Source organism: Dromiciops gliroides, chromosome 2 (assembly GCF_019393635.1).
Source record: "Dromiciops gliroides isolate mDroGli1 chromosome 2, mDroGli1.pri, whole genome shotgun sequence".
NCBI lineage: Eukaryota > Metazoa > Chordata > Mammalia > Microbiotheria > Microbiotheriidae > Dromiciops > Dromiciops gliroides.
Window position 1 is genome coordinate 176,615,256 of NC_057862.1, and position 71,050 is coordinate 176,686,305.

Consider the following 71,050-nt stretch of genomic DNA (forward strand, 5'->3'; position numbering starts at 1 on the left):
TGGATTAGATTAGGACCTGAGGGTACCAAAGCAACTTCTGTCCTCTCAGCTCTCCAGCTACAGTCCATTTCTATAAGTCTGGCAAGCTCTGAATGAAACCTATATTTCTATTCTTACAGCAGCCTGTCCCCCCACCCCAACCCCCAAGTCAGGTCTTGAGTTGCTTAGTTATAATAATGAATTCAGTGACCATTTCTTTTCTTTCTTTCTTTCTTTCTTTCTTTCTTTCTTTCTTTCTTTCTTTCTTTCTTTCTTTCTTTCTTTCTTTCTTTCTTTCTTTCTTTCTTTCTTTCTTTCTTTCTTTCTTTCTTTCTTTCTTTCTTTCTTTCTAGTGAGGCAATTGGGGTTAAGTCACACAGCTAGTAAGTGTGTTAAGTGTCTGAGGCTGGATTTGAACTTAGGTACTCCTGACTCCAGGGCTTGTGCTCTATCCACTGCGCCACCTAGCTGCCCCGACCATTTCTTAAATTCTACTAGGAGCAAGGCACCTTAGAATTTTGGAGGGGGATCAGGGAAGGATGCTGTCTTAAACCCCTTGGGGTCCTCTTAGGTACTCCTCCACTCCCTTCCATCTCCTAACCAAGACCACTAGATTCTCCCAAGGTTACTGTGTTCCAGAGGGGGCCTAGAGGGAAGCTCTGCAGACAGGAGTTGGAGTTGAGAGAAAGGCAGAAAGTTATAATTCTGGGCAAAGATCCCATAAAGGCACATGGCTTTTGTTCTTTGGTCAATGGTCTTCATGGCAATAAGGGATTGACCTTTTTAGGCTGGGCACAGCAGAACATGCTGGCAGATTCCAGAGGTAGGTGTTAGAGCGGGAAAGAAGGGAGGAGAGAGAATCAGATATGTGACAAGGCAATGGAAAATAATGGAGAAGCAAGAGTTGGAGAAAATATGGAGTCTTGATTGATGGAGAGGAAAGGAAAATGTGAGAACATCGAGGAGATGTGGCATAGAGGAAACTGGTGAATATGTTCCAGGGAGGAATTTGGTGAGAGTTTTAGGACAGGGTGAACTAGATGGGCACAGACAAAGAGAAGAAATTATGACAAAAGGTGAGAACTTTGAACTACATAATGGGGAGGAACAGGAAATATCAGGTTATCAAAATCAAAACCAAAAACCAGGTGATAATTCAACATAACAGCAAGAAACAAGATTCTGTGAGTAAACAGTCAAGTGAGTCAAATAACAGCCCTTTTAAAATCCAATGGAGAGAAAATGAGGAACAAAGTAAAATAAAATAGTAGGGATAGAGAGGAAGAGAGTTTCAAGAGGATGGAAAGGACAGGATAATTTTATTTTTAGAATAAAAATCCCTATTCTCATTACTTGGATCCAAATAAGTTTCCATAAAAACCCTCCATGAGGGGCAGCTAGGTGGCACAGTGGATAGAGTACCGGCCCTGGAGTCAGGAGAACCTGAGTTCAAATCTGGCCTCAGACACTTAACACTTACTAGCTGTGTGACCCTGGGCAAGTCATTTAACCCCAATTGCCTCACACACACCAAAAAAAAAAAAGAAGTAATGAGAGGGGCAGCTAGATGGCACAGTGGATAGAGCCGAAGTCCTGGAGTCAGGAGTACCTGAGTTCAAATCCAGCCTCAGAAGCGTAACACTTACTAGCTGCATGACCCTGGGCAAATCACTTAACCCCAATTGCCTCACTAAAAAAAAAGAAGGAGAAGAAGAAGTAATGAGAAGGGTTAAGACCATGTGATGTGGATGCTGTGGAGGTCTAGGCCATCGCTGCTGAAGCCAGAGAGACCCCGGCTAGCCTGGTCCCCGGCCAGGCCATGCTGTCCCTCCTGCTGAAGGAGCACCAAGTGAAGCAGAACGAGGGCAAGGAGCTATAGTGCAAGGAGGTGAGAAGCCATTGCTGCTGTGACCTGCCTGACTGAAGCCTTGGTGGACCACCTCAATGTTGGTGTGGCCCAGGCCTATGTCAATCAGAGGAAGCTGGACCATGAGGTGAAGACCCTACAGGTCTAGGCGGCACAGTTTGCCAAGCAGACAGGCCAAGGGATTGGCATGGTGGAGAACTTCAACCAGGCACTTCAGGAAATCGGAGATGTGAAGAATTGGGCTCGCAGCATTGAACTGGACATGAGGACACTTGCCACAGCTCTGGAATATGTCTACAAGGGGCAGCCCTACCTTCCCCCTTTCTCCTTCGAGTCTGCTCCGTTGGCGGCATGGTCTCTGAGCTCTCTGGCACTTCTTCTGTCCCTACTTATTCTCAGCTCCCCAGGGGGAGGGAAGATCAGCAAGATCCTCAATAAAGCATGAGTGTCTGGCCAAAAAGAAAGAAAGAAAGAAAGAAGTAATGAGAAGAATGAATACTTTGAGAGGAGGGCTTTGTCTAATGAGGGGCTGGGAACATGACTGATCACTCATTCTTGTTTGTTTTTGGGGGGTGGAGCAATGAGGGTTAAGTGACTTGCCCAGGGTCACACAGCTAGTAAGTGTCAAGTGTCTGAGGCTGGATTTGAACTCAGGTCCTCCTGAATCCAGGGCCAGTGCTTTATCCATGGTGCCACCTAGCTGACTCCTGATCACTCATTCTTGATCAAAGAGACTTATCGATACTCATATCACCTGTCTTGGGAAATATAAACAAAAGAGGTAATTAATTTTTGCCCAAATATGTCTGAGTAAAACACAATGGGACTGAATTAATCAATTCACCTAAATGAAAAAATTTTTTTTCTTTTGATCAGGTCTGAGTTTTCCAGTTAGTCCTCAATCCTAATTCAATAATTAGCTATTACTATAGGAGAAAAAAAATAATTTCTTTCACTTGCCCATCTATTCTTCCTATCATACAATTCCTTTATAACCTCCTTGACTCCTTTTTCTTCTCTTAAGTTCCTCATTGGTTCCCTGTTGCAGTCTGCTCATATCTACCATGTACCTTTCCATTGTCTTATGTGTAATTTTTTTTTCTGTGTAATTTTTTTAATTTTATGGAGACTGTTTTATTCTATGCAGCTATAAAGATGTGCCTTTGCTTTCGTGGAAAGGTTATTAGGAACCTTCAATTTTCCAAAGGCAATCCAGCTTACTCCTCTTCTTCTATTCAACTACACTTTTTCTAATTTGTTGTCCATCTGTATTGTCTGTCCCAGATAGAAAGACTGATTAAAAAAAAAAGTTTTATAGTTTGTCCATCCAAATGCATGTTGTAATTTGGACAATAGACATTCTTCATTCACTTCGTCTTTCCTGTGTAGATAGATCAAACTCTTGAGTGACTACTGATCTCTTCAGGGCTCTGCAATGTTCTAGGGCCTGATGCAATCATCATAATATTATCCATAAGTGAATATCTGGAAGATCTTAGCATCTGCAGGGAATCCTTCTTCAACCTTTACTCTGCTCTGGATCTCTTCCATCACAGTAACCAACAACTTCAGTGAGCATATATCCTCTTGTTTTATGCCTTACTTGACATTTATGATCAGAGGGTTGTTGAACAGAGTTATTTCTGTTAGTATATTTTTCAAGGGATTTTGAATGATTTTAGCATATGGTTGGGAGACACCTTGTTGGGAAAAAAAGCCCATAAGTTAGTATTTTACTCTGCATCAAATGATTTTTCATAATCAACAAATACAAAACATGATGGCAATGTTGTATCCTGTACATCTTTCAGTAAACTGTGAAATAGTAAAGATGTGGTCCATCGTTTAATATTGTTTGTGAGAGCTTGCTTGTTCCCTGCTAATAACCACATTAAGGCTGCCCATGATTTGGGTATGGATTATTCTCATAAAATATTTTTTATAAATCAGTGAGCATGACTATAGGTTGGTAGTTATTGATGTTTTCTTGGTTGACTTTCTTTGGTATTAGTAGAGTCTGAGATATTCCCACTTTTAGTATCTTCTTTAGATACCTTGTATATTAATCCCTCTACACAATAGTGGCATCTCCAGAACAGATATCCTTAGTAAACATTTAGCCCATTCTGGCTACCTTTGTTCTTTTTAGCTATTTTAAAAAAAATCTTCGCTATAAGCACATCTGGGATTATGATGTTAGGATCCAACTATCTTCTCCTTGATGAAGAAAACAATTTGTTGTGATAATTTTTTCACATCTTTGCCATTAAATTTTTTTTTTTTTGGTCCTCCTGTTTCAGTCCTTAAATGCCCTTGAGATGGCTTTGCTTAGCTGGATGCCTCACCAAGCCTTTTTAAAATTGATTTTACCCTCTCCTGCTTCTCTCTGTTGTATGCAATAATACTGCTCATGATCACCCAATATCTTTTTTTGTAAAATATTTTGCAAATGGGTTTATATGCTAATTCTGTGTTGTCATCAATTCAGAGATCCATCTCTTTTCCTTGACAACTAAGTTAGTTTGTTGACGAAGGTGCTTGCTGGGTTCTTTTGTGGCAAATTAATTTATATTGTTATGGTAATTAATTTATATTGGATAGACTTGTTTATAACATTATTATAATCAGTGTCACTGTCATTTCTATTGTCTGCCATTTTTGGTTACTTGTTTAAATAGTTCAAGACTGAATTATTTCAGTAGTATACCATATCTTTTTTCTCATCATTTTTTCTTCTTGCCTTTTTTAAAAAAACGAATTCTGATCTTAACTTTGACAAGTTGATGCTTTATCTTGAACATAGCTGATTCAGGGATAACTGACATTTTGATATCATGTCTTTTCTTGCCTGTTAAAATCTACTTCATTTTTTGTTTTGCTTTATGTCTTTGTATGTATATAGGGATGAGATAGTAGGGAGGTGTGGATCTGTGATTTCATCTGTGTGGGAATTAGTGTGGAATATCTTTCCATTGACATAGATCTGTAATTTCTCTGTTACTGGGTAAACTGATAGGTAACTGATAGTCTTAGAGCAGTAATACTTAAAGGGTGTGTCTTCATTAGGTTCCCCCACCCTAAGAGTTCCAAATTTCTCAGACTGGGTTATATCTTGCTGCCAAACAGTTTTCCCAGGAGCATCACGATAGCAACTCTTATCTTCTGAATAGCAAAGCTACCTCCTGGGAAGGTAACTTAGTGGATGATACAGGGGAAGGAGAAGGCATAGGAATCCCAAGGTCCAGGTAAGGCGTCTGGAGATCCAGCTACTAGGGAACCCTATTTTTTTTTTTTTGTCTGGTGAAACCTCTGGATCCTTTGTCACGGTAATGTTTATTGCCTATTTCCATAATTGAAATGAATACTAAATTTCAGTTAGAAGTTAGTAAAAATAAGTAGGTAATTTTTTTTTCACACTCTGAAATCTATCTATGGACCTCAAGTTAAGAACCCCTTCTTGAACATAAACATAGATTGTGTTTTCCACTCAAGCAGGTACAACAATATCCTGGTCTTAGAAAATCAAGAGAGGGGGCAGCTAGGAGGTACAGTGGATAAAGTACTGGCCCTGGATTCAGGAGTACCTGAGTTCAAATTTGACCTCAGACACTTGACACCTACTGGCTGTGTGACCCTGGGCAAGTCACTTAACCCCCATTGCCCCACAAAAAAAAAAAAAAGAAAAAGAAAATCAAGAGGTATAGATATATAGGTGTATACACACACACACACACACACAAACAAACAAACAATATTTTAATATAAATTAAATAATAAGAATGATATAATATGAATTAATATTTTTATAATATAAATATGGCTTCATGAGTAAGGCCTCCAAATGAAATTCTGAAAAGCACACACATCTTTCTTTTCCAAGATCCAGGATATTGTTGTGCCTAGATTGTGGATACTGTTTTGGTACATGGGTAGATTTCAGGGTGTGAACTTGGATGGAAAACAATATTTACATACTTCTTTTCTTTCTTTTTTTTTGTTTTTTAGTAAGGCAATTGGGGTTAAGTGACTTGCCCAGGGTCACACAGCTAGTAAGTGTTAAGTGTCTGAGGCCGGATTTGAACTCAGGTACTCCTGACTCCAGGGCCAGTGCTCTATCCACTGCGTCACCTAGCTGCCCCTACATACTTATTTCCAGTAAACAGAGGTTTCACCAGACCAAAAAGAAAGGTTAAGAACCTTTGTGCTAGAGAGAGACAGAAGCAACCTTATCCTTACTCTATCCTTAATCCCCTCACACCCCTTTTCCTCTATGCTTATGCCAGGTTCCAAGCCCTGGACCAAAAGTCATCATGTACAACTCTCTATCATAAGCCGGGCATTTGAGTATCCTTGGAAACCAAGGTAATTCTAGGGTAGCCCTTGTCATCCAGGAACATTTAGTTTAATCCTGGACAGATCAGGGTGAAGGGAGCTGAGGCAATGATGCTCAAACATGGCCCTGAGTTTGGCTTTATTCAGCATGGAACAGCTACAGTCTGGAATGCCATCCCAAGGAGATACAATTTTTTTTTTTTAGTGAGGCAATTGGGGTTAAGTGACTTGCCCAGGGTCACACAGCTAGTAAGTGTTAAGTGTCTGAGGCTGGATTTGAACTCAGGTACTCCTGACTCCAGGGCCGGTGCTCTATCCACTTCTCCACCTAGCTGCCCCTAGGAGATACAATTTTTAAAACCAGGCTTCTCCCTCTTGATTTGGATGCAGTCGAATTTCTAGTCTCTTCCTTTCTCCTGTCACCTTCCCTGCAGCCTAAAAGCCCAAATGCCTCCTAGCTTCAAAAAAGCCAAATTCTCCCCTACCTCTCATTATCCCCCTAAGCTATCATCTTTTATCTCTCCTTGTCTTTTCGGTTGAACTCCTATAAAGAAAAAGCTATTTATACTCAGTGTCAAGGGTCATTCCTTACCCATTCCCCCTAGAGACCATGCTTAGAGCTGTTCTTCCCCTAGTTGGGGTGGACCATGTGGGTACTTTGAGAACTTCCTGGCTCCCTGGTGGTCCAGCAGTGAAAAGACATTGTATTTTACTGTGACACGGTTAAACAACAACAACAACAACAACAACAACAACAAAACACCTTGAGAGATCCCTTGGTCTTTTCCCTGTTTTCTTCCCTTAAAAGAATAGAAAACTTTCAGCTGGACCTCTTTAGCTGTGGCTCTTCCATGTGGTAAGTGGTACACTCTGTCTTTAGATTTCAATGAAGGGAGTGGAGAATGAATGGTATTTGTTTCTCCACCTGCTATCACTCCTCATATAGGACTCAACTAGACAAGTTTTGGTCTAGGTCCCAGGCTCTTCCATTTTGTATTTTTTTTTTTCTTGAGGAGGCGATTGAATATGTTTCTTAAGGTGGATGTGTCCACACTTGGAGGCAAGTTTTACTTGGGTGAGTTCAAAAAGTCTGAAGGTCACGGGTGTAATGAGAGGAATCTGAGGTCTTGGTAGGTGCAAAAGTAATAGTTGACTTTGGAATTGAGTTCAGAGGAGATTTGGGTTTGGAGTGGAGTAATGGAGCAGAGCTGAGGTGAAATGTAAAATGCCTAATTAGCAGTGCCAGTCAGTCAGTCAGTCAACTTTTATTAGGTGCCTGCAATTTGCTAGGCAAGCACTGGGGATACAAAGAAAGGAAAAAGACAGTCCCTGTCCTTGAGGAGCTCAGACAATGCCACAAACTGCTTCATGTATCACTCTCCCAGCAGATTATAACAATAGTTAGAAGTTACTGAATTCTGTTACTGTGTACGAACATTCCTTTTGTGTATGTATAGAACTAATTACCTGTCTCATACCAAATTCATATTGTACAATGAGGACTTTTTTTAAACTGACCCTTTTTAAGGAAACTCTAGACTTGTAAGTTATAACTTAAGCCTTAAGCAATTTTTCCCTGGGAGGCCTCCATGGGAGATTTAATGAGCCAGTGAATGTGAGAACAGGGAGCCTAGCTCCACTCTAGAGGTCAGGCTTCCTGGAACTGAATCTGTTTCATACTGCCTGGGTACATAAGGAGTGGCATGGAACCCCAGCCCCTAAGGGCCTAGCAGCAATTTCTCAAGGTTAGGATTTCATTCCTTCCAAGTCCTTTTCTTTCACTCACCAAACCCTTGCAATCTGGCTGTCTAGTTTATCACTCAACTGAAACTGCTTTCTCCAGAGGCATCAATGATCACTTGAATCCAACAACCTTTTCTAAATTCTCACTCCCCTTGAACTCTCTGTGGTGAAGTTTTTGACACTGTTGATCACCTCCTTCTCTTGGATACTCTTTCCTCCCTCGATTTTCAGGATGTTGATCTATCCTTTATGTCTGGATGTTTCTTCCCAGTCTCCTTTACTAGGTTATCATCCATTTACTAGCTCCTGTGTATGGGCATACAGATAGCCCAGGGGTCTATCCTGGGCTTAATTCTCTTCTTTCTACACTTTCTCTTATGGTAATCTCACAGCTCCCAACTATCATCTCTTTTCATCTGTATTTTTTTTTTTTGGTGGGGCAATGAGGGTTAAGTGACTTGCCCAGGGTCACACAGCTAGTAAGTGTCAAGTGGCTGAGGCTGGATTTGAACTCAGGTCCTCCTGAATCCAGGGCCGGTGCTTTATCTACTGAGCCACCTAGCTGCCCCAACTATCATCTCTTTTCAAGATGACTCCCAGATCCATACATTCAGCCTTAGTCTCTTTTCTGAGCTCCAACTGTATATTGGACATTTCTAACTGGAATGTCCTATAGGTATCTCAAATTAAATATGTTCTATCTCTTCCCCAACTCCTGACTCCATTCTTCCTTCTTCCTAATTTTTATATTTTCTTGTTGGGGAAGTGAGATGGTGTCATAGATAAAACACTGGCTCTGGAATCAGGAGGACTTGAGTTCAGATGTCACCTTAGACACTTACTAGCTATGTGACCCCGGGCAAATCACTTAACCCCAATTGCTTTAAACATCCAGGGCCACCTCCAGTCGTCCTGATGTATATCTTGTTGCTGGACCCAGATGACTCTGGAGGAGAGACTGAGGTTGGTGACCTTGTATTGTCCTCCCTCACTTAAAAATCCAGTTCACGGGGCAGCTAGGTGGCGCAGTGGATAGAACACCGACCGACCCTGGATTCAGGAGGACCTGAGTTCAAATCCAGCCTCAGACACTTAACACTTACTAGCTGTTTGACCTTGGGCAAGTCACTTAACCCCAATTGCCCAGCAAAAAAAAAAATCAGTTCAGTACAAGTCATGACATCACCCTGATGTCATGGTCCTCTTCTGAAGGAAGGATGAACATCAACAAGAATACTGTTGTTAACACTACTTTCTGCTAAAAGCTTTTCCCTGATCCTTCCATTGCTAGTCTTCCCTCAGAGATTATTTTTGACCTACTCTGTATGTATCTTGTATATGCAATTGTTGGTATGTTGTCTCCCTCATCAGAAGGTAAGCTCCTTAAGGGCAGAGAATGTGCTTTTGCCTGTCTTTGTCTCCCCCAGTGCTTAGCTACTCTGCTTGTACCGTAAAGTACCTAATAAATGCTTATTGACTGACTGACCATTCTTCCAGGCATCCAAGTTTGAGGCTTCGGGAAACATCCTTAACTTTTACCTCTCCTTTACCACTTATATCCAATTGGTTGCCAAATATTGTCTCTTTGCCTGTATCCCCTTCTCTCCACTAACAGAACTATCACCCTTGTTCAGGACTTCATCACTTTTTGCCTGGACTATTGCAATAGCTTCAACATTAGACTTTCTGCCTTCAGCCTTCCACAGCTGTCAAATGGATATTTGGACCTAAATCATAGCTCTGACCATGACATGTCATTCAGCTGCACATAAGGCTTTCAAATGCCTCCAGAATAAAATCCCACCTCTTTGATTTGGAATACAAAGCCCTTTATAATCTGACATCTGCTTATTTTTACAGGCTTATTTTTAAATTAAAAAAATATTGGTGTATTTTGTTTTTATATCACTTATATTTCCTAATTTTCCCCTACTTCTGACTTACAGAACCATTATTTTTAACAAAGAATAAATGAGAAAAAACCCATTCAACAAAACTAACCAATACTTCTAGCAAATCTGATATTATAAAGAAGCAGTGGGGCAGCTAGGTGGTGCAGTGGATAGAGCACCGGCCCTGGAGTCAGGAGTACCTGAGTTCAAATCTGGCCTCAGACACTTAACACTTACTGGCTGTGTGACCCTGGGCAAGTCACTTAACCCTCATTGCCCTGCAAAAAACAAAAAAACAACAAAAAAGATCATATTATTTAAAAAAAATGGGGCAGCTAGGTGGCAAAGTGGGTAAAGTACTGGCCCTGGATTCAGGAGACCTGAGTTCAAATCCAACCTCAGACACTTAACACTTATTAGCTGTGTGACCCTGGCCAAGTCACTTAACCCCAATTGCCTCACCAAAAAAAAAAAAAGAAAAAAAAAGAATGTAAATAAAGAAGCAGCTAGGTGGTGCAGGAGTTAGAATGCTGGGTCTGGACTCAGGAAGACCTGAGTTTGAATTTGGCCTCTCTTACTTGCTACCTGTGTGACTCTGGATAAATCACTTAACTTCTGTCTCAGTTTCCTCAATTGTAAAACAGAGAAAATAATAGCACTTACCTTCCAGGGTTGTTGTAAGGATCAAATGACACTTGTAAAAATGCTTAGTACAGTGCTTTAATAAATGCTAGTTCACTACATGTAACCCATAGCAACCCACTTCTACAAAGAATTCTCACATCTCTCCTTTGGGTTCAGTCTTGGTCCTTCACAGAATTCAGTTTTGATTGTTTGATTGTTTTTCTTTCCATCTACATTGTTGTAGTCACTGTATATTGTTTTCCTGGTTCTGCTTGTTTCTCTTTGTATCCATTCATATTAGTCTTCTTAGGCTATTGTTTACTTATCATTTACATTTTTATAGGGCAACAGTGTTTCATGATGTTCATGTGCCCCTTTCTAGGCTCGTGCACATTACTGTTTTTTTCATGTTCTACATTCCAGTCTAGCTGGCTTATTTATTGTTATCTATATTTGATAATTCATCTCCTGTATTCCTTTCTCCAGGCTGTCCTTCAAGCCTTCAATAATCAATAATCTCTAGATCCTTTAAAAAAAAAATTTTTTTTTTTTTGGTGAGGCAATTGGGGTTAAGTGACTTGCCCAAGGTCACACAGCTAGTAAGTGTCAAGTGTCTGAGGTCAGATTTGAACTCAGGTCCTCCTGACTCCAGGGCCGGTGCTTTATCTACTGAGCCACCTAGCTGCTCCTAATCTCTAGATTCTTGAAAGACTGAACTCAAGTGCTCTGGTAAGAGATTTTTCCCCCCCTGATTTTTCCATTTGGAAGTGATCTTCCCTGAGATAACTTTTAAAAAACCTATTTTATTTTTATTTACTTGTTTTCCTGTTGTTTTTCCCCCAAAAGAGGGAAGTTAGAGGCAGCTAGGTGGCCCTGTGGATGGAGCTTTAGGGCTGGAGTCAGGAAGATCTGAGTTCAAATTTGACCTCAGATACTTACTAGCTGCGTGACCCTGGGCAAGTCACTTAATGCCTATTTGCCTTAGTTTCTTCATGGGTAAAGTGAGGATAATAATAGCACCTATCTCCCAGGGTTATTGTCAGGATCAAATGAAGTAATATTTATAAAATAGTTGGCACAGTGCCTGTTACATATGAAGCACTTAATAAATGCTTCCTTGTTGGGTGATTTGAACCTTATTTAGTGAAGTTCATGTGAGTGGGAAGATCATAGGTCTTCAGGGGACCACGATGGCTTCTACTTTAGGAGACTGGCTTAGAGTTTTGTGTACTTGACTGATCTTCTTCCAAATGGGTTTCCTTGATCTGGGGTGTTCTATACTGGGATTGTTTTATCAGCTAGTAGAGAGGCTAGCCCCATGGTATTATACAACTTTCTAGGATTGATCCTCTAGGTGCCTTGATACTTTAGCTTAGTGTTTTAGCCATTTAATTATAATCTCCTCTGAACAATGAAGATTTAAGAGAGGATGGGCTATTCAATGGTTAGAGAATGGATAAGGGGTGGAATAAATGGTGAGCAAGATGCTAGAAGGGCAGGCCAAACTCTCTGAAACCTTTGGTGTTTATTAGCTGCACAAGAGCAAGGAAATTGAATGGATCAGATATGAAGGGGGGGGGGCTAGGGCTTAGTTATTTGTGGTCTCCCAGTGGGGAGATTGGTGGAAAGAGTCCTGTGATTTCTTCATTGTAGGGAGATTCCAGAATGATAACTCCTTCCACCAAATTAGATTGGCAACTCATCCGTAATTTTCCATCTTAGAGAGTTACCTGGGTATCGAGAGGTTAAGTTGCTCATGGTCACACACAATTGGTATGTGTCAGTTGAAAGACTTGAACCCAAATTTTTCTGACTGTGAAGCCAAGCTTTCTATCCAGCACATCAGACTTCCTTTCATGGATAAGTTCTGGGCAATAGATGGTGCCATTGTTGATACCTCGTGAGATACCCTGAGTCTGACTGGGCCGTCCCAGCTTCAGCCCATCCCCTGGCCCCTCCTCCCTCTGGTCAGTCAGTCACACATGTGTTTTCCTGTTTTTCCTTTCGGTCCCCCACCACCCCCGGCTTCTCAGCTTCTTCTCAGAAGTTGGTGACTGCTGCAGCATTAGCCTTCTCTCTAACCTCCCTTTCCTAGCAAATGCACCCCTCCCCACACCTGAAGTTGCTGGTGGCCCCTTCTTCCTCTGCACCTGCCCAAGTATCACAGGACAGGTAAGAGGTGAGAGAGAAAGGAAAGTGGGAGAGAGCGAAAATACAGTAGAAAGGAAGGGTGAGACTTAAAAATAAGGGAGGACAACTCTACCCTCAGCAACCCTGCAGAGCCCCCTTCTCTGGGACATTAACCCCATATTAATGGGAACCCTGGGCCACAGGAGCAAAGCATGTTTTATATTTCATTTTAAAAATAGATTGTCTTTGTCAGCTACAGTAAGTCTAGAAAACAAAGTAACTGTGGTGGGGGTGGAGCAGGGTTGCATGCTTAGGGGTTATGGGGGCTTTAGCCTGATGAGAAAGTGCATGTTTGCTATTTGCTTTCTGTTGTTATGGGAGGCAGTGCAGACCAGTTAGTGCCAGGAAACAGGGAGGCAGGGCACCAGGGTTCTCTCAGGGAGGAAGTGTGTCCTAACATTTACTCTGTGGGTTGGGGATCTAGGACTCAGGGGTGTTTGTCCTGGTTTCCCAGAGGAAGTGTGCTGCAGGGGTTAACCCTTGTGAATTGGGCATTTGCTGCCAGCTCTGTCATTCATTGTATTTTATGAGTCAGTCGGTTTTCATTACCCAAACTTCATGGGGTCTCATTCCAATATGGAATTTCCCTCACTCCCTGTCCAAAAAAAGAAGTGAGTGGTGTTTGTTTATTTCATTGCCCAGAGCCCCCAGAATGGCTTCATTTCAGAGGCAGTTGGGGCGGAGTGTATATGATCTCTTTGGGGCCCCACAGGGAGAAGAGTTATTCTGGTAAACCTCAGGTAGGCTAGGACAAAACCATCTGGGTAGGCTGGGATTTTGTTTGCCTCCATCCAGGCTACTTCAGGTGTCGAAAGCTGAGGAGACAGCTTGAGAGACAGCCACAGTTGGTCATAGCAACGAAGTGATCTAGGGGAGAATGAATGCTATATGTTGGGTGTACACTGATGTTATGTCATGTGAATGGGGGCTGAAGATAGAGGGGGTATTTTTTCTTTAGCTGACTGACAGTGCTCCCTGGCTGCCTTGGTTTGTCCAATTTAGCACTCGAGCAAGTAGATTCAGTCTTTCTTTGCCACTTCTCCACGTGTCCGCTAGGGGATGTTGTGTGCTTTAATGGGGATACCAAGTAAGGAATTATTCTGCCAAGAGGCCCTAGGAAGAAAGAGCTTATTGCTTTTATCAAACTATCTGCATTTGCCTTCCTAAATTTTCTAACATTTCCTTATCCTTTATGTAGGTCCACTCTATTATTTGAGCTAGGGCACACCTTTGCAGAGGGTAAGGGGGAGGATTAGAAAGGATGGGAAATGAACATACCTCCTTGAAGACCACTGTTCTCCATGGCACGATAAAGGGAAGAAGTCTCTTATTTAGTTTTGGATTACCAGGATCTGCTTTTGAATCCTACTTCTGCTACTTACTACTTTGTATGACTTTGGACAAGTTATTTATTCCACCTTTCATGACCTCAGTTTTCTCATCAGTGAAATGGGGGGGGGGGTTGAAAAAAGATTATATCTAAGATCTCTTCCTTCTAGACTTAAGTTTTATGTTCCTGTGAACTCCCAGAAAGTCTTCCTGAGAACTTTGAAAAATTGTGGGTGAAAAGGTATCTAATGAAGATTTTCATCACTCTGATTTCCAAGTCTGTTTGCAATGAATGAGAATTAGTGCGACAAGGGGTATAGAAATGAGATTGAATAATAGCTAAACATTAATATAGCTATTGATATATATATATATATATATATATATATATATATGTAAATAAAGCTATGTGCCAGGCACTTAAAAATTATCTCATTTGTCCCTCACAACAACCCTGCAAGATAGGTGCTAGTATTATCCCCATTTTACTGAAGGGGAAACTGAAGCAAACAGGGTAAGTGACTTATTTAAGGTCACACAGCTAGCAAAGGGTTGAGGCTGGATTTGAACTCAGTTTTTCTTGACTCAAGCCCAGTACTCCATCCCCTGAGCCACTTAGGGTGGGGTGAAGTTCTCTATGTTAACAAAAGAGATGTGGCAGCTGGAGTAGATTTTAAGACTGGGTATAAATGTGACATAAACTTCTGCTATTTTGGCTAAGTCCTCATGTGATCTCATTTTCTTGGGGCGGGGCAGGGCAATGAGGGTTAAGTGGCTTGCCCAGGGTCACACAGCTAGTAAAGTGTCAAGTGTCTGAGGCCAGATTTTAACTCAGGTTCTCCTGAATCCAGGGCCCGTGCTTTATCCACTGTGCTACCTAGCTGTCCCCGACCTCTTATTTTTTAATCAAATGAGATAATATTAGTAATCAGCATTTATAAAGTACCTTAAAGTTTGCAAAACACTTTTCAAATGTTATCTCATTTGTCCTCACAATAATCTTGGGAGGTAAGTGCTATTATTATCCTCATATGATAGATGGAGGCAGACAGAAGTTAAATAATTTGCCCAGCCAAGGTCACACAAACTAGTAAGTGTCCTGAGGCTGGATTTAAATTCAGATTTTCTTGACTCCACATATAGAGCTCTATCCAACTAGCTTATGATCGCTATGTAATAACTGTAAGATAACGATGTAGAGTGCTTTGTGAACTTTAAAGGTGCTATTTAAGTGTAATTGTTTTATTATCCCTGTTATTTTTTAGAAGTTTCTTTGACTCTACAGGAAAGCATCAATAGGGTAAGAGGCATAGATTTTAGAGTTAGAAGGGATCTTGCAAATCATCTACTCCAATGCCCTCATTTAACAGAAGAGGGAACTGAGGTCCAGAGAGTTGAAGTGACTTGCCCAAAGTTATCTAGGTAGGAGAGATTATAAGTGGGGTTTAAATTCATGTTCTCTTAGTTCACACAGGGTACAAGTTCCAAGTGTTTCAGCAGTGTCCTTGTTTACCTTAAATGTCTTGGTGTGCTTTCTTTAGATGGAGATTAAAGAATAGTTCAGGGTGAAAGGGCATGTGTTGGGGTGGGGCGGGATGGGGTTGGGGGCCATATTTTGAACTTGTTAGTAATGACTCAGCTTTGGAGTAATGGTCTAAACCAGAGGCAGCTTCAGTCAAGAGAGGAAGTCAACAGTTTTCCAACATGCTCTGCTGGGGGTATTGCAGGGGGGAAGCAAGCCACTCCACTGAGCAATGTCATGGAGATCCAGTGACATCGCTGACACTTCCTTGAATATTTCTAGGTTGAAAATCTCAAAAAGAACTTATGTCACTGCATAGATTTTTCTACTTTAAACAAAATTATTGAGAGGCAAGAGAAGAGTCAGGGGTTGGAGAAGGTGTGCAGATCAGATATAGACTGGAACTTATTCTTTATTTGCTGCCCTATTTTCTTGAACCCTACCTGACTTACTGCAACTGGGCCAGGGGATCTCATGTTTTAGAGGGCAGGAGGAAATAGAGCCTTTTTGCCTGTCCCTCCCCTTCAGCCTCCTGTCTCTCAGACTAAGCTGACAAAGGGATTCCTGAGAGGTCTTATCTAAGAAAGTGCTGATTGAAGAGCTCCTAGGCCACCTCTTTTGCAGATGTGAAGGGCCTGTGAACCTTGGACCTAGACTCTTGCTTAATACCAACTTCCCCCTTCTCCCCCCCCAACACACTTCTTCCCTCTTTCTCTTTCCCTCCCTCCCCCTTCCTCCTTATGTGTTTACTGGGGTTGATCTTTTCTCTTTTTCACAGGCTGAAAATTCCGAGAAGAGATCAACTCTAGCTGGATCTTCAGCACTAAGGCTCATAGGGGTTACTACATCCAGGATAAAAGTGTAAGTCTTACTTTCTAGCCTTTCCCCCCTCCTCATCCCCCACTCATATTTCCTATCCTATTTTCTGGTCTTCAGTCTTTAGCCCCCTTTCCTCCCAATGCTCCTTTGCCCCAGTGATTTCTCCACCTGTCTTCTCCTCAGCTGTCTCCTGCCTTGGGTATTCCCAGCTATGTGTTCCTCCCTCCAGCTGTCTCTCTTGCCCTTTTGTATGTTACTGCCTTCTTATTTCCCCCTTCCCCATTAGATTCAAATGAGTCCCTTTCTGTTAATTGGGCCTGATGGAATTGCAGTGTGGTTTAGTGCAGGACTTCTTAAACTTTTTTCACTTGTGACTCTTTTATACCCAAGAAATTTTTATGTGACCTTGAGTATATTGGTATATAAAATAGGTATACACGGGGTCACGGCTTAAGAAGCCAGGGTTTAGTGGAAAGAACTTTGATTTTGGATTCAGAGGACATCTCTCTGCTACTGATTACCTGTGTTACCTTGGGGCAAATCACTTAACCTCTTTAGGCCCTTACTTTCTTAACATGAGTCCTATTGTTTGAAAAGCTGTGTCCCCTAGGGTTTCCTAGGTATTTTTAAAGTGATGGGCTCCCTTGATAGTGACATCAATCAAACAATCGATCAATCAGTAAACATTTATTTATTTTTATTTATTTAGCATTTTCTTTTTCCCTAATTACATGTAAAAACAATTTTTAACATCCATTTGTAAAACTTTGTGTTCCAAATTCTCTCCCTTCCTCCCTCCTCACCCCCCCCACCCCATTTGAGAAGGCAAACAATTTAAGAAGTCATACATGTGTAAGTCATGTAAAACATTTCCATATTGGTTATGTTGTGAAACAAAACAGACAAAAAAACCCTCAAGAAAAATAAAGTTAAAGAAATATGCTTCGGGGCAGCTAGATGGCGCAGTGGATAGAGCACCGGCCCTGGAGTCAGGAGTACCTGAGTTCAAATCCGGCCTCAGACACTTAATACTTACTAGCTGTGTGACCCTGGGCAAGTCACTTAACCCCAATTGCCTCACTAAAAAAAAAAAAAAGAAAAAAAAAGAAATATGCTTCAACCTGTTATTCAGTTGTTTCTCTGGGGATGGAGAGCATTTTTCATCATAAGTCCTTCACAGTTCTCTTGGATCATTGTATTGCTGAGAATAGCAAAGTCATTCATAGTTGATCATCCTACAATATTGCTGTTCCTTTGTACACAGTACATTTCACTTTGTATCAGCTCATATAAGTCTTCACAGGTTTTTCTGAAAGCATCTTACCAATCATCAGTAAACATGTATTAAGTGTCTACTGTGTGCCAAGCACTGAGCTAAGTGCTGGACAGTAATATATGGGCAGGGAATTAAGGCATGATTCTTGGACCTCTGTTGATGGCAATAGCCATTATCTCTCTCTGGTGATGACTTAGCTGGTTGGGGGAGATTCCATTTAATTATGAATTCTTTTTTTGCAAGGGTTACTCCTTGATCCTAGAATGGATTATAGGATTATGATTAGAACTTCCAATTTTATCAGGAGTACCATGAAACCTTCTGTACCACTCAGGTTTAGATCACCAAGGCTAGGGGTTCTTTTTCCATATGGAGACAGAAGGGGCTGTGCATTAGGTTGGTGCTTAATACTGTGTAACAGTCCTTTCAAATGCCTTGGCAGGGCTGTTACACTTGTATCCCAGAAATGGGTGAAGGAAGGACTTGGCTGTTAGGACTCTGAGTATTATCATTGTTCTTCTGTTTACTCAGTCTTCCCCACATGAAATGTGTGTGTGGGGGGTCTCCAAGCATTCTTCCTCTCTGTTAAATAATTTCTATGGCCTATTCTACAGGAAATTGTGTGCCACAGTGTAAACAACAACATTGGATTTGGATCCAGAGGACTTGGGTACAAGTCTGGCTCTTGCTCTTTATTACCTGTGTCATTTGGGCAAATAGCTTAACCTCCCTTGGGTCTTAACTTTCATGATGACCTGTGAGGTCCCATCTAGCTTGAAAGCTATGATCTTCTGATCTCAATGGTGGAGGAAGTTGCTTTTCCCAGGAGGTGGTATTTTTTTTTTCTTCTGTGGAATGTAAGCTCTTTGAGGGCATGGACTTTCTCCCATTTGTATCTTCAGCACTTGGGCACATAGTAAGAGCTTAATAAATGCTTGTTAATTGATTGATTGGTTCTACTCTCAAAGATTCAGTCAAGCCAAGGTAGAGTCCATGTGGTGAACTGACAGGGGGTTGATCGGAGTGTCATGGGGGGAAATTGAGTACGGGGTTGGGGTTCTTGGGAATTCCTCTTTAAAGAATTACACCCTCTTGCACACAAAAGCAGTTACAATAAGATGGTAGTTTATTTAGGGGCAAGGGAAGGGAGGGGAAGGGAAATCATGAAAGAAATCCTTGGACTTCTCATGGGGAGGGAGGTATGGCACAAAGCATGTGGCTTTGAGATACCAATCTCCTCGAGCAGGAGACTGGCAGGTACTTTTATAGAGGACTGATGGAGGGTGTGTGTGTGACCATTTGACTGTGGAAAGTTCCTTTAGTGAGGGAGGACCATCCCCCACTGGTGGTGACTGGAGGAATTGGGTGAGGGGTGGCTATGGATCTCTCAAACCATCTCTCTCTTCAGGACACAAAGGCAGCAGCCGCACCCAAATTTATTTTCCCTGGGGTAAGGGAGACCAGAATGAAGGGTGGAGATTCTGAAGCTAGCTCAGTCCCATCTGGTTCGGCTTATCTCTCTAGGCGAATCTGTCCTCTGGTTTAGTTTCTCAAGGAGAAGATTCTTTGATGTGCCCCAGAGAACTTCTAGGGTAGTCTGGGCCCCATGACAGGAGATAAGAGGGAAATTTGGGGGGGGTGGGAAAGAGGAGTGATGGCGATAATTCTGGCTTTTGTAAGGCATCAGTCATATGGCCAATTCCTTTAGGATCGTTTTCTTTCTTCCTTAGAGGGCAATGCCAAGGAGCTGGTGAAGACTTAATTTTTTTCCAAGAATGGTTGACAGTACCAAGTATGAAGTGGCTGCCCAGCATGATGAAGATGCGTCCTCCTTGGCCAAGGAGTCCAATTCAAAGCCCGAACAGATAAAGTTGAAGAAGGAGATCTCCTTGATCAATGGGGTGTGCCTGATTGTGGGGAACATGATTGGCTCTGGTATCTTTGTTTCACCTAAAGGTGTACTCATGTACAGTGCTTCCTTTGGTCTCTCTCTTGTTATCTGGGCTATTGGGGGTGTCTTCTCTGTCTTTGGAGCTCTTTGCTATGCTGAGCTGGGGACCACCATCAAGAAGTCTGGGGCCAGCTATGCCTATATCCTTGAGGCCTTTGGGAGCTTCTTGGCCTTCATCCGACTCTGGACTTCCCTCCTTATCATTGAGCCCACCAGCCAGGCCATCATTGCCATCACCTTTGCCAACTACATGGTACAACCGATCTTCCCCAGCTGTTTTGCTCCATATGTTGCTGGACGCCTGATTGCAGCTGCCTGTATCTGTGAGTGCTGTTGGGGAAGGGAAATTTGGGATGGAAAGGAAGGGCTTGTAGCAGAGCTGAGATGTGGGACTGAGAGAAAAGAGAAATGGTGAGGGAGCAAGAAGTGAGATAGGAACAGAGTTATCTTTCTTTCTTTTTTTTTTTTTTGGGGCAATGGGGGTTAAGTGACTAGCCCAGGGTCACACAGCCAGTAAGTGTCAAGTGTCTGAGGCCGGATTTGAACTCAGGAACTCCTGAATCCAGGGCTGGTGCTTTATCCACTGCGCCACTTAGCTGCCCCTAGAGTTATCTTTCTTACTGTTCATCTTCCCTCTTCCCTTCAAGCAATATGGTGGAGGGGATAGAGTGTTGGACTTGGAGTCAGAAAGAAGGAGTTCAAATCCTGCGGTTGGCTCTTTTTTTTTTTTTTTAAGCGAATCAATTGGGGTTAAGTGACTTGCCCAGGGTCACACAGCTAGTAAGTGTTAAGTGTCTGAGGCCGGACCGGTGCTCTATCCACTGCGCAATCTAGCTGCCCCCTGCAGTTGGCTCTTAATTAGCTATCAGTTAACTTTTCTGAATACCAGGTGGCTCTCTAACTTACATACTAACCCCAGATAAACCTATATCTTTATTTCAATATAACTGGTTTTATTTTGAAATCCTATGTATCTAATTTTTTTTTTTTTTTTTTTTTTTAGTGAGGCAATTGGGGTTAAGTGACTTGCCTAGGGTCACACAGCTAGTAAGTGTTAAGTGTCTGAGGCCGGATTTGAACTCAGGTACTCCTGACTCCAGGGCCGGTGCTCTATCCACTGTGCCATCTAGCTGCCCCTGCCATCTAGCTGCCCCTATGTATCTTATTTTAATGAATTTAAAAACAATTCTGAGAAAGGGTTCATATGTTCACTAGACTATTCAAGGGATCAATGACATACAAAAAAAAAAGATTAAGATTCCATATAATAGATGGCTTGTGATCTGCTGTCAGTCTTAGATTCTTGGAATTTATGTATCTCTTCCAAGTGGTACCATTACTATAACATCGACATTGCTCTGGGTGAGGAGCAGGGAGGAAATTCCAGTAATCTTTCATTTCCTGATTCCCTATGCCCCTGAGAAATGCCATCCCAGTCTTGGACATACAAAATGCAGGGATACCAGGGACATTTCTCCCTGACTCCTTGATGCTAGGAAGTGAAGAAATGGGGCCTTTTTTGTACAGCTGCCATGTCTGACCTCAGAGGCAGGCAGGAATGCAAGGTTCTGCAGGACCACTATTGTTCCTATCAGATCAGTCTCATTTCTGTCCCTTTATCTGCTTCTCTTTTCACTTTCCTGTCCTAGCTTTTCCATACTTCTAAGTTCTCTCTGTTTTTGCTTCTGCCCAAAGTTTTGAGTTTTTTTGTGTTTAGGTCTTATTATGCTATGGATGTACCTATCTCCATGTGTCTTTTGTCTCTGCTTCTGACTTCTGTATGTGGGTACCACAGTCAGGGGGAAGTTGAAGGACTGTGCCTTGTATTCTTAGGAATTTCTAGTGTAAAGGTCTTAGATGGAATCTGTGGTTTCCTTTGTTTCTTTCTGGGGAGATTGTGGCTGGCTGGTTTATAGTAAGGAAGGTTCATTTGAGTATTTATTGGAATCCAGCAGAGAAGGTCATAGTTTGAAAGTTGGGAGGGAGTTTAAAGGCCATTGAATTCAATGCCTTCAATTGCAGATGAAGAATCTGAAAGGCCGAGATGTAAATGAGTTGCCTGCTGAAGGTCACATAGGTAGTAAGGGACCATGCCTGGTTTCAAACCCAGGTCCTCTGACTCTCCCTCGAATTTATGTACTTAACAAAGCTTCATTTCTTTGACATTGTCATGTCAAATGAACCATCTCACCTAAATTTATTTCCCATATGACAGGAAATTGCCCTTTAAAGCTCCCAAACTTCTTATTTTACTTTAATTTGAATATTTCTAAAATGTCTTAGAGCCTTTTACTTTCTTAAACAGACTATACTGATCATGATGTCATTTTTTTGATGATTCAGACTGTGATTGCACAAAATAGCTCCTGACTTCTTGCTTCTTGACTACTTATATGACCTTTTTAAGAGTTTTTTCTGCCTGCTTCTTCTGCTTTCAGCTATGAATTTTTCTTGCATTCAGCATGCCTAGCTCTTGTGTCAAGCAACTACCTAGTAGAAATAAAGCTCAGTGGAACAGGAGGAGGGAACAGAGGGCCATAAAGAAAGGCAGGTTCTTGGGGGACAATTCTCCTGCTGGGAAAGGATGGAGTTTGAAGTAGGAAAGAATCCTCTTTCCTCAAAAGTATTGCTTTGTTCCTTCTAGTCTTGAGAAGTACATGAATTGACTCTTTTAAAGTGGTCTCTGCCAGGTTCTCAGAACTAGCCTTGGACATAATATGAGTAACAACTGTCACTTACAGATCACATTACGATTTGTAAAGAACTTTTCCAGTCTGATCTCACTTGATTCTTAGAACCCTAGGAGGCGAGCCCTATAGTTATCATTATGTTCATTGTACAGATAGAGAAACTGAGGCCAAGAGAGGTTGCAACTTGTCTGTGGTCCTGCAGTTAGTAAACCTGCAACTAAAGCTGGATATAAATCCAGGTTACCCTGACTCCAAGCCCAGCACCTTAGCCTCTGTAAAGAAAATGCCAAGCTCAAACAGAAACAGATCCTTGCTGGTCAGCCTCATATTGACTTAGGAAACCATAAATTAATATTCTCAAACCACAAATTAACATTATCTATGTTTTATTGTATTTTTATTTATTTTGTTAAACATTTCCCATTTATATTACATCGACTTGGGAGTGGACAGTTTGATGCCTCACTCTAGAATTAGGCTGAGAATTCCACAGGGGAGATCAGAGTCATTATATCATTGCCACAATCTATCCAAAGACCCAGCATGGAGCCGGGGACTGTAATGCATGAGCAGTAATCACCATCATTGGCATGCTATAACCATTATGAAATACGGTCAACTTCTATGTCCTCCTCTTCTGGGGGGATTCAAAGCATCCCCTGTATTTGTATACAGGGCCTGAATCAAGGAAGGAAGTAGCATAATTATTCCTAATTTACGGAGGAAGAAACTGATGCCCTGAGGAAAGGGAGGTTTCACGCTACAATGGAAAAACTGCTAAATCTGTAGTCAGAGGACCTGTTTTCAAATCCTACCTCTTACCTTTACTACCTGGATGACATTGGGCAAGTCACTTAATTTCATTGGATCTCAGTTTCCTTGGCTGTAAAATGAAGAGGCTGGATTAAATAACTATGAAAGTTCCTTCTGACTCTAAGTTAGTGGGGTTATGGTCTTAAATTTAGGTAGTCTGTCACAGAGGTCAAGTAGAACCCAGGTGGCTGCATATCTAATTCCTTTGTCCTTTCCTCAGCCTTCATTGTTTTGGGTCTGTCTTTGGGGGTAAATCAGGCAACCCTGGACCCTGCTATATCTTGCTCACAAGGCTTAGTTTAAATATGTCAATCTCTTTTCCCAGATTTTGCCCCAACTCCTTGAGAGTGCCTTTTCAGCTTCAAGTGCCCTGTTTTCCTACCTTTTGTTCAGTTCCCATTATATACAGGGCACTTTACCATGGGGAGCTACACAAGAATTTTTGCATCCTGCTGTGAAGAAATATCTCAGATTGGTGAACCAGTGTTCCCATGGAAGTGCTGCCCCCTTTGCTTGGGACATCAATTTCCTCATATGGTCACAGCACCTATCTGGGAGACTTACACACTCTTAGTGCTCAGTCACTATTAGGGTCACAGGACCATAGTTCTAGAGCTATCAGGGATCTTTGAGGTCATCTAGTCTTGTCCTTATTTTATAGATGAAGAAGCGGGCTCAGAGAGGTTGAGAGACTTGCCCAAGCTCACAATGGTAGTAATCATTAGAGGTATAGGGTATGAATTTAGGTCTTTTGACTCCAGATTCAGTCAATGTCCTTTCTACTAGACTATTTTAAAGTGGGAAACCTGGCTCCTTGGGAGCAATGCAGCTCTATTCAGCTTAGTAAGAGGATTGAACAGGACTGTCAGAGGACCTGAAAGACTATGCCTTGGACTTTCTGATCTCTGTGCTCTAGGGGAACCTGGGCATGTGATGTCATCCAGTTTTACCTTGTACCAGAACTGCTGACCCCATGTACACAAGACTCATGAGGCAGAACAGCTGCCTCATGGGGCCCCCAGCTGGCCTCTGCCCTTTGAACTGGCCTCCACCGAGAAGTCAGTTACCTTTTCTAGGAGTATTCTCATAAGAATTTTCTCATGTGTTGGAAAACTGAGTAACCAGAGGTATGAGGAAGGGGTGGTCCCCATGGGCTTAGATAAGATCCTAAATGAAACATCCTCTAGCCGGGGATCTACTTTGAACCTAAAGAGTCTTTTAGGGATCACCATTTGCTTGGACACTTGGGCATTTCTCTCTCACACACACACATACCCCCTGAAAATGGGTAATGGCTTCTAGGTTGTGCTAGGAAATCCTCTGATGTCAGCTAGTGCTGACATTAGAATTAGAAACAGAGAATACCAGCTTCCAGAGGGATTTTTGGATGAAGGCATCCAGGGATGTTGAGTGGAGGAGGTCAGGGAGGGGTTAGAAGTACAAAGTTTCAGGCACATCAGATCATAGATTTAGAGCTGGAAGAGACTTAGAAGTCATCTAGTCTGGGCAGCTAGGTGGCGCAGTGGATAAAGCACTGGCCCTGGATTCAGGAGTACCTGAGTTCAAATCCGGCCTCAGACCCTTGACACATACTAGCTGTGTGACCCTGGGCAAGTCACTTAACCCCCATTGTCCCGCAAAAAAAAAAAAAAAAGTCATCTAGTCTGACTAACTCCATTTTTACAGATGAGTAACCTGAGGCCCAGAAGGTCACATCAGGTCATACAAGAGGCAGGATCAGGGCTTTCCTCCTTGTACCAATGTTCCTTGAGACCCATCTTAGATTCTCTTTTCTTTTCCTTCTTTTCTCTGCCCTTAGAGTAGTTGAAAGAAGGGGTCTAAGAGATTAGAGGGGCAGCCAGGTGGTTAGAGCACAGCTCTGGAGTCAGGAGGACTTGAATTCAAATCTGGCCTTAGATATTTCGCTGGGCAAGTCACTTAACCCCTATTGCCTCCCTTCCCCCCAAAAAAGAGAGATTTAGGAAGTCTTAGGAAATAAGTGGGCAGTAAAGAAGATTGAACTGGAACACAGCAAGTAAGGCAACAGAAAAGATGGTGCTGAGGTTAAAAGTACTTAGAGCTATAGGACAAACTGATTACACAGATCCAGTTCACCCAGTTGTTTTTCTGGATTGGTATACTAGGGATTGAAGTACCCAGGGAGGAAGGAACAGAAGGCGTGGTCACATGGTCATTAAATGATTGGCAGGCAAATTGTATTCTGGCCAATAAATTAGGACTAGTTATTTTTGAGTCAATAGTTTGGGTGACATGGCTGCATTTTCTACAAAGGGAACTTTGGGTTTGAAGAATGGGGGAAAATAGGACCTTCCCATGGAGGTGATTGAAAGGTATTTTGGAAATCTGTCTCCCTTCAGGATAAAGCAGCCTTTGCCCGAGTTGACATTTGGGAGTTTTCTAGAGTACTCTAGAAGCCATTGTACCCTCTTCACTGTCCTCTCTCTGTGTGTGAAATGCCTACATATTTATGACCCAGTACTTAATAGAAGAGCTGGCTCTTGCCCCATGGCTCTTACTTTTGATTCAAAGTGAAACTGAGCCAGGGGATAGTTTCTTTAGGTTCCTTTTTTTTTTTTTTTTTTTTGGTGAGGCAATGGGGGTTAAGTGACTTGCCCAGGGTCATACAGCTAGTAAGTGTTAAGTGTCTGAGGCTGGATTTGAACTCAGGTCCTCCTGAATCCAGGGCTGGTGCTCTATCCACTGCGCCACCTAGATGTCCCTTAGGTTCATTTTTAGTCCAGTGATTCTACTAACTCCTCTGCATGTAACAATTCTCTATTCACACATCCCCAAGAAACCCAGGTGTTGTGGGATGGTTTTGTGGCAGATCTTGTTGAATGAATGGCAGGTTAATGTCTTGCTTTAGGGCAGTTCACTTTGGGGCTCTTGCTTGGGGCATAGAGCTAAAGCACAGGAAGTCCAAGAGCTCTAGTTTGGTTAAGTGGTCCTAGAAGTTGCAGTCCAGAACTTTCCAGGGTGAATTCTGGAGCTTATTCCTACTCCAGAGAAAGTCTGAGGCAGGCAGAGCCTGCTGATCCATTCTGAAGTCTGAGCATGTGTTGGTGATAGAAATGACTTGGCTTTTTTGGACTAAGAAAGGCCCCAGACAGTACTGGACCTCTAGGGTATTCTCTAGACCAGAGTGGACTCCCTAGACACACTCTAGTCTGGACCTGCACCTCCAGGTTTGAGGAAGACTTGAACTGCCAAACAGGAGTGAGACTGTGGGGTCAAGTTTGCTCTGGAATTAGTCCAATGTGTGTCTTTTTATTCTACTACAAGTGCTTCCTTCCTCTGGCTCTGCCTTCAAAGCATGACTTCCACTTTAAGAGAGCAATGATCTTGGCCATAGCTGTATCCACCCTGGGGAGGGGTAGTAAAAAGATCAAGTCAGCATTCTCCTGCCACCATACCCACTTCCTGCTCCCATGTCCATGAGGGCAAAGAGGAAGCTGAGCTTTGGAAAGGGGGAAAGCCAGTTATGCCACTCCTACAATGTGTCCTCTCTCTTTCCCACTTCATTTTATAGGGTTCCTTTCTCATTTTAAAAGAGTCTAACATGTTGAACAAAGAGATCAAATTTGACACCTTATGTCAAAGTAACATGACAATAAATAAACTTTATTTAGTGAGATGGTAGCAGAGGAATTTGGGTCACAGAGCTGACATACCATCTCCTCTGAGTTCTCACAAAGCATATCAATTGTCTGAGGCTCATGAGGGGCCACACCTGCAAAATTAAGAGTTCTGAGACCAGAGGAATAGGGCTCAGTCTACTGATGGAGCCAGACAATGGAATGGAGAGTAGGGGATTGTGGAGACTGAATTGTGTAAATTTACCTTCATTTCTCATTACCATTTGCCATAGTAAAATGCAGAGGATTGTTTATAGAGCTTTTAGTTGCAGGGATGGATCATAAATTTAGAGCTAGAAAGGACTTTAGAAGTCATGAGTCCAGGGCAGCTAGGTGGTACAATGGATAAGGCACCAGTCCTGGATTCAGGAGGACCTGAGTTCAAATCTGGCCTCAGACACTTGACACTTACTAGCTGTGTGACTCTGGGCAAGTCACTTAACCCTCACTGCCCTGCCAAAAAAAAAAAAATCATGAGTCCAACCCACTTTATCTTATAAAGGAGGAAACTGAGGCCCAGAGAGGTTAAGGGACTTGTCATTGGAATAAGTCTGACGCAGGATTCAAACTTAGTTCTTCCTGATTCCAAATCCGGCATTCCATCCACTATACCATATTTAAGGTAGTCCAACCTCCTTTTTTATGGATGAGGAAATAGATCCGGGGAGGCTGTGACTTGCTTTTTTTTTTTTTTTTTAGTGAGGCATTTGAGGTTAAGTGACTTGCCCAAGGTCACACAGCTAGTAAGTGTTTGTGTCTGAGGTCGGATTTGTCAGGTCCTCCTGACTCCAGGGCCGGTGCTCTATCCACTATGCCACCTAGCCTTCTCAAGGTTGTGACTTGCCTCAGGTCCCATGTATAGTTAAGTATCAAAGGTAGGATTGAAATCAAACCCTTGCTTCCAAAATTAGTGCTTCTTTATTTGTACTGTAGGTAGAATGGGCCAGTCACTTGAATCCATTCCAATTAGGATCCATTCCCCAGGGTAGCCCAGGGTCTTTTGTATAGAGCTGGGTGACAATAATCTATACATTAGTTGACAAGGACAGAAAAATCATGGAGCTCTTAGGATGTTGGCACATTGCAGTATCTCCTGAAGGGTCCCAGGGGAGAGAGGGAGAGGCAAAAGTAGGCAGAGGAGGCGGCATGAACTGGTGATGATTGGGAGGATAGGGGAAATGATGAAACAGGAAAGGTGGGACTGAGAATCTTCTGGGAATCTGAATGAGAATGACTGAGATCTGTAAATTGGGAGGTGGAGGGAGCTCCAAATTCAGATCAGTGAGCTGAAGGGTAAGATGGGGGAACCCTATCATTTATTGGGGAACCGACCTGATTGTGCATGCCTTAATGACTAACTTGGCGTTGGTGAGGCCTAGTGTTCTAATTGCATTTTGGCCCAGCCTTCTGATAAGATTTGATAGTTTATTGTAGAGTTTTTTCTTTCTAGATGGGACAGTAATGAGCCTTGAGATAATTGGGCAAAGATCTAGAACAGTAAAAGTCAGGGGAAGCTTTTGGCAGGGTGGGAGAACAAAGGACTGTTCCTTTGTAGAGCTAAATTCCCCTTTCAGATATGGGGAGAAAGAATCACTGCTAGATGGTGCAATGGATCCAGCTTTGGGGTTTGAGTCAGGAAGACCCAAGTTCAAATCCTTTCTTAGACATTTGCTAGCTGTGTGACCCTGGGTAAGTCATCTAACCCCGTGCCTCAGTTCCCTCATCTGTAAAATGGGGTGGAAAAGGAATATGGCAAACCACTCCAGTATCTTTGCCAAGATAATCTTGAAAAGTCATACTCAGCTGAACAACAGTTGTTTTTTTGGTCATAGTGGCATAGAGCTCTGAACTCCACAGAAAAAGGGAGATGGGAAGATGGGTGCATAATCACCAGATGATAGATTTATTAGCGTTGGAAGTGAGCCTAGAGGCCATCTAATCCATTCCTCATTTGCTATATTGAAAAAACTAAAGCCTTGAGCTGAGCAAGGGACAAGTCTTCGAATCTTCAGCTCACCTGGTGCCCTGAGGCTGGCAAGTCTAGCCTTGTGACTCAGTTTTATCACTTGTGTGACAGAGATGGGACTTTGTTTTTTCCCTTGGAGCCCACAAGGGAAGGGAGCCCATGAGAAGGTAATAAGATGCCTCAAGTTTATCCTCAGAGGTGATTTCCTATGTTAGAGAAGGGAAGAATGAGAAAGAGAACTCAAGGAAAGGGAGGGCTGGGGCTGGGACAGATTCTTTTTTTTTTTTTAATTAATAAAGTATTTTATTTTTTTCCGTTACATGTAAAGATAGTTCTCAACCTTTGTTTATACAAGCTTTACATAATAACATTAATCCTATTTCTGCATTAGTCATGTTATAAGAGAAAAAAATCAGAGCAATGATGGAAAACCTCAAAATAGAAAAAAAACAACAGCATCAAAAACAAAAGAAATAGTATGGTTCATTTAGCATCTATACTCCGCAATTCTTTTTTTTTTTTTCCTGGATTTGGAGATCCTCTTCCATCACGAGTTCCCTGGAACTCTTCTGTGCCATTGCATTGGTGAGAAGAATATAGTCCATCACAGTAGATCAACACTCAATGTTGATGTTACCGTGTACAATGTTCTTCTAGTTCTGCTCATCTCACTCATCATCAGCCCACGCAAGACCCTCCAGCTTTCTCTGAACTCCTCCTGCTCATCGTTTCTTATAGCACAATAGTATTCCATTGTATTCATATACCACAACTTGTGGGACAGATTCTAAGAAACATTTAGCTGGCCTTCAAATCTGCTCTTTCCACCTTTCTTTCCTTCCACATCCTGTATCACTGGAGCCAATTTGCCTGTTGACAATGTGTGGGCTTCTCCCTTTCCTTGACTCTCTTTCATCTGAGGGGTGACCCAGGAGATTTAACAAAGTTACAGGAAATAGTGAGGAAGGCAGCATGGCAAAGTGGAAAGTACCCGGGGAGGGAGTTGGGAGACCTCGGCTGGAGGGTGGACTCTGCCAGGGACTACCAAGGAAATCACAACTTCTCTGAGCTTTCTCATCTGTAAAAATGAGGCATTGGACTAGAGGGCTTCTGTAGTCCTTACCAGATTTCCTCATGCTAAGATTCTACAGTTACATTTAGGGAATTGCCTGAGGAATATTTGTAGTTGTTCCCACTGAGATGATTGTTAGAGCAGAGATAAAGCCCCCTACCTATTCTCAGCAGCCCTCTCAGCTCCAAGTGTCTCTTTCTACAGAAAAATAAGCAATGGGGCTGGCAGGCATGGGAAGTCTGGCTTAGATTCTAATCCTCAGTCACACGTCTTGACCTGTCGGCTCAGACAGTGGATAAGTCCCAAGAAGACTATTCTCAGGGAAAGGATCAAGGTTAAAATAACTCAGCAGTAACATTATAGTCAGAACAGGGACCTCAGAAATGTTGCTTCAGGAGGGGAAAAGCAGCAAAACCTTTTTTTTTCCCTATTGGATCTGTTGGCTATGCATTTCACCACAATCTCTTTCCACCATCTTTTGCCCTCTCCTGTGAATGTGTGTTTAGGCATACAGATAATTATAGTTAGCATTTATATAGCACTTTGGGGCCTTCAAATTGCTTGACAAATATTTCATTTGATCTTCATAACAACTCTGGCAGGGGAGTACTATTGTTATTTCAATTTTATAGATGAGGAAAGTGAGGTAAGTATAGACTTGCTCAGGGTCACAGTTAATAAAAATGTCTAAGGCTGGATTTGAACTCAGGACTGCCTGACTCCAGGTTTAACACTGCACTAGCTAGCTGCCCCCACTAATGAGGTATAGTCGTTCTTTCATGTATCTGATGAGATATCAGAATGTATCTTATTTTTGTTTGTCCCAATTTAGATGGTAAGTTACTTGAAGGCAAGAACATAGGTCCTTACTGGGTAATTCCATGGTCTCTAGATGAGGGTTCTGCACATAAGCTCAGATATTTTTGGTAGTGATAGTGATCAAGACCTTGTGGCACCCAGGTCAGAGATGAAATCCTAAAGTTGCTCTTGGCCCTATGGGTATCTCCACCCAAAGGGAACTGCTTGGAAATTAATGTCTCCACTCCTTTCCTCCCCTGATATGGTCATTAACCAGGATTTTTTTCCCCCTTTCCAGGTCTCTTAACCTTCATTAACTGTGCTTATGTCAAGTGGGGAACAATGGTACAGGACATTTTCACCTATGCGAAAGTACTGGCCCTGATTGCAGTCATCATTGCTGGCATTGTCAAAATAGGCCAGGGTAAGAAGCAAGGCTGGTTTTGGCAAAGGGGTGGCTGTGGAATGTGCTTTGGATCCACATACTTTTCAGGGGCCCTAAGTACCTTGCTACACGCTAGGCAAAGGTAGAAATGTTCTTACCTGAATCTCCTCCCTGCCCTTTTTTAGGTGGTGTAGGTGTGTTCGGGTGTGACCATTTAGAAGCAAGATCCTTCACCTAGATATGTTTAACTCCTTCTCTTTCTTATCTAAGATCTTATCTTCATCTTCAGGCTCCTCCAGAAAAGGGACCACAAATGAGGCAAATTAAAGCACAACTCTGGCACCCTAGGGCATATCTCAGCCTTTCTGTTGTGTTGTGGCTTCAGCATCCCCATTAATCCCTTATACCAGACATGTTAAATGTGCGGCCCAGGGCTGCATGTAGACCACAATCCTCCTGAGTGTCCTCTGAACCAGATTAAAATGAATTTGGGGGGCAGCTAGATGGCGCAGTGGATAGAGCACCGGCCCTGGAGTCAGGATTACCTGAGTTCAAATCCGGCCTCAGACACTTAACACTTACTAGCTGTGTGACCCTGGGCAAGTCACTTAACCCCAATTGCCTCACTAAAAAAAAAAAAGAATTTGGGTGATATTTAACAAAATAAAAAGACAACAAAGCACAGGTACCATTAATACATGGTTTCCTAAGTCAATATGTGGCACATGGGGATCCTTATGTAGTTTTGTGGCCCCTGTTTCTAGCTGAGTTTGACACTGCTGCATTAGACTAATCTCACCCTGAGCCTTCCAATCCTTCCTTTTCTTCTGACCCAGCAGCATGTTGTGGTGAAAAGAGCATTAGATTTGGAGTGAGAAATCCTGGTTTTGAATCTCAGCCTGCTGATCACTAGATGCGTGGTTTTGGACAAGTCATTCACAACTCTGGGCCTTAGGTTCCTCATCTGAAAAATGAGGAGGTTGGCCTACCTCCCTTTCATCTAAATCTGGGATTTTAGGAGATTGTCAATTGTCCCCTTCCTGACCTTTAGCTTGGTCATTGTCTTTCATAAGTTTCTGAAGATCTTAGGAAGTCATGTTCACCTACATTGTCTTGATTCTTTCTCCTCCTGTTCTGAATCACCTTGAGGTTGTTGGACTGTCTTAATAATTCCTACCCTACAAAATTTTCTGGATTCTAGGACATACAACTAACCTTGAGAATTCATTTGAGGGGTCTTCATATTCGATGGGAAATATTGCCTTGGCACTGTATTCTGCTCTTTTCTCTTACTCTGGCTGGGACACTCTCAACTATGTCACAGAGGAGATCAAGAATCCTGAAAGGTAGGTGCTCCACCACAGACTTCAGATTTACATTTTTCTATGCATTTGCCTTTATAGATCTTTTCATCTACTTTAAAGAGATTTATAGTATATATAAACTCTAATAGACTTTACATGTATATTCCTCCTACAGGCTCCACCATCTTTTTCTTATTTTCCAAATTTATACCCACATTGAATTAATCCATTTGTTTGAAAACCTTGGATATTATAAAAATTAAATTTTATTTTAAAAATGAGTAAACATTAATAATTCTCTTGCCTCCTTACCAAGTCTCACTGGGGAATAAAAACAAAATTACAGAAAACTCTTGTAACAGATATACACAGTCAAGTAAAACAAATTCCCATATTGGTCATGTTCAGAAATGTGTGTCTTGGGGGCGGCTAGGTGGAGCAGTGGATAAAGCACCGGCCCTGGATTCAGGAGTACCTGAGTTCAAATCTGGCCTCAGACACTTGACACTTACCAGCTCTGTGACTCTGGGCAAGTCACTTAACCCCCACTGCCCCGCAAAAAAAAGAAATGTGTGTCTTATTCTGCATATTTAGTCTATCCGTCCTCTATCAGGAGATGCATAACATTCTTTATTACTGATCCTCTGAAATTACAGCTAATCATTGCATTGATCAGAATTCCTAAGTCTTTCAAAATGCTTTTTACAATATTGTTATTGCATAAATTGTTCTCTTGATTCTGCTTCCTTCACTGCAGTGGTTCTCATCAGGTTTCTCTGAAACTGCCCTTTTTATAATTTCTTTTCCTTTTTTTTTTTTTTTTTTTTTTGTGGAGCAATGAGGGTTAAGTGACTTGCCCAGGGTCACACAGCTAGTAAGTGTCAAGTGTCTGAGGCCGGATTTGAACTCAGGTCCTCCTGAATCCAGGGCAGGTGCTTTATCTACTGCGCCACCTAGCTGCTGCTATATACATTATTTTCACCCCCTAGGACAACTGATGAAGTATATTTTATATCATCCCCATTTTATAACACTGATTTATTATTCCTGTTTTCTTTTTATTTATCTATCTATCCATTCATTCATTCATTTATTTAGAATTTCCCCCAAGTTACATGTAAAAAACCCCAATTTTTTCATATTGATTTTTAAAACTTTGTGTTCCAAATTTTCTTCCTCCCTCCCTCCTCACCCCTCCCTAAGAAATCAAGCAATTCAATATAAATTATACATGTACAGTCATGCAAAACATCTCCACAAGGAGCAGTTAGGTGGCACAGTGGATAAAGCCCTGGAGTCAGGAGTACCTGAGTTCAAATCCAGCCTCAGACACTTGACACTTACTAGCTGTGTGACCCTGGGCAAGTCACTTAATTCCAATTGCCTCACCAAAAAACCCCCAAAAAAACAAAACATCTGGATATTCGGTTGTGAACGAAAACAGACAAAATAACTTTAGAAAGAGGAACTAAAAAAAAAAATATACTTCAATCTGTATTCATATACCATCAGTTGTTTCTGGTTTTTTTTTGAACCACTACAGTAAGTCCTTAGCTTGTCATTTCTCTGGGTAGGCACCTAGGCAAATAGCAGTCTTCGTTTCTAATGGTGATTACTATTCCCCAAGGAATAGTCAGTATAATCCTGGGTTAAAGTTTCATTGTAGTGAACTGAGCATCCTTTCATCATTTTTTTTTTTTTTTTTTTTTTGCGGGGCAGTGGGGGTTAAGTGACTTGCCCACGGTCACACAGCTAGTAAGTGTCAAGTGTCTGAGGCCGGATTTGAACTCAGGAACTCCTGAATCCAGGGCCGGTGCTTTATCCACTGCGCCACCTAGCCGCCCCCCCCTTTCATCATTTCTTATGGCACAATAGTATTCCATTACATTCATATACAGTGATTTGTTCATACATTTCCCAAATGATGGGCAGCCCCTTAGTTTCTGGTTCTTTGCTACCACAAAAAAGGATGCAGAGGAAGGTTAAAAAAAAAAATGTCCCAGCTCTTAAGGAGCTCACAGTCTAACGGAGGAAACAATATGTAGACAGCTATATACAGACAAAATTTATATAGGATAAACTGGAAACAATCTCAGAGGGAAGGCTCTAGAAATAAGGAAGGATAGGAAAAGCTTCTTGCAGAAGATGGGACTTGAAGAAAGCTGGGGAATTCAGGACATGGAGTTGAGGATGAAGAGAGTATCAAGTATGGGAGTCTGCTGGTGAAAATGCAGTTATGAGGGGCAGCTAGGTGGCGCAGTGGATAAAGCACCAGCCCTGGATTCAAGAGGGACTTGAGTTCAAGTTTGGCCTCAGATACTTGACACTTACTAGCTGTGTGACCCTGGGCAAGTCACTTAACCTTCATTGCCCTGCCCAAAAACAAAAACAAAAATGAAAACGCAGTTGTGAGATAAAATGTTGTGTGTGTGAGGAATGGCAAGCAGGCCATTATCATTGGGTCATTGAGTATGTGGAGGGGAGTAAGATGTAAGAAAACTGGAAAGGTAAAAAGGAGGGGGCCAAGTTATGAAGGGCTTTAAAAGTAAGGGTATTTGATCCTGGAGGTAATAGGCAGCTAGTTTACTGAATGAGATGTGTGTGTGGGAAAGGGTAACATGATCAGATCTGAGGTTTAGGAAGATCAATTTGACAGCTGAATGGAGGATAGATTGGAATGGGGAAGGGACTTGAGTCAGGGAAACCAACCAGTAGGCTATTGCAATAGTCCTGGTATAAGGTGATGAGGGCCTCCAGGGGGGTGACAGTGTCAGAGAACAGGGCATATGTGAAAGATGTTATGAAGATAGGTGACTAGGAGGATGGTGGTACTCTTGGCAGTAACAGGAAAGTTAGATGCTGCTTTACATATTTTTGTACCCATAAAACCTCTTCTTTCTTTGATCTCTTTGGGAAATATGTTGAATAGCAGTAGGATTGAAAACCTCCCAATCTGCCCCAAGTCTGAACATTCAACATTTCAGTCAATGCAGTGTGAATTAGTGGCCAATCTGAAACAGAAGCTGGAGGTGCAGAGGACAGACACATTTTTATACATTTTGGAGTTGTGAATAACATGGTTCTCATGCAAAATAATATGCAAATTAGACCATATTATTTTTGAGAAACCACCAAGGTGGCCTTTTAATGAATAATAAGGGCCTAATTAGGGAGCAGTTAGGAGAAACAAGCTGGATTCAGGCTGGAATGATGTTTCCACCTGCTGGACAGAACTGGAATGACTAAGAATTGCCATTGAGCATTTGAAGAGTGTCCTCAATAGCATTGTTGGTCTGGAAGAGACCTTGAAAGAACATTTAGTCAATCCCCTGGATGCTAGTTAGGGTAGTATATAAACTGGTTAGGATGGATGGCTCTCTCTCCTATTCTTAACAGTTCTCCATAGGACATTTTAGAGCCCTTCTGTATTATCTGTACTAAAGCTTCATAATCCAGTTTGTTAGGAAATATCTTGTTTTTGTGCCTTGGGGAAGGCATTATTATTAGCAGATTGGACGTGTTAGGTTCTGGGTAAATGGCTTCTACCTTCTGCACTGTTATCTTGTAGTCTGGCCCTTTATTTATTATTTTTTTTGCAGGGCAATGAGGGTTAAGTGACTTGCCCAAGGTCACATAGCTAGTAAGTGTCAAGTGTCTGAGGTCGGATTTGAACTGAGGTCCTCCTGAATCCAGGGCTGGTGCTTTATTCACTGCTGCACCTAGCTGCCTCAAGCCCTTTCTCTATTAACCACATTTTCCTTTCCTATGAGCAATTCTTCCTTCTCATTTATGTATGGCTGAGGGTTTTTCTTTATTATTTTTTAGTAATAGCTCTGCCTCCTTAATTTTTTTATTTTCAGTTCCAAATTCTCTCCCTCCTTCCACTCATTAAGAAGGCAAGAAATTCAATACCCATTATACATATTAAGTCATGCAAAACATATTTCCACTTTAGTCATGTTGCAAAAAACAAAAAGTGAGGGAAAAAATGTTTCAATCAGTACTCCAGAGCCCATCAATTCTCTATCTGTAGTGGAGGTTTAATGGCCTTTCCCAAATGCTCTTTAGTCATGAATAGATTTATAATTATTAGAATTGAATTAGGGCCTCTGGACTTGAGCCAATGTAATCATGACGACATATTTATAAAGGGCTTTATGGTTGCAAAGTGCTACACATTAAAGGTAGATAGAGGTACAGCAAGCCATCCTACTGTTCTTGGAAGACTGTAGTGGTAAGGGGAGGAGTCTGAGTATATTAGGAGATTAACTATCTATAGGGGAATCGAGCTAACTTGTATCCTTTGTTCTTTGACTGTAGGAACTTGCCCCTCTCCATTGGCATTTCCATGCCCATTGTCACCATTATCTACATTCTGACCAATGTGGCCTATTACACTGTGTTGAACATGAAGGACATCATGGACAGTGATGCTGTTGCTGTGGTAAAGGGTTGTGGCTATTAAGAGGGCGAGGAGTTTGTTTTGCCTAGGGTAGATAGGCCCCTGTCCTTTTTATTTAAATTTTTTTTTTGGTGAGGCAATTGGGGTTAAGTGACTTGCCCAGGGTCACACAGCTAGTGTCAAGTGTCTGAGGTTGGATTTGAACTCAAGTCCTCCTGAATCCAGGGCCCATGCTTTATCTACTTCGCCACCTAGCTGCCCCAGCCCCTGTCCTTTTAAGCCTTGATGGAGGACCTCAGAGGTGCAGTTGGAGAGTGGGTTACATCAGATTTAGGGAGAAAGCATGAGGTTCCTGGGATTCTTTTTTTTTTTATCATAAAAGTATTATGTTATTTTCCAGTTACATGTAAAGGTAGTTTTCAACATTTGTTTTCATAAGATTTTTAGTTCCAAATTTTTCTCCCTCCCTTCCTTCCCACCTCCCTCCCTAAGACGGAAAGCAATCTGATAGAGGTTAAATATGTACAATCACATTAAACATTTCTGCATTAGTCATATTGTGAAAGAAGAATCAGAACACAAGGGGAAAACCTCAAAAAAGAAAAAAAAAACAGCAAAAAAGGAGAAAAAGTATGGTTCAGTCTGCATTCAGAATCCAGTTCTTTTGTCTGGATTTGGAGAACATTTTCTATCATGAGTTCTTTGGAATTGTCTTGGATCATTGCACTGCTGAGAAGAGCCAAGTGATCATCACACAGTGTTGCTGTTACTGTGTACAATGTTCCCCTGGTTCTACTCATTTCACTTGGTATCAGTCCACTTAAGTCTTTCCAGCTGTTTCTGAAATTTGCCTGCTCATCATTTCTTACAGCATTTCTTTCATTCATATACCACAACTTGTTCAGCCATTCCCCAATTGATGGGCATTCCCCCTATTTCCAATTCTTTGCCATCACAAAGAGAATAAATATTTTTGTACATGTGGGTCCTTTTCCCTTTTTTATGATCTCTTTGGGATACCGACCTAGTAGTGGGATTACTAGGACAAAGGGTATGCACAGTCCCATAGCCCTTTGGGCATAGTTCCAAATTGCTCTCCGGAATGATTGGATCAGTTCACAACTCCACCAGCAATGCATTAGTATTCCAATTTTTCCACAGCTTCTCCAACATTATTTTCCTTTTTTGTCATCTTAGCCAAATGGATAGGTGCAAGGTGGTACCTCAGAGTTGTTTTAATTTGTATTTTTCTAATCAATAGTGATTTAGAGCATTTTTTCATATGGCAATGGATTTGATTTTGTCATCTGAAAACTGCCTGTTCATATCCTTTGACTATTTCTCATTTGGGGAATGACTTGCATTCTTATAAATTTGATTTAGTTCCCTATACAATTTAGAAATGAGGCCTTTATCAGAAACACTGGCGGTAAAAATTGTTTCCCAGCTTTCTGCTTTCCTTCTAATTTTGGCTGCATTGTTTGTACAAACCCTTTTTAATTGAATATAATCAAAACCATCCATTTTGCATTTAATAATATTCTCTATCTCTTGGTCATCAATTGTTCTCCTCTCCATAGATCTGAGATAAACTATTCCTTCTCCTAATTTCCCTATGATATCACCCTTTATGTCTAAATCATGTACCCATTTTGACCTTATTTTGGTATACGGTGTATAGTACCTTGATTTTTACATAATATTCTTTTCCCCCACTACCTTTTTTCCCTACTTCTTACCCCATGTAGACATTTGCCGACAGAATTTTTGGAATGTTCAACTGGATAATTCCCCTGGCTGTTGCCTTATCCTGTTTTGGGGGTCTCAATGCTTCCATTGTGGCTGCTTCCAGGTGAGACTTGAAGAAGACCGCAAGGGATAGATGGACGGGAGGACCTATGGGGCCCAGCCTGCTCTAGTACTTAGCTTTTGTAACTGCCATTCTGATCCCACCATTCAGCTTCCAGCTCATCTCTCCTTATACATTGATGGCAATCCATAGGTTTTGATTTTTATCCCACCTCAATCCACTTCCTTTCTCCTACCTGAAACAGGCTCTTTTTTGTGGGCTCACGAGAAGGCCACCTCCCTGACGCTATCTGTATGATTCATGTTGAAAGATATACTCCGGTGCCAGCCCTGCTCTTCAATGTAAGTGTTGCCCTAAATGATGGGTTGATTGTTAATGGAGAGAGTATTAATAGCACTGTCCTGTTGGAGACTGGGTGTCTAGTTCTTGGTAACTCCTGAGTTTGTTTCTCTGTAGGGAGCCATGGCGCTTATCTACTTGTGTGTGGAGGACATCTTCCAGCTCATCAACTACTACAGCTTTAGCTACTGGTTCTTTGTGGGTCTCTCCATTGTGGGGCAGCTCTACTTACGCTGGAAGGAACCCGATCGAAACCGGCCCCTCAAGGTGATTCTTTAACCTTGTTTCTATGAAATGTTCAATAACGTCTAAGAAGAGAAATTTAAGGCAGTGGGACAGATTTTCCAGCATTGTTCAGAGGCAGGTAGGAATCTAGATGTGAGAAACCCCACAGGAGGGAAACTAGGGGGTTCATACAAGGAGAGTAACAATAATCATAATAAAGGAAGCGCTGATGACCTAAGTGACAGACATCAGTCATCTTCCTCAGAACACTAGGCTGTGATGAGAACCTTAAGCTATTGAATCTCATGTTATGTTCAACTTTCCATTTGCAGCTCAGTGTGATCTTCCCCATTATCTTCTGCCTTTGTACCATCTTCCTGGTGGCTGTCCCTCTTTACAGCGATACCATCAATTCCCTTATCGGCATTGGCATTGCCCTCTCAGGCCTACCCTTTTACTTCTTCTTCGTCAGAGTGCCAGAACACAAAAGGCCATACTGCCTCCGAAGAACTGTGGGTGAGTCCTGGGGGACCACTGACCCTGATTTTGAAGTTTGTGTCTTTTTGTTCTATACGATGATCTCACTCGCTTCTAATTCTCTGGCCTTCAGGGAAGTTACTGACTGGCCTTCTTGTGTGTGGATTCATTCCTCCTCTCCTAACCACCCCTTATAATCCCTCCTTTTTTGTGACCCATTCTCTCTCTTCTTTCTAGCTTTGGCCACAAGATATCTCCAGGTCCTGTGCATGTCGGTTGCTGCAGAGATGGATTTGGAAGATGGGGAAGAGATGCCCAAGCAACAGGACCCCAAGTCCAACTAATCAATTACTTGACTTCTCTTATGAGACTCTGAAGGCAGGGAATTTCCTTTTCTTACTGGCCAGGGCCAAAGAGATAGGATCCTCCTTCCATGAAGACAACCTACCAAGTCCAGATCTGGCTTTGGGACAGCTTTAGAACCTTTTGAACTTATTCTTTAAGAGAATGGAGAATAATTTATTGTTTTTATTACTTCTTGTACCAAGTTTTTCAATGGAAGTTTGGGGGTGGGAACAAACATGCCTTGGGCTTAGTTTCCCTATTAGCAGGTCCTAAGGAGGAGGAGCAGGTGCCCAGAACTTTCACTCACTGAATTCTGTACCACCTACTCATCCCTCTTTCCCACTGGGAACCCCACTAGGGTTAGCAATGCTCCCGGCTTTCTGTCTGCATCAGGGAGGAACCCATCAAAGGGGCAGAAGGCACTTGTAGGACCATCTTGGATAACAATAAAAGGGATGACAACGGCCTCGTTATTTGCATTGTAAGATTTCCTCTTGGGACTGCCCTCGCTCTGATTTTCACAGACATGGTATAGATGGGGAAAAAATCTTGATGTTCTAGAAGTGTTTCCCTGGTACTTCTTTCCTTTCAAGCTTGAGCCCATGTGTTTTGTATAGTCAGATGAAATTATTATTTCAAATGGGATTTAAAGAGTTAAATTATTGAATGGTAAAATGTTGATTAAAACGCTGATTTCTACCTCCACGGAAGACAAACATACCAAGGATATCAGGTAGTGGGGCCTACAACTAAATTGGCAAATACCACCCCCTCTTTTTCCTGGTCTTTAAAAATTACTCTCATTAATAAGTATTTATTTAGACCCATCATCCAAAAATAGTGCATGGGGTCTTCTTAGAGCCATGCATTGTGTATGCTGTAGGTAGAGATAAGGAAAAGGTATTGGGAAGGCTGCTGGACTTTGAGACAGAAGACCCTGGTCTTATCCCAACTCTCACACTTATAAGCTGTAAGATCATGAGCCCATTTCCTCATCTGTAATAGGTACAAAATTTGAGTGAATTTTCCCTTAGCATTGGGGTGAAAGTGTAGCTACACACAGACATGAGTTACTGATTTAATTAGAGACTGACTTTCTCAACCAACTCAAGCACAGACTTCTTCAAGTATTTAGCTGGAAAGACATGAATCTATATATGAATGCAGATGAAATAAATAGAAATAGGGTTGGGAAGGGTTTTTTTTTTAAATCTTTAAATCTATATGATAACAAAGGCCGGATTTGGCCCAGTTTTGCTGCCTTGATGGCCTAGGCTCTGTCAAATACTACCCTTTACCTGTTCACTACTGAGGAGGAATCAGGAAATAGTATATGAATATAGAAGTTTATTACCTTCCCAGAGAAGAGAAAATGGCTCAGATGCTTGCTATGCATAGACCACTGAAAGCCTTCCCATACCCATTGTGTGTGTTGGTCTATCAAGAGTCTGTGGCACTGAACAGTTGTGAGAATGAATGTCATCACATTCTCACTACTTCTAGGATGAAGGTAGAGAATCACTGTCCAGATCCTGCTCTCGGGAACCCTGAGGCTCTTGGTAATCAAAGTTCTCTGGTATCTGATGGTAAACACACTGGTCACCCAAGAGTATCCCTCCAGTGCTTCTGTGACTTTGGTTCGCTGCTGGTAGTGGTGGCGGTAGAAGGTTGTTTTCCTTCAGGCTGTAGCAGGGGGTTGTGGGCAAAAGTCTGTCTTAAGGGGCCTAGGGAAGAACAGAGAAAATAGATAAGCAGGGAGAGAGAAAAGAGAAGCAGAAGCCAAGATATAATCTAGAATCCCTGCAAATCAAGAAAAACGATTCACCTCGAGCTGCCAGCTGCAGGTGATCCCGCATGCGACGCTCCCGCTCCTTTAGCTGGTGAGCTGTCTGGGCATTTTTCCAGCCTGTGGTGGAAGCAATAAGCTAAGAGTCAGCATTTAGTTCTCTCCTCTAATCACTTCCCTCCAGCAATACCCTTTCCCTAGAATGCAAGCCTTACCTGTTTTGAGGCTCTTAATGAGGCCCTCCTGCAAAGGCAACTGACTTGGCTCATGCATGATTCGTTTTGGAATACGCAACCAAACACGTACAGCTGGGATCTGAAGGAAGCCCACTTGGGCCAGTGAGAAGAGGTTGGAAGAGAACCAGTATGTGAACACTGCCTGGAAAAAGAGCGTAGGACTTTTAGGAGCTCTCTCTCTGGTGTATGAATCAACAGAACAGAGCTTAAGGCAAGCAAACAGAAAAGGGCTCCACTCCTTCAATCTGACATACCGTGGGGAAATGGATGGTGAAGGGCAAGACCAGCAGGGGCATCACTCGGAAGACAGTTTTCATCATACGCAGGTTGGCATTGTTGACACCAGTCTCAGCACCGAGCTGTCAATAAGCAAACAGCCAATGTAAAGGAGGGAGGCAAGGGAAGACAGAAAAGAAGCAGAGACACAAAGAAGCACGGTCCACAGCTGAATTCATTAAAGAGTAGGATCCCTACTCTTTTTATACCCAACTCCTCTTAGCTTCCTAAGAAAATTTTTTAGCTTTATAGTTTACCCTGATTTCTCAGAATTTAGTTTGTATACCTGTACTTGGAAGACCAGTTTCCCGGGAGAATCCAGGCTTACCTCCAGGATTGCCCACATCGATGCTGTGACTAATAAGGGCAACACATAGATGGGGTCAGCTGCTGTGAGATCCTGGAACCACCAGAGACCACCATTCTGCATGCTGGGCACAGGGAGATTGGCCATCTCTCTCAGTGCAATAAAGAAGGAGATGAAGACGGGAGCCTAGAGCATAGGGTAGACAGATGTCAGTTGGAGGAAATGTTGCCTCTTAATGGTATTCCCACAATGTACTAAGGAGAAGCCAGTACAGAATCTTAACCATTTCTAAGGACGATGGAGAATGGGAAACAGATAGGAAAGGAGACCCAGAAGCCTAGAAGGCAAACAGTACAGCTACTCACCTGAGCTAGGGGAACAATGAATCCTCTCAAAGGACTCACATCATGTTTCTTCTGGTAGAGCTGTAGGTCTGAAAAGGCCCTGGAAACTGTGAGCACAAGAGGTGAGACAAGTTAACAATGGGGTGCCAGAACAGAGAAATCTCCCCCTTACCCCTTAACTCACACATTTCCCTAACCTCATTTCAAATTCACCCCTCTGCTTTCCACCGGGAGTGAATGAGCACCCAGGACTTGCCCCAACTCCAACAATGCTCCACAAGACCTTCGGTGACTCTGCTTAGGCTGCTTATACTTCCACAGCAAAAGGCCAGGTAGAGTCCAAGGATGCTTCTTTTCCACCCATACCCCTTCATTGACTCACACTCAAATTTGTCCCCTGACAACTTGGCCTCATTCATTCGAGTGCTAAATTTGTGCATCTCTGGCATGTGGTTATTGATCTTTACTGCTTCCCGTTGGCCTTTCACAATGAGGGGGAAAATGAGGCATCTTGCAACAACAGTACCTAGTAAAAACAAACCAAAGATAGATGTGAATTTGTAGGCAGCCTTCAGGTGAGCTGGGATTAGGTCCCCACAGGAAGGGACAACCTCATCCTAACCTATCTCTCCCAAGACTTGTATGAAGGACACAGGACGGAGAAATTATCTGGACTTAAGTTATTTCCAAAGCAATCTTTGTTGGGGCAGCTAGGTGGCACAGTGGATAGAGCACCAGTCCTAGATTCAGGAGGACCTGAGTTCAAATCCGACCTCAGACACTTGACACTTAGCTAGCTGTGTGACCCTGGGCAAGTCACTTAACCCCAACTGCCTTACCAAAACAAAACAAACCCAACAAACAAAGCAATTTTTGTTGTTCAATCAGGAAGCCTAATATTAAATTTTTTGGGGGGCGGGGCAATGGGGGTTAAGTGACTTGCCCAGGGTCACACAGCTAGTAAGTATCAAGTGTCTGAGGCCGGATTTGAACTCAGGTACTCCTGAATCCAGGGCCAGTGCTTTATCCACTGCGCCACCTAGGTGCCCTGAAACCTAATATTAATTTCTGCAAGGTAGGTAGGTATCTCGGAATCTGAGTTCAGTCATAATGAGAGGGGAGCATTTATTGAATGCTTACTGGTTTAATACCTTCATGTTTCCCTACCCACCCTATACAACCAGCTTCCCAGCAATTTGGACCAAGGTTCTTCCCCTCTGGCCTATAGTGATCAAGACATTAGTTGCAGGGCATTTTTTTCTAACCCTTTCCTACATTAAAATATTCAAAAGCCTTTCTCTAAGACTGCCTTTTACTATCTGACTTCTGTCCATCTTACCTACATCACATAGCAGTCCCTGGGAGTGAGAACCCTTCATGAACTGCAGATTATGCACTGGTTCCAAAATGTCACTTTGAGAAATAGTGCATCTAAGTCTTCAGAGCCTGTATTTCTTGCCTAGGTCACTTCTTCTGAAGCCCCACCATCTTGGTCCTCACTTGATGCAGTGATCCTGAAGACTCTGCTTAACCGAGCTCTACCCTTCCAATCCTCTTTTGCTTGAAAGTCCCTATCTCAAGCTCTCACTTCCCCTACATCCAAGGTCTTGTTCCCCTTACATGTAACGATGGCTCCCCACCATGGCAGGCCCAGATCAACATGCACAAACTCCAGAAGGTTCTGCACCAGCCCCACTGGGGTGTAGCCTCCTAGCCCCAGGTCACTGAGACTCTGCTCTGTGGCAGCCTGGATTACATCGGCAGCTCCACTTGGAACTACCTCTGTCGTTGATGTTGGAGAAGGGGTTGCAGGGAGAATGGGAGAGGTCGGCACCTGCTGGAAGAAAAGAAACTCAGTATAGTGAAGAGCCTGGTGGGAAAATAATTAGGCATCTCTTTCAGTAGAGTGGTGTTGGACAGCAGATTTGGAGCAATGTATCTGTTTTGTTTTTCAGGCATAGTCAAGCCAATGTCTTGATTTATTTTGCTTGACTGTGCTTTTAGGGGCTTGGTGGGAGAATGACAAAGAATCATTAGGAAATGAGTGATATAAAGAATGAAAATAACATTAATAAAGTATTTAAAAGGAAAAACAAACAGCAAGGAATCTCCAGGGGTCTCTCCTTGTGCCTTAATATTATGATGCAACAGATTTATCCACTTGTTTCTCTGACTCCCCATTCTTCCAACACTGTCTATAATTTGCACAGAATCTCTAGGCTAGGAGGGTGATCTGGTAAGTCAACTGGTAACTAAGAATCTGTAAACTTTTCTTCCATGTGATATATAAAACTTAAATCTTTCACTTCACTTTCTTTTATGGAAAGGCATTCTTCCAGGCTGAACTCTTACAATTATTTAATCAGTAATTTATAAATTACAAAGCACTTTCTTTACAATAAACCTGTGAGGAATGTGGTGCCCGTATCACCATTTCCCTTTTCAGACAGGCAAAACCGAGACCCATAGGGGTGGAATAACCTTTTAGCAAGCACCAAAGGCAAGACTCAAATGCAGGTTTAAAAAAAAAAAAAACAACACAGCCACTTCACATGCTTCTATAAAATAAGAGAGTTGAGTTGAATTGAATTGAATGTTCTCAAAATGCTCTAGATCACTATTGATCAGAGAAATGCAAATTAAAACTCTGAGGTATCACCACACACCTATCCGAGTGGCAAATGTAATGAAAATGTAAACTATTGGCTGTTGGAGGGGATGTGGGAAAGCTGGGATGTTAATCCACTGTTGGTGCAGTTGTGAAAAGATCCAACCACTCTGGAGAGCAATTCAGAACTATGCCCAAAGGGCTATACAACTGTGCATACCCTTTGATCCAGCAATACCACTGCTAGGTTTATATCCAAAAGACATCACCAAAAAGAGAAAAAGAAATATAGCAGCTTTTTCTGTGGTGGCTAAGAATTGGAAATCAAAGGAATGCCCATTAGTTGGTGAATGGCTAAACAAGCTGTAGTACATAATAGTGATGGAATATTATTGTGCTATAAGAAACGACAAGCAGGATGATTTCAGAAAGGTCTGAAAGACTTGTATGAACTGATGTATAGTGAAGTGAGCAGAACCAAGAGAATACTGTGCACAGATATAGCAATATTGTTTGATGAAGAACTGTGGATGACTTAACTATTCTGAACAATACAATGATCCAAGACAATCCCAAAGGACTAATGATGAAACATACTATCCACTTCCAAAGAAAGAAATGATATTGATGGAACACAGACTGAAGCATGCTATTTTTCACTTTCATTTTTTCTTTTATTCAAGTTTTCTTGTACAAAATGACTAATATGGTAACGTTTTACATAATTTTATATGTATAACCCATATATGATTGCTTACTGCCTCAGGGATGGGGGAGAGGAGGGATAAAAATTGGAATTCAAAACTAGAAATAAAAATGTTTATTACTTAAAAAAAGGAAAAGAACTGAATGTTCTCTAAGGTCCTTTCTAAATGTTCTTTGACACTCATACTATGTTCTGCCACCCCATATAACCTTGACTTCCATTTTTAAAAGGTTCGATATATCTTTTGTTTTGATCAAATGAGATAACATGTAAATCTCAAAGCACCATATAAATGTTAGCTATTAAAATTATATTTACACCACGGACATTTCCTAAAAATTGTCTTTCTCCCTTTTCAGAGCAACCAACATATTAACCAAATCCAACATCATATGTAGTATTCAATACCCATAGTCCCTTCTCAGGTCACTTCCAGATCTAAATATGGTCCTATGACCTTTGCAAAGGCAGATTAGTATATTTTTATATCTTCTCTTTGGGGCCAAACTTCATTATTAAAATTTCATTGCATTGAGTTTTGATCATTTTGTTGTTCTTTCCATAATCATTGTGTATATTATTTTCCTGTTTCTGCTCATTTCACTTTGCATCAGTTCATATGTCTTCCCATATCTCCCCATATTAATTCTATTCACTGCTTCTGAGAACATTCTATTCCATTCATGTACCGGAACTTGTTTAGCCATTCTCCAGTCATCTATTCTGTGACAGGTTCTTTGATGATGTTTCGGACACTTTGGTATCTTACCTGGCTTTCTGCAGACAGGGCAGTGGAGGTGCTGAGGCATCGTGGGGCTGGGCCCAGCTTGTAGACACAAGTAGACGCTTTCCACCTTTGCCTAGCTGGGAATAGGCAGGTGCCTGATGGTTGTTTCCAATGTGGTCCATGAAGCCAGTATGAGCGCAGGGAGACACTGTGGAACTGAAGGAGGAAAATGACAAGATGATGCAGCATACATTGCAGACAGGACATGTCTAACTGTGGGTTGGAGGTCCCTATCTCTATGACAATACTACTGATGACTTTACATCTGTATAATGCTTTACAGTTTTCAAAACACTTTAGTACACAGAGACACTAGTCCTCAAAGGACCAGAGTGCTGGCAAGGCACAACATTACTCTCATTTTACTGGTGGAAAAACATGGGCTCATTAAGATTAAGGAATTTGCTCAAGGTCATCCTGCAAGAGTGACAATGGCAGGCCTAAAATTCTGGTCCCCGGGTTCTTATGTCTAGTTCTCTCAAGGAAAACCGAACCACCAAAGGAGGTCGGAGGTCACAGCAAGGGGCAGAGCACTGCCAAGGGTCACAGGTCAAGACCTAACCTCATCCGAGGAGAGACGAAGAAGCTAGATACCCGCCGCCCCCTTCGGGGGTCCGAAACCAGAGCTCTCAGCACAGGTTGGGCTTGCCCACTTTTGGGGAGGCAGTGTTCCCGTGTCCTAGCCTAAAGGGGGCCGTACCTGGCGCTGAGGCCGTAACAGGCGAAGAACCTCCAGCTTCCCACACAGCCTGCCTACCGCCATCTTCCCGGGCAGAGGAAGCAATCTTGCGCTTGCGCGCTGACAGCAATCTCCACGCGAGAGGACGCCGCCCTTTTGGTTGTGGTCATGAAGTCAGGGGAGTATGCACAGACAGAAGCACCATACAAAACAGTAGGGAGTAGCCATCTTTGATACTGGTAAGAAGCCGCGAGGCGGGGATATCTCAGGCGCGCGAGCGGTGACAGCGATATTTTCCTTTCGTCTGGAGTCTTAGGTAACGAACAGCGTCGGGGGCGGAGTATCGGCTGTCTTCTCTGTTGGAACAGCTGCCTTCCTAGTTTGGATTTGCTGGAAGAGGATTCTGAGGGAGCCTATGGTTTAACCCCCGGAGTGGTGGTGGGGGTTATCTAAGGATCCGCCTGAGCTCTGTGGCTCGCTTGGGGACGGCCCGCGATACCTGCACACTCAGGACGCGCAGGGGGAAAAAAATCAAACCACTCAAGTGTATGAAGAGCTTTCCTCCAACCCCTGGGTGGCCTTGGTGTGCTCTTCTCTCAGGCTGCGCCCCCCCCCCTTTTTTTTCCTGGCGGGGCAATAAGGGTTAAGTGACTTGCCCAGGGTCACACAGCTAGTAAGTGTCAAGTGTCTGAAGTCAAATTTGAACTCGGGTCCTCCTGAATCCAGGGCCAGTACTTTATCGACTGCGCCACCTAGCTGGCGCTCTCCCAGCCCTTTTATTTGGTTCTCTTTTTGGACCGAGGACTCCTTTCTCAGAAAGGTTATTGAGAAGCCTTCTCCCCAAAGTTTTTGTTTGTGTGGGCAATATCTATCAATGTTTATTGAATTAGAAATTGACATTATTTAAAATATTGCTTCATTAAAATACTAATAAACCAATTTCATGTTAATATGATCTTTTCTTTTCTTTTTTTGCGGGGCAATGGGGGTTAAGTGACTTGCCCGGGGTCACACAGCTGGTAAGTGTCAAGTGTCTGAGGCCGGATTTGAACTCAGGTACTCCTGAATCCAGGGCTGGTGTTTTATCCACTGCGCCACCTAGCCGCCCCCTAATATGATCTTTTAAAAACATTTTTTAACATGATCTTTTTAAAAAAAAATTCAAAAAAATTAGTGAGAAGAGGGGCATTGTTTTTATATATTTTTGCAGATCTTTTAAATGTCTGGCTTAGAAGATAGCTGGCTGATTCTCTTATGTGCTTCTGCATTCATTCTCTTTCTCTTTTTTTAGCAACAAACATTTATTTTATTTTTTCCATTTACTTGTAAGGGTAGTTTTCAACATTCATTTTCATAAGATTTAGAGTTCCAAATTTTTCTCTCTTCCTCCCTCCCTCCCTTTCCTCCCCCCTCCACAAGATTGTAACCAGGTTATATATGTACAATCAACAAGTATTCTTTTTATCAGTTCTTTCCATGGGGGTGGATAGTAAGCTTCCTCATTAGTTCCTTGGGATTGTCTTGGATCATTGCATTGCTGAGAGTAGTTAAGTCATTCACAATTGCTCATTGAACAATACTGCTGTCACTATGCATAATGTCCTCCCAGCTCTGCTCACTTCACTATACATCGATGTTCATCAGTCTTTCCAGGTTTTTCTGACATCATCCTGTTTGTCATTTCCTATAGCACAAGACCATTCTACCACAATCATATAGTACAGCTTCTTCCATCATTCCTCAATTGATGGACATTCCCTTGATTCTCAATTTTTAGCCTCCACAAAGAGTTGCTATAAATATTTTTTGTACAACCCTCCCCCTTTTCCATGATTACTATTGTTAATTGTTTCCCTTCCATCCTATTCCCTTCCCCATGATATTTATTCTATTATCCATCTTCTTTCATCTTATCACTCTTCAAAAGGGATTTGCTTCTGTCTGTCCCCTCTCCCACTCTGCCCTTCCTTCTTTTGCCCCTCTCTCTTTATCCCCTTCCCTCCTATTTTCCTGCAGGGTTAGAGAGATTACTCCACCCAATTGAGTGTGTACATTATTCACTCCTTGAGCCAATTCTAATGAGATTGAGGTTTTTGAGCCAATTCTGATGAGTGTTAGGCTCATTTACTGCCCAGATTAAATAGATTATTCCACCCAGTTGGGTGTGTGTGTTAGTCCTTCCTTGAGCCAACTCTGATGAGTTTAAGGTCTTTGAGCCTTTTCTGAGGAGTGTAAAATCCATTTACTGCCCTGCTCCTCTCCCATCTCTTCCCCCACTCCATAAGCCTTTTCCTGTTTCTTTTTCATGTAGGATTTCACCTCTGCCCTTCCCCCTCCACCAGTGCATTCCCCTCACCCCTCAATTTAACCCTAAAGATGTCATCATGGGACAGCTAGGTGACACAGTGGACAAAGCATTACCCCTGGACCCAGGGGGATCCCAGCCAAAACCCAGCCTCAGACACAAGACAGTCACCCACTGTACGACCCCAAGTATGTCCCCCAACTCCAATTTTTTATAGTTCTCTAGGGTCTTGTATTTGAAAGTCAAATTTGCCATTCAGTTCAGGTCTTTTCATCACGAATACCTGAAAGTCCTCTTTTTCATTAAAGTCCCATTTTTTCTGCCGAAAGATTATGCTGAGTTTTGCTGGGTAGGTGATTCTTGTAATCCTAATCCCTTTGCCCTTTGGAATATCATATTCCATGCCCTCCGGTCCCTTAATGTAGAAGCTGCTAGATCTTGTGCTATCCTGACTGGGGCTCCACAGTACTTGAATTCTTTCTTTTGGCAGCTTGCAATATTTTTTCCTTGACCTGAGAGCTCTGGAATTTGGCTATAATATTCCTAGGAGTTTTCCTTTTGGGATCTCTTTCTGGTGGTGATCAGTGGATTCTTTCAATTTCTATTTTAGCTTCTTCTTCTAGAATTTCAGGGCAATTTTCCCTGAGAATATCTTGGAAGATGGTGTCTAAGCTCTTTCCTTGATCATGGTTTTCAGGTAGACCAATAATTTTCAAATGATCTCTCCTGGACCTATTTTCCAGGTCAGCAGTTTTTCCCAGAAGATATTTCACATTGCCCTCTATTTTTTTATTCATTTGTATTTGCTTTATTGTGTCTTGGTTTCTCATAAAGTCACTGGCTTCCATTTGTTCAATCCTAATTCTTAGGCAATTATTTTCATCAGAGAGCTTTTGTACCTCCTTTTCCATTTGACTTTTCAAGCTGTTGACTTTTTTCTCATGTCTTTCTTGCATCACCCTCATTTCTCTTTCCATTTTTTCCTCTACCTTTCTAACTTTATTTTCAAATTCCTTTTTGAGCACCTCTATGGCCTGAGACCAATTCATATTTTTCTTGGAAGCTTTAGATATAGAGGCCCTGATGTTGACATCTTCCTCTGAGGGTGCACCTCGATCTTCCTTGTCACTGAAGAAACTTTCTATGGTTCTCATCTTTCTCTGTCTGATCATCTTGCCTTTCTTTTACTTGATTTCTAGCTCCTTAAAGTGGGGCACTGTTTCTAGGCTGCAGTATCCCAAGCTTAAGAAGTCCCAGGTGGTATGATTTAAGGAGAATCAGGTTCTTCCCTCGCCCGGCCTGTTCCCTGGTCTGTAGATGACCCCAGACCAACTTGCTAATCAACCAGCTTTGTGTGTTGTGGTTGTTAGCTCTGATGAGCCTGTGCCCCTCCCCAACCTGGGCCACTGCTACTCAAGCCTACCTCCTGGTTCTGAGCAGGGGTGAAAAATCCAAGTTCTGCGTCAGCACCAGCATAGACCCCTGTAGTCTCCCCCACTGCCCAGGGCTCAGCCCTCTCACCAGACTGTGAGCTTAGTTCCAGATGACACTGGCGCTTCAGCTGATTCAGAGGCTCTGGGGGTCTCTCTGGAGGCCTTCCTGGGACTGGATCTGTGTCAGGGTGACTGTGGGGTTGGGCTCAACTCCTGTATCAGCACAGCAGCTCCCTCCTTCTGACCTTCCAAGCTGTTCTTTATTAGAAGATGATTTCAGCACATTCTTCTGTGAGTTTTGCTGCTCCGGGCATTTTCCTATGGCGTTATTTGGATGCTTTTTGGAGTGATCATGTCATGAGTTCAAGAGCTCACTGCCTTTCCTCTGCCATCTTGGCTCCCTGCATTCATTCTCTTATTGATGCTAAGCTTAGTATGAGTGTTACTGTGTACTAAAGTGTTTGGTTGAAATATATAAAGAAAATCTAGCTTCACAGAGATAGGTAGTTAGAAAATGGAGGAGTATTTTAAGAGGCAAATAACGTCTTTGAATTGTTATGAAAATAGTTTTGATCTAAATGAACCAGAGCATCTCAGAGTTGGAAGGATCTTTAGAGACCATTTAGTTCAATCCATACCTCAACAAGAATCCCTTCTTTTTAATATCTCTGACCAGTGGTCAAACATACAGCTTTTGTTTGAAAGACTTTTCTCATGTGGTTCAGTCCACTTTTGGATATTTCTTAATTGTCAGGAAGTTTTTCTTTATTTTAAGCTTAAGATAATAGATCTTGGATCCAGAACTGGAAGTGCTTATCAAGTCCAAATCCCATCATTTTACAGATAATGAAATTGAGGCCTAGGGATGCTGTTACTTGCCTGAGGTTACATGGGTGGTAGTAGGCATCAAAGGTGGGATTTGAATCTCAGCTCTTTGACCCTTAATCCAATAATTTTCCTACACTTTTAAAAGCATTGTAAAATTTGCTGCTCTTTAAAATAAAACATTGCTTTAAAGTTCAAATGATTCCTTGCCTGTCTTCCACCCCATCCCCTTCCCTTGTAACAAATAAATAGTTAAACAAAATAAATCAACATATTGGCTCGTTGATAAGGCATGCCTCATTCCAGACCCATATTTCACTTCTTGATGACAAGTGAGATGTGTGCTTTATCATCAGATGTCTGAAGTTATGATTGGACACTTCATTGGTCAGAGCTCTGAAGTCTTTCAGTTTTGTTTTCTAGAGGCTAGTCTTTCCAATAAATTGTCAAGATTTCAAGTTCTTCCTGAATTTCTCAACTAAACTAAATTTCTCTTCTAAACAAATGAAGGGGAATCTTTAGGAACAATATTACATCCAGGGTCTTCCCAGTCCTCCCCTTGTCTAGCTACATTTCTAGCCTTTCATACTTATGTATGGCCAGCAAACTTTTTTAGGCTTTGAGCCTGCCCAGTCAATTCCAAAATGTGCTCATTTGTTGGTTGGTTTTTGAAGAGAATTAAAATGATATCACTATGTTGGAATCAAGATACAGTGCGTCCGACTATGGTTGATCAGATCAATATGAGCTCAGAATGCCCTACCACAGATGGGGCACAAATATCCTATATGAACATTTGGAGTGGAGATGTCACTAAATTTGCACGTTTCACCTTTCTTTTGTGCTACTGCAATTCTGCTTCATTCATGGAACACAGCACCTTTTTTGATGCTGGCAGGCCATGCTGGGCAGTCCTGTGCCAGTGTCTCCCATGTCTCATAATCAATTCTACAGTTCTTCAGGGAGACCTTGAGACTATCCTTGTATTATTATCTAGTTCTCATTCCTCCATTCTGTTCACAAGGATATTGTGAAAGATTAAAAAAAAAATTGGGGACAGCTGGGTGGTGCAGTGGATAAAGCCCTGGCCCTGGATTCAGGAGGACCTGAGTTCAAATACGGCCTCAGACACTTAACATTTACTAGCTGTGTGACCCTGGGCAAGTCACCTAACCCTCATTGCCCCAAAAAAGATTAGAATAAAAAAAATAATCTGCTGAAATGCAGATATGTCTTCAGCCTTCCCCTTATCTTTTAGTCTGTAAATTTTGATGACATCAAGAAAGAAACTGAGGTTAGTCTAACATGACTTATTTTTACAAATTTTGTTTTTATTGATATCTTTTGTTTTTACATCACTTTCTTTCCTGAATGTCTCTTCCCTCCACCCATCCCCAGTCATCTTTTGTAACTAAGATTAAAAAGGAGAAAAAAATTAGATGGGCAAAATTAACTAACACATTACCTGTATCTGATTGACAGACAGTATACCTAATATTATATACCTATAGCTCCCCACTTTTGTAAAGAGGAAAGTGTGAGGAAATGGCAATTGGTCTCCTCTCAATAAGAATATAATAACATTCAAATTATACTCCTCCCAACCTGTTTGAGGAAAAAGATCTCCCTGTCTCCCCCCCACCCCCCACCCCCCAAACAAAAATCACATGGTTCAGGGAAACTCTGAGCTGGTCACAATTAGGTCTGCTCCTGAGCTGTGTCCATATCAGGGAGGAATTGAAGAATTCTCCCTGTATTACCTCCCCCACTGGCTAAGAAATACTGCATTCCAATTAGCTAGTTTTTGTGCATAGATTGTAACTCTTGAGCAATCGGACCAATGATGAAAAAGGGGAGGGTCCATTTGCCTTAGGGATTAGGGGATAAAAGGGGGCCTGAGAGCTTCCATTTTTGGTCACCCACCAGCTGTAATTGTGGAAGCAAATCTGGCCAGATAAATATGGGACCTTTGATTATTGCCAGCTGTGCATGGTTTTTTTTTTTTTTGGCTAGGCAATTGGGGTTAAGTGACTTGCCCAGGGTCACACAGCTAGTAAGTATCAAGTGTCTGAGGCTGGATTTGAACTCAGGTCCTCCTGAATCAGCTGTGCATGTTAAAGCTAGTCTTGAAAAACTAGGGCCTAGGAGGAAAAAAGAGAGAGATACCCTGGCACTCTTAAGAAATCATTTTTATAGGGAATAAGTAGAGAAGGAAGTAAAGATTTAATGGGCCTCAGGAAAGAGATAATAAAGGCAGTGAGGTGGACTTGATGGGGTTTTAGTTCTCTAGTGTGCACAATGTCTAATGTTAAGCAGGGACTCTCAATGACTTTTTTTTTTTGGGTGGGACAGTGGGGGTTAAGTGACTTGCCCAGGGTCACACAGCTAGTAAATGTCAACTGTCTGAATCCAGATTTGAACTTAGGTCCTCCTGAGTCCAGGGCTGGTGCTCTATCCAGTGCGCCAGCTGCCCCCCCTAAATCATTTTGAACTTTTTTTTTCTTGGTTAAGTGACTTGCCTAGGGTCACACAACCTTATTGACTTTTTTTTTTTTTTGCGGGGCAATGGGGGTTAAGTGACTTGCCCAGGGTCACACAGCTAGTAAGTGTTAAGTGTCTGAGGCCGGATTTGAACTCAGGTACTCCTGAATCCAGGGCCGGTGCTTTAACCACTGTGCCATCTAGCTGCCCCCGATTTTTTTTAATTAAATTTTTTTTTTTTAAGAGGCAATTGCCCAAGGTCATACAGCTAGTAAGTGTTAAGTGTCTAAGGCCTCAGGTGCTAACTCAGGTACTCCTGACTCCAGGGCCGGTGCTCTATCCACTGAGCCACCTAGCTGCCCCCTAGCCTCATTGACTTTTGATTAGGCTTTTAGTTCTCTCTGCTTTCACAGTCTTGGCCAGGTTGGAGATTGCAGAGATAGAGACAGACAAGAAAAGGAAGGAAATCTTTTTCCTGGTTTGTAGAAATTTATGGCATTACAAACGAATTAGAGATTAAAAATTGTGACTGAAATATAATATCTTCACTATAGATGTCCAAATTACGGTAATTGCTAAAACACCTTAGTGGTTTTTGGAGGTTTGAAGCTAGCATTAAGATTAAGGGCAAAACACACACCTCTCTCCTTTTTTGAGGGTGATAGATGTATTGTTCTAGTAGAAGTTGGTTTCATCCACTTAGAGAATAAGTAGAACTGAAGCTAGTGTAAAATGATCCAACATAATTCAACTGCTTGAGTAAATTAGTAGTAAAGTCACTTAAGTCCAGCTTCTTAAACTGTGGGTCTCGACCCCATATGGGGTCGAATACCTGAATATGGGGGGATTGTGAAAATTTTGGCAACCTATTTGGTATACCTATTTTATATACCTATATTCTTGGTGTCATGTAAAAATTTCTTGGGTGAAAAGGGGTCATGAGTGGAAAAAGTTTAAGGAGTCCTGATCTAAATTGAAATAGACTATGCAGTGAAATGCTGGACTAGAAATAAGATGAGATGGACTTAAGAAAATAGTGTAGCTAAAGAGAAGTGAGGAATCAGTGTAAAAGGAAAGGTTAGTTTCAAAGTTGGTAAGCTTAAATAAAAGTCTACTTCAGGGATATAAAAGGAAAAGGAAGAGAGAAAGTTAAACAAGAGGTTTGAGAAGGATTTGATTCTATTGAGATAAGAATGACTGGAGAAACTTTCAGAGAAATTGCCCATTAGCACTTTCAAGCAGACAGTACTCTGTCTTTGAAAGACCAATCAAAGAATGTATCTCAATCCTTAGAACTATGAGCTCCAAAGCCGGGTGGATGGGAATATGAGCCTGCCACATGAAACCCTTCCCTATCCTCCACCTTGGGCTTCTCAGGGTTAAAAATGCAAAGAATAGTAAGTGGCTGGGGAAAGTGAAGTATGCACTTTATCCACTCTCTTAAAGTATCCTGATGGGGTTAGGTTAGGACACAAAGGAACTGATTTGGCTTATTGGACAATTTTAAAGGAACCAAAAAAACCCCCAAAAGGTTTTGAGGAGGTGAGAGTTCCACCCCCCCACCAAAAATTTTTTTTTTGAATGTGAGTTAACTGAAAACAGTGGGCCCTGAAATTTAAGGTGTTGGCAGGTTGCTCTTGGGAAAATTGAGATTTTGAATGTTGCCATTGGTGAATATAATTCCAGATTTAATTTGGTTGAAGTTTGTCCTAATACTAAATCATAATGTGGTCCTATTAGGTTAATTGTGGTAAATCAGAACTTAGTGAAAAATACATTTGCTATTTGGCATTAAAACATTATGGGTGGGCAGCTAGGGGGGCAGCTAGGTGGCGCAGTGGATAAATCACTGGTCTTGGATTCAGCAGGACCTGAGTTCAAATCCAGCCTCAGATACTTGACACTTACTAGTTGTATGACCCTGGGCAAGTCACTTAACCCTCATTGCCCTGCCCCCCCCCCCAAAAAAAAATATTATGCTGGGGAAATACATGGATTTGGAAAACCTGAGTTCAAATATGGTCTCAGAAATTTATTAGCTTGTGACTTTATGCAAGTTACTTCACTTCTGTTTTACTGATTTTCTAAATTGTAAAGGGGATAATAATAGCACCCAGCTCCCATGGTTGTTGTGAGGATCAACAACATAATTGTTAAGGGTCTAGGACAGTGCCTGGCACAGGGTAATGATAGTAAATGTAAGTACTATATATTGGTCTTGAATGCAATCAGTATAGAATATCAAAAGTGATAAGATGAAACACTATGTAAGAAAATTTGGAAATGCATTTGACCAAATTGATGTCATCTGACTGATAATAAGTTTTGTTTCATGTTTTAAATAGATGATATTATATATGTTATTATTGTGTTTCTAAAATTTTTCTTATATTGTGAAATTTGGGAAACCATTGTATCAGAGTTACTGTTAGAAAAGTAACTTCTCTTTTAATTTGGATGCTGTTAGATTATGAATTGAGCTATTAGAAGAATGTGGTCAAAATGTTTGAAAACTGTTAAATATTTAATGGGCTATATTTTGTTCTAAAATGGATAAATAGATTTATACATAAAGGGTGATACCGTAAGTAAATTAAGAGAGCATGGAATAGTTTATCTATCAGATTTATGGACAGGGGAAGAATTTAGGACCAAAGAAGATATGGAGAGCATTACAAAATGTAAAAAAATAGAATTTTTATTACATAAAATTACAAAGCTTTTGCACAAACAAAACCAATGTAGCCAAAATTATAAGGAAAACAGAAAACTGGGAAAGAATTTTTGTGACAAGTATCACTGATAAAAGCCTAATTTTTCAAATATATAGAGAATACCTCCTTCAAGCCAGAATGGAACCAGCAACCTAAAGATTCCTATAGATATACACACTATAGTCCTCAATTCTACCAGCTGAGCTATCAAAGGGCATATATGGGGCAGCTAGGTGGTGCAGTGAATAGAACACTGGCCCTGTAGTCAAGAGGACCTGAATCTCACTTCAAATCTCACCTCATATACTTACTAGCTGTATTACCCTGGGCAAGTCACTTAACCCCAATTGCCTTAAATATCTGGGGCCATCTCCAGTTGCTCTGATATATTTTTTGCCACTGGACCCAGATCGCTCTGGAGGAAGGAGTAAGGTTGCTGACCTTTCACAGTGTTCTCTCACTTAAATCCAGTTCAGTGCAAGTCATGACAGTACCTCCCAATGTCATGGTTTTCTTCAAGAATGAAGGACAAACAACAACAACAATAAGAGAACTAAGTAAAATTTATAAAAATACAAGTCATTCTCCAGTTGATAAATGGTCAAAGGATATGAACTGTCAGTTTTCAGCCAAAGAAATTAAAACTATCTATAGTCTTGGAAAAGTGCTCTAAATCACTATTGATCAGAGAAATACAAATTAAAACAACTCTGAGGTGCCACCTCATACCTATCGGAGTGATAAATATAACAAAAAAAAGGAAAATGTTGGATGTTGGAGGGGATGTGGGGAAACTGGGATGCTAATTCACTGTTGGTGGAGTTGTGAACTGATCCAACCATTTTGGAAGAGTGATTTGAAACTATGCCCAAAGGACTATCAAACTGTGCATACCCTTTCATCCAGCAATAACACAGCTAGGTTTATATCCCAAAGAGAAAAAAACCCCACACCTATCTGTATAAAAATATAGCAGTTCTTTTTATGGTGGCTAAGAATTGGAAAACAAAGGAATATCCCTTAATTGGGGAATGGTTGAATAAGCAGTGGTATATGATTGTAATGGAATATTATTGTGCTATAATAAATGACAAGCAGGGTGATTTCAGAAAGACCTGGAAAGACTTACATGAACTGATGTAGAGTGAAGTGAGTAGAACTAGGAGAACATGAGTACAGTGACAGTATTATTGTTTGATTAAGAACTGTGAATGACTTAACTATTCTCAGCAATGCAATGATCTAAGACAATTTCCAAAGGACTAATGATGAAGCATACTATCCACCTCTAAAGAAAGAACTGATATTGATTGAACACAGACTGAAGCATGCTATTTTCCACTTTATTTCTTTCATCTTTTGCCTTTTTTTGGGTTTTGTTTTGCAGAGCAATGGGGGTTAAGTGACTTGCCCAGGGTCACACAGCTAGTAAGTGTTAAGTGTCTGAGGCCAGATTTGAACTCAGGTCCTCCTGAATCCAGGGCCCGGTGCTCTATCCACTGCGCCACCTAGCTGCCCCAGGACTAATTTCTTTCTTTCTTTCTTTCTTTTTTTGCAGGGAAATGGGGGTTAAGTGACTTGCCCAGAGTCACACAGCTAGTAAGTGTCTGAGGCTGGGTTTGAACTCAGATCCTCCTGAATCCAAGGCTGGTGCCTTATCCACTGCGCCACCTAGCTGCCCTAGGACTAATTTCTTAAACTCATTATGGGCAGCTAAAGGCTCTTGCCATCTTTTCCCTAATTTCAAGCCATTTATTTATTTATTTTTTGCAGAGCAGCGATGGTTAAGTGACTTGCCCAGGATCACACAGCTAGTGTCAAGTGTCTGAGGTTGGATTTGAACCCAGGTCCTCCTGAATCCAGGGCCAGTGCTTTATCCACTGTACCACCTAGCTGCCCCCCTCAAGTCACTTCTTATCATCCCATCATTCGATTCAACACAGGTTTCAATTTTCTGTTAACTACTTTAATTCTATACTTCTCACTCTGAAGAGCATTACCCCTAGCAAAGAAAACAGAAGTAGAGTAAGAGTTGACTAGATTTATACTCTTTCTGTCCTTGATTAAAACTGACTCATACATTTGTGGTCATAGCTTTTTCTTTGATTTTCTTCCTGCTCTGGACATAGTCAAAAAGCCCTTTTTGTTGTCCTTAGACTTAGTTGCCAGCTTCAATAAATAGACTTTTATTCTATTCAAGCCTCTTAACTGAGAATTTAGCTCAAAACTAAGTGTTTGTTTTGCCCCCGACAAAAAAAAGGGTTCAAGAAATCAAACTAACGTTTCATATTTTGTACCATGTAGATTGAACACATTTTTCTATCCCAATAACAGTGACAAAAAAAATCACATTTATATAGCATTTTAAAGGTTACAAAGCACTGATAACAATAGCTCTGGGAACTAGGTGGTACAAATAAATGCCTTCCTTTTACAGATGAGAAAACAGGTTCGTAAAGTAAAGTTGCCCAGGGTCATACATCCAATAAGAGTTAGAACAGGGTTCAAATCCAAGTCTTCTGAATCTGTGCCTAGTAGTTTTCCCATTACAACAGTGCTTCTCCTACAGTAGAATGCAGACTTTGAGGCTATAGCTCAAATCTCATGTTCACCTGTAATAGTGGTACCATTATCCCTGCAGGTATTTATTTGAATGGCATTTTCCCCTCAAGAGGTCTGGTACTAAATAAATCTATATTTAGCTGCTATGCAGTTGGCATCTCAAACAAGTTAGCTTATTTGAAATAGTGGAATTCTGAAAAATAATAGCTCATGTTATCCTGAATATCTATTCAAGATGAAAACTAAAAGCATGTGACTTTGTTAAGCATGGCTATATATTATAATATTTCCAGGGGCTTTGGATTATTTTTCAGATGATTTAGTTTTTGAATACCTTAAAAGTACTGGATTTTAAATCAAGTGACATTTAGTAAATTGTAACAACTTCCATGAAGAGACATTGTAACCCTGTTAAAAATCTGCAAATTATTCTGATTTCTTAGTTGCCTGTTTTACAAATACTCCAATGAAAACGGCTTAGGGCCCATAGCCAGTAGATCATAAATTTTTATAAATCGAGGGAACCACTGAGATGATCTAGTCCAGCATTCCATTTTGGCCCATCCAGAGAATTCTTTTTTTTTTTTTTGGTGGGGCAATGGGGGTTAAGTGACTTGCCCAGGGTCACACAGCTAGTAAGTGTCAAGTGTCTGAGGCTGGATTTGAACTCAGGTACTCTTGAATCCAGGGCCTGTGCTTTATCCACTGTGCTATCTAGCCGCCCCCCGTCCAGAGAATGTAGTTTGAAATAACTAGATGACCTCTGATGCCCTCTCCACCTCAGGGATTTTATTATTCTGTGATAATAGTTCTTCTTCCATTTCCACCCCTCCAACCCCAAGCTTCTTCTTTTTTTTTGCGGGGCATTTGGGGTTAAGTGACTTGCCCAGGGTCACACAGCTAGTAAATGTTAAGTGTCTGAGGCCGTATTTGAACTCAGGTCCTCCTGAATCCAGGGTCAGTGCTCTATCCACTGCACCACCTAGCTGCCCCCCAAGCTTCTCTTTTTTTCCCCCTATGGTACAGTATGTCCTGGCCCTGCTCTATATCTTATAAATTATGGTGGCCATATTTTTCCTAAGCCCAAAATTGGGGCACAAAGGATTTTTTCAGTCTTCCTGACTTTAACTTTATTACTGAAGCCAGTCAACCTTGAAATGGGACTTGTGCTGAAAAATCCCACATCACCTCACATATGGTTGCCCTTTGTGGTTTGTTCCATGAGGTTGAACTAGTCAAGTTTGGAAAAACTCCAGGTTGAGGTTTTGATAGGTAACTTATTCTTACTGGTATAAAAGAACACTAGACCTGGATCAACAGAGACTTGGATTTGAATCCTGCTTCTTAACATTCATTAGTTGTGTTACCATGGACTTAGCTTCTCTGTGCTTCAGTTCTCTTATTTGTAAAATCAGAAATTGTAAGATTATAGCTTTACAGCTGGAAGAGATGTTTTTTGTTGTTCAGTCATGGCATATCTTTTGCCAGCTCACTTTATAGATAAGGCAACTGAGGCAAACCAAGTTGAGTGACTTGCCCAGGGTCACACAACTAGTAAATGTCTGAGGCTAGATATGAGCTCAGGAAGAGGAGTCTTCCTTGATGCCAAGCATGGTACTCTATCCACTGCATCACCCAGCTGCCCCTAGCTGCCCAGAAGAGTCTCTATAAAGGCAAATATCCTAGTCAATACTCTAGGACCTAGGGTTATCACCATGGTGAATTGGTGGGGTTACAACCACAAGATGGTAGCAGAGAACTGAGTAATGGGCCAGTTCTTTTGCAGGTATGTTTTGGGGGGTCCTTATACATTCTCTCTCTCTCTCTCTCTCTTTTTTTAGTGAGGCAATTGGGGTTAAGTGACTTGCCCAGGGTCACACAGCTAGTAAGTATTAAGTGTCTGAGGTCAGATTTGAACTCAGGTACTCCTGAATCCAGGGCCAGTGCTCTATCCACTGCGCCACCTAGCTGCCCTCTAGTATTTTCATACTAGAGATATCCTTATATTTTTTTGCCTCTATCTCTTCATAGCCTTAAATTTATTCAGTAATAACTTGTAACACATGGTTGGCTTCCTCACCTTTCTGGATGGAGACTTCCCATGATCTCTTGTAGTCCAGAGACCACTGAATGAAATTCCTCAATCTCCCAGCTTGGGTACCTCACTTTGTAGATCTGGCTTTTTTTTTTTTTTAATCTATTTGGGAGGTCTGAGACAAAGGGGAAGGATTTGTCCTCGTGCAGTCATACTGATGAACATTTCATTTTCCATTAAGAATCAGGGACTCATACACCAGTCATAGTTTCACAGTAGGGATTTTTGTCCAGGGTTCAATTGGCATAAAATATTATCATCTAAAAAAGAATTCAGTCATCAGCTTCATTTTCCCACATTGTATGGGCAACCAAGTTCAGAAAATGGGAGAGAATTAATGGGTTATAACATTAGTGGCCATAGTGGTCATAGATGGGAACACTGAGGAAGAAAACTCTGGGGGTAACAGGAGAAGACAGGAGTAGGAGGTGATGGACCAGAACTTAGAATGTAACTGTGGGAGTCTTGTGATGGTGGCTGCTCATTACAAGTTTCAAAGATTATAGTTGTACCTAAGGTGTTGTTCTATATCAGGAAAGATTTCTGTCATTCTTGACACAGGCAAAGATAAACAAAGGGAGCTGGCAGGGGACAAAATTGTGAAGTCAAGGGTTTGTTGTAGTGTCCAGGCTCTCCTTTTTAGGGCTTTTTCACTGCTTAGTAGCATCCCCTCCTCCTTCATCCATTTAATTTGTTCCCTCTTGTTTTTCCAATCCCATTCCCTCAGAACATTAAAGGACCTGATGTTATTTGCACTTTCATTGAAGTTCACATCAACATTCATATCAGCATGTAAATTCTCACAGGTATTTGCTTTTTTTTTTTTTTAAAGCCTTTTATTTCTAATTGTGGGATGAAAAGCTTTGGCTTTTGTTAAAGGAATTTCGAGCAAGCTATAAGGACATTTTTTTTTGTAGTGGTTGAAGGGTTTTATCTTTCTTAACCTTGAAATAAAAATAAGCCTAAAAGTAAGCTTGATTAAGTGGATTTATAGTGCCTGAAGAAGGGTGCCTAGAGTAGTCTTCCTACTTTTTCTTCTCCTCCTATTCTTTAAGAATAACCCCTTCACTCTTATTTCTCTACTCCAAGACTCTGAAACAGTGCTACCTAGGACTTACTTCAATATTTTCATAATCTTATCTGTGTATTGGATCCTCCTTCAATCAACACAAAGGACAAATCCTCCATTCTTTCACATCTGGTCTTCATGATTTGTTATGGCTAAATCCAAAAGTGATCACCTGGTAGCAAGATGTCTAGTAGTGAACCTCAAGGATCTTATCAAGGCTGGTCCTTGAATGATAGAGATGTGGTCCGTAACTATCCTGTGCTTAAAAGCCTTTCTTGCTAGGTTGGACCTACTAAAGTATTCACTTCATTGGCATGGCCTTTGAAAATCTAGGGTCCTCTATACCTTGATAAGGCATCAGAGTAGGAGGTTAGGGGTGTTTCCCCAAGAAGACTTGAAAATTATGCTCTGTGTATGTGACTTTCTACCATACATCATGGGATTTAGAGTTGAAAGGGTCCTTACAGATCATTGCTTTCAACCACATCACTTTAAAGATTAAGTGATTTACTCAAAGTCACACAAATTTTGAGCCTTCACTGTAACACTTATGACTCGACATCCCAGAATAAATACCAAGTGCTATGGAGAACAGAATTTTTTTGACTGAAAATTTTTGATGTCCCATCATGTTGTAGAAGATATTCTTCCCGACTTAAGATTTCTCATGCTAAACTTGGACTAGGATTGTTTTTAGGCTAGGTACCAAGAGTTGGCAGCCTTGTGGAAGGATGGCTTCCCTTAAGAACATGGCCCAAGCTAAATATATTGTAATTAGCCAATCCAGCCTCTCTGGACTAAGGTCACGGGTCTTCCAATTCTAGCTTTTCTCTCTCTCTCTCTCTCTCTCTCTCTCTCTCTCTCTTTTCTGAGGCAATGAGGGTTAAGTGACTTGCCCAGGGTCACACAGCTCATAAGTGTCAAGTGTCTGAGGTCAGATTTGAACTCAGGTCCTCCTGAATCCAGGGCTGGTGCTCCATCCACTGTGCTACCTAGCTGCCCCGCTAGCTTTACTCTCAATCAGGAAATTTCCTTAGGGTCTGGCCTAATTCAGAGGTTTTCTTGAGAAGCTAAACTGAAGGATGGACACACCTAAGAAGTAGGGGGAGATAAGCAGAGCCAGGACAAAGATAGCTCCAGAAGTCAGGACCAGCACCCCTCATTCAAGCCTCTCCCACCCCACTGGGAGATAAGTCCACTGGGCGTGGCTGCTACCTTCGAGGAGCCAGGGGACAGAGATAACACCACCCCTGATTCAAACCTTTTCCATCCCAACCGTCATTCAAGCTTTCCCCACCCCCAAAGGGAACTTTCCATAGTCAGGTGGTCACTCCATCATCCCCCCACCATCTATCCTCTATAAAGTCTTTGGCCTTTCTTCCAGTTGAGGAAAAAGATGTCTCTAAGATATCTCCTCCCAATCATGGCCAAGTCTTTGACTTCCCTCTTGGTCACTTTCTCTAAGCACTCAAATAAAAGACTATTTTATTCTAATTGGATTGTGTGCTGAGAGTTATAATTCTTTAAAGAGGAATACCTAAGGACCCCCAGCACCTATTTCCCCCCTGACAGTGTAGTCACTTAGAGATCTCCCCTTTCTTCTACCTGAGGAAAACCCAAACAAATAAAAAATAGGTATAATTTCTTTTTATTAATTTCTCCACCTGGATTTAATTCAGATTAATCTCCAAAATAAAATTTAAGTTTGCCTCATGAGTAACAGGGCTTCCCACCTTTCATAAAGCATTCAGTGTTCAGTATGGACATTGGATATGGAACCCAATATCTGAGCATATGATGCTCAGAACTCACTGGAACCTAGGAGCAAATACAGAATAACCTGTAAACTCTCTTTGGAAGAGTGCTTGTTGGGGAATTCTCTTTATGGTAACCCTCTGTCATTCTGGTAAGGACCCCTTTCCCAAAGAATTTTACATAGTTTCCCATTATTTGGAATAACATCCTCAGGTTTATACTACACCAGGGCAGTCAGACATACTCTGGGGGTTCCATATTATGGAACCTGTACTGTCCAAGTTACTCACTGATTTTGGTTTTCAAATAGGAACACACTTTCTCAAAGGAGCACACTTCATCAGGTTAAAGAACAAACTAAAAGGTGAAATACAACCTCTTTCCATTAATTATAGCTGTGTTGGTTTGTATTTGTTTTGTGTATTCTTTAAGTGTTCTAATGATGATTATTTTTTCCCAGCATTTTTTTCCCCCGTTTCCTTGATAGCATTTTAAACTTCTTGACATCAGGGACCATAACTTCTGCTTCTTTTGCAAGTTCATCTCCATTCATCTCTGTCTCTCTCTGTCTCTGTCTCTCTCTTTTATGGGAGCAATGAGGGTTAAATGACTTGCCCAGGGTTACACAGCTAGTAAGTGTCAAGTGTCTGATGCTGGATTTGAACTCAGGTCCTCCTGAATCCAGGGCCAGTGCTTTATCCACTGCACCACCTAGCTGTCCCTCCATTTATCTCTTTCCCTCCAACTAATGCATTAAGTGAGCCATATCAGTTGTTTTCCAGACTGATTAAGGTGGTTTTCATTGCAGAGTGGGCACAAATTCTACTTATCGAGCCATTAATTAAATATGCCACTACTCTGGTAACTGCAGCAGTAGCAGCAATGAATAAATGACCATTTTGAGCAAGGCTTCTTTGCCCCAGAGGCTTGGAAGGGTTAAAGGAGGGGAACAATTAGAACAACAGACTTCTTCATTTCTTCTCTAATGAATGCCACTAAAAAGAGGGCTTGGCAAGATATCCAGTGTGCATCTTGTTGTCCAGCTTCAACTCCTTATCTGTAGCCTAGATTAGGCTGAATTGAAACTTTCTCAGTGAAACCTCTGTAGATGACCTGGGTATACAAGCACTTAAAAACCAAACAACCCCCTTCCCCATGCCGCAACAAAACCCTAAAACATTTAGTTGAAGTTAATCAGAGTAACCTGCAATGCTCAAGCTTGCCATGTGGAATGGGAAGATTTCAATTTCTATCAGACTTTATAGCTTTTCATGTGCCATAGTTATGACAGAGCCTGTGGGAGAACAGGGTATTGAGTATTTATATGACAGACCTTTTTAGTCCTGTTTATATATTCACACAAATTGGAAATCATCAGGAATGATATGCCTACATAAAGTCTCTGATCTATAAAACTAGCGACTAAATAGAAGAATTTCTTTAGACTTTATCCATACAAAAGAAAAAGTGATAAATATCCAGATAATTGAAACCCCAAAATTCCCTTTGCCTTAATCCGTCAAAGAATAAGCATTTAAGTGGATAAAGCACCAGCCCTGTGTTTGGGACAAACTGCCTCAGTTTACCCAAATAACTCGAGGAGACCACCAAGTCAAGCAGAGACAGATTTATTACATTCTTGCAAGAATGGGCAAACTCAATAACTGAGTTGCAATGATAGGCCCAAACTTTTGGGTTTTTATAGTAATTGTAGGAAGGAAAGTCCCCATGTGCACTAGGCTGAGCTCACAATCTAACATCCAATCCTGTCTCACCCAAAGTGCGTGCTTAGCTCGTGATCAATGTATGGAGACATGTATACGTGTTCCAGGAACAAGGGGGAAAAGAGGAGGGAGAACAAGGTCAAAACGAAGGAAGAGGGAAGGGGGGGGGCAGTCAGATGTTTCAGATCTCACAGTTCCCATTGACACCCCTCCCCCCCCCATCTCTAAAGATATTCAACTTGAATAACAGGAAGAGTCACTCAGGTGTTTCAGCATTGTTTTGTAGTGTTAATTTTAGAAGGATGACAGGCTTAAAATTTATCTTTGGCTATGATGGGAAATCAAAGAAATAGAATAAAGAATAAAAGAATAATCCATTGTTGGGAATACTAGGGTCAAGGGGATTCTGCTCTGAGAAAAAGAAACATGTCACTTAAAATCTGGTCTCAACTTAATTGCTGCATCCTGTGCCAAGCCCCGTGATCGCCTGTCCCTTCTTCTTGAGTCCCAAGTATTGAATTGGTGGCCGAATTCCCCGACCCACTCAACAGGGACTGGGGTTCTGACACATGATGGATTCCAGATAAAACTAAGATGTAGCTGATAAGTGGGGAGACTGAGCAGAAGTAAAAATACTGTTAATTGGCAATAAAACTTAAAGGAGACAGTGAGAATTTGACAAGCAATAAACTTTTTTTTTTTTTTTTTTTTTTTTTTAGTGAGGCAATTGGGGTTAAGTGACTTGCCCAGGGTCACACAGCTAGTAAGTGTTAAGTGTCTGAGGCCGGATTTGAACTCAGGTACTCCTGACTCCAGGGCTGGTGCTCTATCCACTGCGCCACCTAGCTGCCCCAGCAATAAACTTTTAAACTAACTATAGTGGGGTGGGGCTGGGTATCTTCCAGACCCCATCCTCAGAGTTTAATCTGACTCAAATCCATAATCATCTCATACACCTGGATTCAGGAGGACCTGAGTTCAAATCTGGCCTCAGACACTTGACACTTAACTAGCTGTGTGACCCTGGGCAAGTCTCTTAACCCTCATTGCTCCCCCCCACCCCCAAAAGCATTTATTAAGCACCTACTTTGTCCTAGATACTATGCTAAGCCCTGGGTATGCAAAGACTAAAATGAAATAGTTCCTGTCCTCAAGGAAGGTACATTTTATAAGGGGAAACAATATAGATACTAGTATGCTCTGATCTTCTCTTCGGCAGACAGGCCCCTCAGGGTCCTAGGGTACCCTAAGCAATTTGTGGGATGTCTTTTCTCTATTGCTTGAGCCAGCACTGGCTGTGTTCTTCTTCTTATTAAGGGCCAATTATCAGGCCCAGTTCTATTTAACCACTTAGCACTGATTAGCTTTTCCAAAGGGATATTTGCTTCAAAGACATAGCAAGAGCAAATTTTCTTACTCTTCCCTATACCACCTCAGTCTCAGAAGAGGGAGAAGACTAAGCCTAGTTCACTTCCTATAGAACTTTGATCCCACCAACTTCATGTCCAGTTCTAGCATGACTGCCAAATGAAAGTGTCTCAGCTGCTGTTGGCTTGGGTTTTGATTTTCTTTTTCTTCTCTTTTCTTTTTTCTGGGTTTTGATTTGCACTCCAGAGGTCACTTCTTGCTCCCTCTTGGGGCACTGATACGGTGCTGGTTGCAAACTGGCAGGTTATGGCACACAGTATGGTTGAGTTGCTTTCTAGACCTTTTGAACTCAAAGGGTTGGGAGGCCCTGCTCCTTTCACCTACAGGGGAAAAGAATAAGAGGCCAAGGACCAAGACCTACTTTGGGACTAGGTGGCCTCAGAGGGAAAAAGGCCCTTATAGAATTATCTCCCATTAGATAATCTGAAAAAGTCACCAAAGGAGACCGAGAGAGGAAGTATCTGATGCTGACAGGCCTTTTTGAGTGTTTCCACAGCTAATCAAAGAACCTCTTCTTCAACACATAGTTTGCCAACTAGGGTCAGCCACTGAAAGCCTACATATGCTTCACAATCTCTCCAAGGCATTTTCATTTTCCATCATCATGACTCTCCCAAAAGCAAGCTCCCTAGCCTCCTCTGTATGGAGAAGGTGTGTCAGCTAAGAAGGATGTTTGATGGAGTCTGTGCATGTGCCAGACCTCAGTTATATTCCTACATAAGTAAAATATAGACAAGATAAACACAGTATATGCAGGGTGGGCATGTTTTAACAACCTTTTTTTTTTTTTTTAAGTGAGGCAATTGGGGTTAAGTGACTTGCCCAGGGTCACACAGCTAGTAAGTGTTAAGTGTCTGAGGCCAGATTTGAACTCAGGTACTCCTGACCCCAGGGCCAGTGCTCTATCCACTGTGCCACCTAGCTAGCTGCCCCTTAACAACTTTTTGAAAACAATTTTTTCTTTTTCACCATTTATGAGATTTGATTTTTCACACATAATATTAATTCTTTTCCCATACATACTGTATATGATGCTGTGGTATTGTAAATTAAAACCAAAAAATAAAGGCATTATTAGGTATTTGTGACTTTTGGCCCACCACAAAAGACAATATTTTGGGGGAAGTGCTAGTAGCTGGGAGCTATCAGGAAAGGCCTCATGTACAAAGTGGTCCTAGAACTGATCTTTGAAAGAAAGGAGGGATTCTGAAAGGGAAAAAGGGGTGAATTCCAGACATGGGGAACAAGAAGCCTGTACAAAGGTTTGTAGATGAGAGGTGGTGACTCCTGTGCAATGAACAGCAGGAAGGCCAGTTTGGCTGTATTCTAGGTAGACTGAAGGGGAGTAATGTCCAATAAAGCTGGAAAGGTTGATTGGAGTCAGTCAAGTTGTGAAGGGTTTTAAATGCTAAGAAAGGAGTTTTTATTTCATCTTAGAGGTAATTGGGAGCCACTAGAGTTTATTGAGGAAGAGAGTGATGTGGTCAGAGCTGTGTTTTAGGAAAATCACTTTCACACCTACATGGATGATGAATTGGAGAGGGGAGATATGAGACGAGGCAAACAGTTGGGACATTAGGAAGCTATTATAACCAGAATATTGCAACTCTCTGAATATTATAGTTGAAAGCCATTTTTTTGGGGGGGTGGAGACTTGAATTCTCTGGAATTATCCTCTATATTTTCCTTTCAAGGGATAGATATAACTTCAGTAGAAGAAGAGATTGGTTGAAACAGTTTTTTGTTGGTGATATTAATTTGAATTTTATTTCCATCTTATGACATATTGGAAAATATTTTATTTGACAGACCTTCCTCTCTTAAGTAAAAATGTCATTTAATCATAGTAGGACAGGTTGTTGAAAATTAGAATTCTTTACTTTGAGATTTCATGGTTCTGATCCAAGACACAGAGAGGGAGAGGAAAAGATGCATTTAAAAATATGTAATACTTTACAGGTTTGCATGTCATCCTTGCACGGAGACTATGTTGATTTTCTCTACATCATCTGATTTTAGTATATAGGTTGGTGAAGCAAGCATCAGAAAGTGCATTGTGGTAAAGGCTGTTACTGAGAGAGAAGTGCAGACTTGGAAAAAAATTCACCCTATCCTCATGGATAGCAGATTTCTGTTTGTATTGTACAAAGTTGTAGTTGTCAGCTTGAAATGCCTATTCTTTTCATGGTTGCATTTCTTTAGTCAAGAGAAGAGATAATTGAGTGTTGTGAACGGATAGATATTCAGTTACTGGGATCTTTTCAAGAAGGGCCTTTGTTTTGAACCATTTAGGGAAAGAATCCTCAGCCAAAGGATTTTGGGGGCTATTTTCCTGGAAATGTTAACTGCATTTTATGCTGTCGTTTTGAGCAGAATCTGACCATTTCTTAGTGGGACCTTGTGAAAAACGGGGCACATCTGCAAACAGAAGGTTTGGCTTGTGATAACTTTGCCATCACCTGAGGACCAATAGAAGGGAAAAGTTCTCCACAGTTAATAAGTGGCAGAGCTAGTCTATAAAATTTATATTGTTTACTCTACAAGATGGTAGTAGCAAATGAGACAATGTAAGTGAAATATTATATAACCCTCAAAACGTTATATAAATTTCAGTTGTTGTTATTATTGTTGTTTCTAGTCAACCCTATCTCCACATCCAAGCCCAGGTTGTGTTCAAAGCAATTCAACAAGCATTGATTGAGTCAACAGATCCCTAGAAAATTGTCAAACTGTTTTCCTATCTGGGCCTCAGGTCTATTTCCCTTTGGCTTTAGATTTGAATTTGTTGTGGCAATTTTCTGCTTTAAGTAGCTCAGCTGGAGTCCCTCTGGACTCTGTGGAGAAGAAACATTTGACTAGGCCTTCTCTTGTTTATGGGCATTTAACCTTACTCATTTTTTTCCAGTTTGTGAGTCTATATCCATTAGCACATTTTGGACCAGGGTGCAGTGGAAATGGGAACTGACAAGGAGTCAGAAGACTTGGATTTTTGTCTTGGCTTTGATGTTAGATGTGTGACCTTGCAATTTACTTTGCTCTTGGGGCCAAAATTCTCTTTTTAGAAAAATGAAGGGGTTGGACTAGATGCTCTCTAAGGTAACTTTTATGACTCTTCCTCTCTTCT

The 71,050-nt window shown here is 41.6% G+C and overlaps 2 protein-coding genes, 1 non-coding gene and 1 pseudogene across 4 annotated transcripts; 2 read left to right on the forward strand and 2 right to left on the reverse strand.

Annotated features, from left to right (window-relative positions):
• Window positions 1–1,798: 1,798 nt before the first annotated feature.
• Window positions 1,799–2,291, forward strand: LOC122738454 (annotated as a pseudogene).
• A 10,198-nt stretch (window positions 2,292–12,489) lies between these two features.
• On the forward strand, window positions 12,490–40,267 carry SLC7A7 (solute carrier family 7 member 7). Its single transcript, XM_043986217.1, has 11 exons — window positions 12,490–12,609; window positions 16,257–16,339; window positions 19,304–19,847; window positions 30,818–30,943; window positions 32,106–32,250; window positions 36,529–36,652; window positions 38,359–38,462; window positions 38,665–38,761; window positions 38,877–39,026; window positions 39,317–39,500; window positions 39,699–40,267. Exons 3-11 carry the CDS (start codon window positions 19,349–19,351, stop codon window positions 39,803–39,805), a joined length of 1,536 nt encoding a protein of 511 aa, XP_043842152.1. The 5' UTR covers window positions 12,490–12,609; window positions 16,257–16,339; window positions 19,304–19,348; the 3' UTR covers window positions 39,806–40,267.
• A 603-nt stretch (window positions 40,268–40,870) lies between these two features.
• On the reverse strand, window positions 40,871–47,642 carry OXA1L (OXA1L mitochondrial inner membrane protein). Of its 2 annotated transcripts, none has more exons than XM_043986219.1 (10): window positions 47,557–47,642; window positions 46,839–47,012; window positions 44,376–44,589; window positions 43,138–43,281; window positions 42,777–42,862; window positions 42,433–42,597; window positions 42,083–42,187; window positions 41,808–41,970; window positions 41,632–41,712; window positions 40,871–41,530 (listed from the first exon to the last, which is right to left on the reverse strand). In XM_043986219.1, the coding sequence occupies exons 1-10, from the start codon at window positions 47,617–47,619 to the stop codon at window positions 41,406–41,408; spliced, it is 1,320 nt and encodes a 439-aa protein (XP_043842154.1). In that variant the 5' UTR covers window positions 47,620–47,642; the 3' UTR covers window positions 40,871–41,405. The 2 variants fall into 2 exon arrangements, with proteins under 2 accessions (XP_043842154.1, XP_043842153.1); XM_043986218.1 differs by having other exon boundaries at window positions 44,376–44,592.
• A 22,221-nt stretch (window positions 47,643–69,863) lies between these two features.
• On the reverse strand, window positions 69,864–69,967 carry LOC122745026. The gene has a single exon (XR_006355332.1). It is a non-coding gene; the product is annotated as a U6 spliceosomal RNA (small nuclear RNA).
• Window positions 69,968–71,050: the final 1,083 nt, after the last annotated feature.

What these genes read in the sequence shown, in the direction of transcription:
- SLC7A7 (XM_043986217.1), top strand. Translation starts at nt 19,349, where the DNA reads ATGGTTGACAGTACCAAGTATGAAGTGGCTGCCCAGCATGATGAAGAT. An exon ending in GATTGCAGCTGCCTGTATCT is followed by an intron (nt 19,848 to 30,817) that starts GTGAGTGCTGTT and finishes CCCCCTTTCCAG; the next exon opens with GTCTCTTAACCTTCATTAAC. An exon ending in TCCATTGTGGCTGCTTCCAG is followed by an intron (nt 38,463 to 38,664) that starts GTGAGACTTGAA and finishes TACCTGAAACAG; the next exon opens with GCTCTTTTTTGTGGGCTCAC.
- OXA1L (XM_043986218.1), bottom strand. Translation starts at nt 47,619, where the DNA reads ATGGCGGTAGGCAGGCTGTGTGGGAAGCTGGAGGTTCTTCGCCTGTTA. An exon ending in CCCTGTCTGCAGAAAGCCAG is followed by an intron (nt 44,593 to 46,838) that starts GTAAGATACCAA and finishes CTTTTCTTCCAG; the next exon opens with CAGGTGCCGACCTCTCCCAT. An exon ending in TCACCATCCATTTCCCCACG is followed by an intron (nt 41,971 to 42,082) that starts GTATGTCAGATT and finishes CTCTTTTTCCAG; the next exon opens with GCAGTGTTCACATACTGGTT.